Raw genomic sequence first — 72089 nt, 5'->3', positions numbered from 1 at the left:
CTGTAGAAACTCCTCTGCAGACGTGGCTAAGCTTAACGCGGGCGGGTGAAGAGGCTTACCTGCAGGGCTTACCTGATGGGGTGACAGGTTCAGGTAGTCTGCCAGCACTTGCGCCTGCTGGTCACTGACTTTCTGGGAGTGTCTGAAACACAGCCACAGCGTGTCCAGGAGAGGTTTGCAGACTCGGCCCCGCCTCGCTCTCCCAGAACGCTTTCCTCTCCGGTGCTTACTCTCTTTCTTTTTGGGGGGCATTCTCTTTTTTTTAGGCACCCAACTGGGCTTCTCAGTTTTAGGGCCAACACCTAAAAGAAAGTACGAAATAAGCCGAGGCCAAACCATTGAATTCCAGGTCCAGCTTCAGCTGGGGGCAGCCAACAGCCCCCTCTCACCTTCCCGGGAGTGCTTTGTCACCTAGTAGATTTAAACTCCCGTCACCCCACCTCTACAGAGAAGAACCAAACCCCAAACCCAACTCGCTGCGTAGAGGCAATTCGGACTCACGGCAACCCTATGGGACAGGGTGCAAGTGCCCCCTGTTTGTTTCCGGGACTGTAGAGAACCTGCCTTCCGTCCCAGCGGAGCGACGCGTAACCTCCCACCTAGCCCTCGAGGCCACCAGGCTCCTGCCGAGCAGGACAGCTGTTCCCAGAGGTTTCTGGAAGCAGATGACCAGGTCTACTTCTCCAGGTGCGTCTGGGTGGGTTCACACTAACCCTCCGTTAGACCGGGAGCCAAGCACTTGAGCATTTTCGCCATCCAGAGTCTCTTTCCCACATTAACCTTAACCGGAACTCACCGCCCCTGAGTCGATTTCCGCTGCCGGCGACCGACAGGGTAGACCCGCCCTTGCGGATTTCTGAATCTGGACCTCGTTCACAGCCCGCAGAGAGGCTGTGGGGTTCGAACTGCTGGCTTGAGTCTAGTCGCCCAGCGTTTAACCCACGACGCCACCAGGTTTCCTTCCCACCCTCCCCACCTACCAAAGTCTTACCCCTGGGTCCCTGCTGCTCCATTCTGTGCACACACTGGAGCGGAGGCTTCAGAGCGCGCGGCGGGGGGTCGGGGGGTGGTCCTTTGGACCGCGGACCACAGACTGCAGGACCGCCAGCTGCAGGCTCTGCGAGAGAAAGACGGGGCGGTCTGCTCACTGCCGTGAAGGTTCACAGTCTCCGAGGCGCACAGGGACACTCCTCTGTCTTGCAGGGTCCCTGTGAGCCAGAAAGCCACCCTGGCGGCTTAGAAGTGAAGCTCTCTGCTGCTGCGGGAGCGACTGGGGTTTTGAACTCGGCAGCTGCTCTGCTGGAGAGAGCAGTTTTACCCTGTCCTAGAGTCGATGGGAATCGTGGTGGTTCAGCTTCCCGTTGGCTGGTCTTCCTCCTCAGCTGTTCAATGAAAAAGGTATGATCCGATAAGCTAGCCGGATGAGGTGCCCTAGGGACGTTCGTACCCCAACCCAAACCAAACTCACCACCAGGAGTCCATGCCGACGCGTAGCGACCCCATGGGACTAGACACAATGTGCCCCTTTGCCTTTGAGACGTAACTGTTTACGGAGTAGAAAGACCCCTCTCCCGCGGGGCGGCTGGCGTTTTCCAACTGCTGCCACCAGGGCTCCTGCCCCAGGTGGGTCCGAGGCTTGGGGATTTAAGGAAACAACAAATAATATCAAATCATGTCTACAGTATTAGAGCTTACATTCTAAGCACTCGGCTTGTGGAAATCTCCAGTTTACGATGCAAACTTTAACTGCATTAAATTCCGCTTTCCGGAGTCAATCAGGCAGCTTTGCCCTCGGGCCTAGGGTGTTGATTACCACACCCCAGACCTGGGCCGGGCAGACTTGCCCTCGGGATTTTCCCGAAGGCCGTTAATGGAAGCTGTGATGTCACAGCCTCACAGGCTTCCTGCCTCTGTAAAGATTCACCACCTCAGAAACCTTGTAAAGGTCACCAGGACTGAGTCAGAGTTGACAAGAAAGCAGTGGGTTCAGAACCATGGTGGTGAATTCTTTGGACAGGATAACACATCTCTGGATTCTCTCTCTGCCACCAGTTTCAGATAAGTAACTTGAATCCAACCTGGGTCACCAAGTTAAAGTCCACCCATCCTACCTCTTAGGGTGAATTCTGACGCATAACAACTCCTGGGTCAGCTTTCTGATATTTTACCAGGAGCAGACAACCTCGTTTTCCTCATGGACATATTAGAAAGTTATGGAACATAGACTACTGTCAGGAAATGGAGAGAGAAGAATGAAGACATATTTGGAGTCGGAATGCTAGAGTCTGTAAACTGAAAAGTTAAGTCCTGAAGAATCAATTGACTTGCCAAGGTGAATATCATTGACTGCCTTTGCCATCAAAGTTGAGTCAGGGAGATAGGAGTTGACCTTGTAAAGTGGAGGCAAAACATTGATTTAATTAGCCTGATCCAATAAGACAAGGAAGGAGGCTTTGGGAGGAAGGGGAGGCTCTGAACAGAGCTTGTTTAAGTGTTCTCCAGGACCCAAAGCACCAGGAACCCTTAGCAGCTCAGTAGACTACTAATTGGGCCACTAACCACAAGGTCGGCTGGTCCACAGGAGAAAGCTGAGGCTTTTAATTCCCATAGAGTCTAGTAAACCCACAGGGGCAGCAAGTTCTATTCTGCCCTATAGGCTCACTAGGAGTTGGAATCAGCTCGGTGGAAGTTGGTTTTGATCTCTGGCCAGGCTGAGGAGTCTGCGGCCCAGATTGCTAGGAAGCAGGAGACACTAGAGAAGGAATGTTCCAAGTGAGCTCGAGTCTTCAGAAAGCAGCAGTAGCCCCCCTGAGGGGGGTGAGGTCAGCTAGCAGGAGAGAGGTGAAAAACACAAAAAGAAGAAAAAGTGGAGGCCCGATGGGGGTCCATAAGAAAATGAAGTGGAAGACCCACCTAGCTCTGCTCTCTCCAAACCCTAGAAAAAGTAATCTCCCAAGAAGGACTGGGACCTGGGCCCACTCATAGCTGAAAGTTAAAACCTCAGATCTCTTATGTACTTCATAAACAGTCCCATCCTAGATCGTCCCATCTCATGGCTTGCAATACCATTCACATGATGGTGGCATCTAGATTTGTCCTCCAGGTTTGTAGACCCGACTCTCAATTCTCCATTGGATGTCTAATCCGCAATGTTAATTAAACATTTCAAAACTGAGTTCATGATCTCCTCTACAGAAGCCATGCTCCATGCTGGCTTCTCTTTAGTGATTCAAACTCCATCAGCCCACTAGTTACTTGAATTAAAAACATTAGTGGTACCCTTGAAGCTTCTCCTTTTGTCATAGCATAGACTAATCTGTCATAAAAATCATTGTGCCTGTTGTTCTTTTCCACAATTCCCACCCAAATTATGATTTCATACCATCATTATCTCTTTTAGATACAGACACACCTCCCACCCTAGATTACCATTGAGTTGATTCTGCATCAGTGCTTCACTACATAGGGTTTTTGCAGCTGTTACATTTTCTGGGAGCCTCAACTTTTCCCCCAGGACTGGCTCATGGATGTGAACCACTGACCTTGAGGTTATGTTAGGCAGCTTAGCCTAGGGAATTGGGAAGTCCATTTACGCATGCCCAGGAGAGCCAGCATAGGAAAGCTGAATTTTCCCGCCGGTGGGCTTGGATGGACACCTGGAGCAGCCCGCCTGGGCCAGGTGATTGCAATTCAGCCAATGGGATCGACCTGGGGTGGTTCACCACACCTCCCCCGGGAACCCTTGAAAAGGGAGGGACCAGAAGGGAGAGGGCTGGTCTGGTCCTCTTCGAAGGAGGAGAGAGATCCTTGTGGGACCCGGAGCAGTCTCTGCTAGGCCGCATGGTCAAAGGAATCCTATGGGTGTAGCGTAAAACCTGAAGCTTCTTTTAACTCTCATTAAATTCACTTGGATCACGAGCCCGGCTTCGGCGTGAACTTTTTCTCGTGTGGAGCCAAGGTCCGAGGTTGGAATCTAGCCCGGAAAGAGAGACCTAACAGTTACTCACCATGCCATCAAAGTGACCCTCTAAGATAGACTACCTCTATGAGTTTCTGAGACTATAACTGTTTAGGGGAGTAGAAGGCCCCATTTTTCCCCCATGGAGCAGCCGGTGGTTTTAAACTCCTGATCTTGCAGTTAGCTGCCCCATGCATAATCGCTATGCCACTGGAGCTCCCTTAAACTAGCCTCCTTAAATCCCTAAGAGCTTCTGCAGTGTATTGAGTGCATCTCCTTGAAGGCAGATAGGTATTATCCCATCACAAACAGCATTGTTCTTCATGATGGATTTAGCAAGATCCAGCCCATAGTTGATTTCCATTTTAGGAGACAACGTGATTCTTTTAAACGTAAAAAAAAAAAAAAAAAGGCCTTCCCTATCACTCAGCTTAAAAACTATAAAGACCTTAAAATGACCTACACAGTCCAGTAGGATTTGCTCCCGGTGCTACTCTGTGACTTCTCCCATTACTTCTTCCCTGCATTCGCTGTGCTCCATTCTCTCTGGTTTCTTTGCTTAGCAAATAAGTCAAGTTGTCTCCAAAAGTTAGGCCTCTGCACTTGCTGTTGGCTGCAGTCTTAGGTTGGGATATCTTGAGAAGCAAAACCAGCAAAAGATATATATGTACGTTACAAGTAAATTTATATCAAGAAAATTACTCACAGTTGTGAAAGTGGGCAAATCAAATCTAGTCAAATTCCAAGTTTATGGAATAGGATGTTAGACTGGTGGCTTCTCCTGTCTCTCCTGGCAGTGTGAATTGATGAGTCCAAGAACAAGGCTGTTGACTGCTAAGGAGGATGATTCCAGGGTCGGCAGGTCAGGCAGCAGGTCCCTGAGGACTCCCAGGATCAGCAGGCAATACGGCAAGCGGTTGGCTGCACAGCAAATCATTGGAAGTTGCTGAACCAGATTGCAGGATCAAGATCCCTGAAAAAGCAAGCATGCTTTTTCCATGGTTTCCATTTGTACTGGGTGGAGGCCCATCTCAGATGACACTCCCTTTCAGTTGATTGCATCCAGGCTGTGATAAGATAAGGGTGTTCTAAGCCAAGCAAAGTCCATATATTCCAACTACTATCCCCTTCTCTTTGTTTCAAACTTCTGCATTTCAATCACCAATTATTATCAATGCATCTTGATTGCATGTTTGATCAATTTCTGTCTGAAGACCTTAGTAGAATTCTTCGATTTCATCACCATTAGCTTTTGTGGTAGACGCGCATACCTTTGAATAATAGTTGTATTGAGTGTATTTCCTTGAAGGAAGATAGGTATAATCCTATCAGATTGTATTTCATGATGGATTTAGCAAGATCTTTTCTTTTCCTTTTTATAATTCATTTTATTGGGGGCTCTTAACACTAATAACTTTCCACACATCAATTGTATTAAGCATATTTGTACTTATGTTGCCATCAACATTTCCAAAACCTTTTCTACTTGAGCCCTTGGTATAAGCTTTTTTTCCCCTCCCAGCCCCAAGACCTTTTCTGACCAGAAATGCCACCCCATTCCTCTTGTGTTATCAGCGTAGTAAATCATGTGATTTTCTGATTCAAAATGGCCAATACTAGTTCACTTCAGCTCACTAATGTCTAGGATATCAATCTTTATGAACCCCACTTCATTTTTGATGACTTCCACTTTTCCTAGATTCATACTTCCACACATTCCTCCGAGTTCTGATCATTAGCAGAGGTTTGCAGCTGCTTCCTTACCTTGAGTCCTGCCCCATCAACAAATGGAGATCCCGAAGGCTCCACTCCCGCAGGCTTTACTCCAGTCACATCACCAGAAATCACTTCCTCTTAGTCACATTTCAAATGCCCTCCATTCCAAGGGACCCTTCACCTGGCACTGTCTTTGACACCATTTTGCAGTATCTGACAATATTTCAAAGATATGTATAAGGCTTTCAGGGGCTACTTCCTCTTCGTTGGGCTGATTCCTTTTTCATTGTCTTTTCTAGTCTGGAAGCTCCACCACAGCCTGTTCACTTTGGGTGACTTGGCTGGAACTGGAAATACCAGTGACGTAGCTTCCAGCATCATAGAAACACACAAGGCAAGTAGTAACAAACTGACAGGCAAGTCGTGATAGAAACTAAGCTGGTGATCTCACAATAGAAGTTTGCCAGACCAAGGACTTGTTCATAGCAAAAAACTTTTTCCACCAACACAAAAGGCAACTATACACCTGGATTTCTCCAGATGGAATGCACTGAAATCAAATTGACTACAGCTGTGGGAAGACATGATGGAGAAGCTCAATATTAGCAGCTAAAACCAGGCCAGGGACTGACTGGAAGAGTCCATCAATATGTATTTTCAGATTAAAATTGAACAAAAAACAAGTGCACAAGACCCAAACTATCACCGTGATAGCTTTTTTGTGCCAACATGGCACCTGTAGGAAGATATGGGTAGAGTTTGGCCTGTCAATCAGGCAGCAGCTTCATGACCTGCTTTGGAGGTACAGCTGAGATAAATGGCTCTTTGGCCCCCTCCCTTTTCTCGCTCTGGTGGTCAGAACAGCAAGCTGCCTGATCTAGTGTGCTCTGCTGCCTGTGGACTGTGCCGTGCTCTGCTGCACCTGGCTGAGTGAACCGTCCTGCATTTGACCGTGTGGATCACAACCATGGATAAGAATGGTAAGTCCAGAACATGTCCTTGTGCTAATGCAGAACTTTCCATGTCCCCCCTAACTATCATGATCCGAATTCTACCTTGTAAGTCTGGATGGAGCAGAGGATGTACACTGGTGCAGATGGGGGCTGGGGGCACAGGGAATTCAGGACAAATGATACCTTCAGGACCAGGGAAGTGAGGGACGATACTGTGAGGGTAGAGGGTGAGTGGGTTGGAAAGAAGGAACCGATTACAAGGATCTATATGTGACCTCCTCCCTGGGGGACGGACAAGAGAAAAGGGGGTGAAGGGAGACGTCGGACAGGGCAAGATATGACAAAATAATAATGTATAAATTATCAAGGGCTCATGAGGGAGGGGGGAGGGGGCAGGGGGGAGCGGGGAGGGAGGGGAAAAGAAAGAGGACCTGATGCCAGGGGCTTAAGTGGAGAGCAAACGCTTTGAAAATGATGAGGTCAAAGAATGTACAGATGTCATTTACACAGTTGATGTATGTATGAATTGTGATAAGAGTTGTATGAGCCCCTAATAAAATGTTTAAAAAAAACCTTTTCCATGGATCAAGAGGCAATTGTGCAAAGAGGGGAATACGGCTTGGTTTAAAATCAGGAGAGGTGTGTGTCAGGGTTGTATCCTCTTACCATACTCATTCAATGTGTGCTGAGCACATAATCAGAGGCTCTGGCTTATATGAAGAGGATGTGGCATCAGAATTGGAGAAAGGCTTATTAACAATCTGCGATCTGCAGATGACCCAGCCTTGCTTGCTCAAAGTGAGGAGGATTTGAAGCACTTGCTGATGAAGACCAAGGATTGTAGCCTTCAGAATGGATTAAAACTGAATGTAAAGAAAAAAAAGATCCTCACAACTGAACCAGCAGGTAACACCAAAATAAACGGAGAGAAGATTGAAATTGTCAAGGATTTTGTCTTGTTCAGATCCACAATCAAGGCTCACGGAAACAGCAGTCAAGCGATCAGAAGACATGTTGCTTTGGGTAAATTTGCAGCACAAGACCTCTTTAAAGTCTTGAAAAAACAGGATGTTACTTTGAGGACTAAGGTGCGCCTGACCCAAGCCGTGTAATTTTCAGTTACCTCAGCTGCAGGTGAAAGTTGGATATTGAATAAAGAACCCAGGAAGAACCCATGCATTTGCATTGTGATGCTGGAGAAGAACATTGAAAATGACCGTGGACTGCTAAAAAGAGAAACCGATGGTCTTGAAAGAAGTATGACCAGAGTGCTCCCTGGGGCAAGGATCTCAAGCCTTTGTCTTACATGTTCGGTAAAGGGAGGGGCATTGAAACCGAGAGAAGCCCTCAGTGGGATGGGTGTCACAGCAGCTGCAACAATGGGCTCAAGCATAGATGGGAAGAATTGTGAGGAGGGTGGAGCACCGGGCAGTGTTTCATTCTGTTGTGTACAGGCTTGCTGTGGGTGGGTGCTGCCGGATGGCGCCTAACAACAGCAAACCCAACCAAACTCACTGCCCTTTGAGATGCCAACTCAAAGCAACCATATAAGACAGGGTAGATCTACTCCTTCGAGTTCCTGAGACTGTAACTCTTACGGCTGTAGACAGCTGTGTCTTTCTCACTCTGAGAGGCTGGTGACTTCCCACAGCTGACCTTGCAGTGAGCAGCCTACTGCCCAACCGATAGGTCACCAGGGAGTTCTAGCCCATTCTAATCTTGCTTTGATTGAGTAGTTGCTCAAAGCTAATCCCATTATTGAAGTGATTACATTTTATTAGGGCATATCATAGCGGATCACTAGGTTTTAACTGCCAAGCCACTGAGCATCTTGCCCAAGGCAAACTGACACAGAACCTCCATATCACACTTGACTTTTTAAAGTCAGTCATCAATTTTTAGTGTTATCGGCCCATAATCCACATATCATACAATTCAGTAGTTCAATCATATCAAGAAGAATTGTCCCATCATTACCACAATGAATAGTTGAACACTTTTTCCCCCCTCATGGTTAAATCGCTTTTAAAAACAGCTATCTATACCAAGGGCTCAATTAGAAAGACAGTGTTTTGAAAATGATGATGGCAACATATGTACAAATGTACTTGACACAATGGATGTATGTATGGATTGTGATGAGAGCTATAAGAGCCCCCAATAAAATGATTTTTTAAATGTTTTAATTAAAAAAATAAAAAGCTGTGTAATCACAATCAGTTCTAATACTCCCTGCTCCCTCCTGCATTCATTGTTTGCTCCCCAAATCCCATCAGCCTTCCTATCTCCCACACTATGCCCCCCACATCCCCTACAAACCATTGCATCAGTTATTATCTCTATGTATTCACTCCTTCTGTGCTTCACAAACTGGTAAACTGGTAAACCCCACACAGAAACAATGAGGAACATTGAGGAACAAAACGAAAATAAAGTGGCAAGGACAGAATAATAATAATATAAAGATGGAAATACAAATAATGAATAAGAAAGAAAAAAAACACCATCAGTCTTTAAAAAAGGGTGGACTTTAAAAACAATTTAAAAATCATTTTATTGGGAGCTCTTACATATGTCATAACATTCCATAGTTCAATCCCATCAAGCAGTATTGTACACTTGCTACCACAATCAGTTCCCAACATTTTCTTGGTTCTTGAACTCCTTGACATCAGCGCCCCTTCAGGGTAGAAAGTTTTGTCATGGAACAAGCAAGAAACACTTGCACCTAGAACAAAATCAGGTTGGGTCAAAAGAAGGGCAATTGACCAAATATCAAGTTTGATCAGCATAATCAAGATTACAATGATCTCTATCTGATAGTAAAGCTGTTTGACACCCTTGCCTGTGACTAGAGAGGATCTGCCAGTGGCTTAATTTGACTCGACGCTCTGCAGATGGGTTTGGGCCCCCACTGTCCTCCACAAATTGATTTTTCACAATTTAAGCTGATGCTTTCCCCTTCATCATATTTTAATTTTATTAATGTCATCTTTGGATCACACAAGCCAGTATGCCTCTTCCATATCCTCACTTAGGTGCCTGCTTGTTTGAATAAAAACATTTAAGACCCCAGACATGATTCTGATTGATAGCTGGGTACCATCTGCTTACTTCATCACACTTTGCTGTAGCAGCCTTATCTTCAGTGATCCGTTCATGAAGGTGAGTATCGAGCAGGGCCATGTTATCAGAACTAGAGTTAAGTAGGGAGCTCGAGTTAAGTAGGACCCCAGAATTCATCTGCTTGTCCATGGGATATGCACAACTCAGGTTTCCTTTGGCAATCCTATTATGATAAAATCAAAACCTCATAAGAACAACTATCCCAACAACAGCAACAAGCCAACTAGCAAACATACAAATAAAACAAAACAAAAAACAAGCTAAATTCAGGAAAACAAAAACACATAGAAAAAAATGTAAAACATACTCGATCATCCCCCTGGGGTAGAAGGCGATCGCACTGATGACATCGGTTTTCCAATGACACAGCCCTGCAGACACTGTGGGTAGGAGGAGTCTACGCGAGTGCAGGTCCACATTAAATCCACTGTTGTACAGTTGAATGGATTTTAACAAACGTTTCGTGCTCGAAGTTCATACATGACATACATGTTGTATCATACAATATGGATCCACTGCCATGAAAAATGTCCCATGCTTTACCTCTAAGGTCGCACACCGATTGAATTTGGCTGCTAATGAAAAGGCCAGTGAGTCAAATCTCCTCCACCACCCCCCCCGCCCCCACCGAGCTCTAGCAGCACTGCCAGAGAAAACGCTTGCCGATGTGCCAGGAAATCCAGTGGGAAGTTTTGCTTTGCCCTAGAACAGCAGTTCTCACCCCGTAGGTCGCGACCCCTTTGGGGGTCAACCAACCCTTTCACAGGGATTGCCTAAGACCATCCAAAAATATATTTCTGATGGTCTCAGGAACCGAAACACCACTGCTCTGTCCATCTCCAGGCGGGTCGCCCACATGCAGATAAGCTGATCTAGTGAGAAAGAAGCTATCTCAATGTTCACACTGACGTTGGCTTTTTACCCACACCGTCGCAAAATGTAGCCATGTAGTTTACTGTTGTTATGTTAAGACCTTTGCCCATGCTACACCATGCTTCAAGACAAAATTTCATCTATTTATCATTAGAAATAAATATTTCACAATCTATATAATGACATATTGTTTTTGTGATTCATCACTGTGCTTTAATTATGTTCAATTTGTAACAACGAAAATACATCCTGCCTATCAGATATTTACATGACGATTCCTAACAGTAGCAAAATTGCAGTTACGAAATAGCAATGAAAATAATTTTATGGTTGGGGGCCACCATCACATGAGGAACTGTCTGAAAGGGTCTTGAGATCCGCTGCCCTTGAAGGTTACAGTGAGTCACAATCAACCCCACAGCCCAGAACAGCAGTTCTCCTATCCATCCCTTCTTCCCAAGCAATCGTCTTTCCACTGTCCCCAGCACTTTGCACTTTCTAGAATGTCATCTAGTTGGAATTTTACACCATGTAGCTTTTTCATACTGACTTCTTAAGGTGCATACATGGGTAGTCCGCGTGTTTCCCTGGCTTGCCAGATGAATAGTATTCCATGGTGTGCATGTACTACTGTTTCTCTATTCACCTACTTGGTTGCTTCCTTTTTTTTTTTTTGCAATTGTGAAACAAGCTGCCCAAATATTTATGCGTGTAGGTTTTAGTGTAAACACATGCTTTATCTCATCTGGAAGTACCGAGGAGCACAATATTGGACCATATGGTGTTTAAGTCTATGATTAGCTTTCTAAGAAATAGACTATTTTCCAAAGCAGTTAAACCATTTTCACGAACATCGTGGGTAGAATAGTAACACACATACACACACACACACACACACACACACACAAACCAACTCACCCCTAATATGTGCTAACTTGCCTGGGCCATTGTTCTCAGTAGTTTGGCACATATATAATAGGGTAATAGTTATGTATGATCCTTCATGATGGGGTCTGATGTGTTAAACCAATGAAAGGATTAAGGGTGGGGGGTCCAACTCTCTTAATCCCATCACAGTTTGATCTGATGTAGAGAATATTTACCTGCAATACTTTTTTTAAATTTTAACAATTTATTGGGGCTGATACAATTCTTTTCACAGTTCATACATATACATACATCAATTGTATAAAGCACATCTGTACAGTCTTTGCCCTAATCATTTTTTTCTCTTTTCTTCTTTTACATTTTATTAGGGACTCCAACAACTCTTACCACAATCCATACATATACATACATCAATTGTATAAAGCACATCCATACATTCCCTGCCCCAATCATTCTCAAGGCATTTGCTCTCCACTTAAGCCCCTTGCATCAGGTCCTCTTTCCCCCTCCCCCAAATGGGCAACTTCTCCCTAAAGGTTTTCAGCCATCACTTTGGTCCCTGCAGGGTGGGTTTACACCCTACTGATAATGGTTTCTATTGTGATCCAGAGAACAGGTCAAACTGGATCAGTGAAATCCAAAATTAGGCTGCCATCCTGAATGCAATACTTTTTTTTCTCACTCTTCAATACCTTTTATCTTATGCTTTATTTCAGGTTGGCATGTATGTTTATGTTTTATGTTAGCATTGACCTCAGTTGCAACAAACGTACCACAGGAATACAAAATTCGAATGGGAAAAAATATTATGCAGTGGGGACACTTCTCCACTTTCTGCAGGATTTTTCCATAAACTTACAATGTCAATTAAACATAATAACATCTGTTTAAAGAAATCCTAAACACCCGAGAAGAATTTTCCTCAGAGGACAGCACTGAAGCTACAGCTTAGAGAGACATGTCTGATCAGACACACAGGAGCAAATGAATGAAGAGAGAAGAAGAGAGAGTGGAGCACACCCTGGCCCACCAAGCCTGAAGGACGATATCCCTGCTCAGTGTAGCCAATGCAGAGAGGACCATATGGCTGGCCCCACTATGAGACATGACGTCTCTCACTGACCCATAGCCCTATGGGGGACTACACTGGGGAATCAGTGGAGGAATTACACCTGATCTGATTCCACCACATTGAGGCAAAACACTAAGGGCGTGTAACAGAACAGCAAGGGGAGCAGAGCAAGGAAGTCCCAGGGAGTACCAAAAATAGACTTTGGGTCCAGGGTGTGGCACCCCATCAGATTTGACAGGAAAACACTCCTATAGATCAACAAACAGACTTTGAACTATTTACAGCTCTCCTTTTTGTGTGTCCTTGGTTTGTTTGGTTTTTTTGCTGTTGCTGTTTTGTTTTCTTTTGTTGTTGTTTTGTTTTCTTTTGTTGCTTTATTTTGCTTTGTTTTCTTTTTTGTGCATATTATTATCTCTTCAGGCCTATCTAGATAAGATAGGTGGGACTGATGATTCCAGTGGACATGGGAGAGCGGGAAGAGAGGGAAAGGAAGTGGGTGTGAACAAACCCAGGGACAAGGGAACAAGTGATCCAAAATTGATGACGAGGATGGTGTAAGAGGCCTGGTAGGACTTGATCAAGAGCAATGTAACTGAGAAGAATTACCAAATGAAGGCTGAGCATGATAGTGGGACAAAAGGAAAGTAAAAGGAAATAGAGGAAAGAACTAGGAGGCAAAGGGCATTTTTAGAGGTTTAAATACAGGCATGTACATATTTAAATATATATATGACAATGCAGAAATAGTCCTATGTGCATATATTTATAGGTTTAGTATTAAGGTAGCAGATGGACATTGGGCCTCTACTCAAGTACTCCCTCAATGCAAGAATACTTTGTTCTATTAAACTGCCATTCCATGATGTTTACCTTCCTGACATGATCGCTGAAGACAAAGCGGGCGCATAAGCAAATGTGATGAAGAAAGCTAATCGTGCCCGGCTATCAAAAGATATAGTATCTGGGGTCTTAAAGAACTGAAGATAAACAAGTGGGCATGTAGCTCAGAAGCAACAAAGCCGACATGGAAGAAGCACATAAGCCTGTGTGATCATGAGGTGTTGAAGATATCAGGTATCAGGCATCAAAGAACAAAAAAATCAAGTCATTGTGAATGAGGGGGAGTGCAGAGTGGGGACCTAAGACCCATCTCTAGGCAACTGGACATCCCCTTATGAGCCAATCAGGATGCAATATAGCAATGATGAAACATATAACTTTCCTCTAGTTCTTAAATGCTGCCCCCACCACACTATCATGATCCTTACAAATCTGGCTGGACCAGAGGATGTACTAGTATAAATAAGAACTGGAAATTTAAAAAAGAACTGGAAAGACAGGGAATCCAGGACTGATGAACCCCTCAAGACGAGTGGTGAAAATGGTTATACCGGGAGGGTGGAGGGAAGGTGGGTTAGAAAGGGGGAATTGATTACAAGGATCTACATATAACCCCCTCCTTGGGGGATGAACAACAGAAATGTGGGTGAGGGGAGACATCAGACAGTGTAAGATGTGGCATAATAATAATAATTTATAAATTATCAAAGGCAGGGGGGGGGAAAGAGGACCTGATGCAAGGGGCTTAAGTGGAGAGCAAATGCTTTGAGAATGATTGGGGCAGGGAATGTATGGATGTGCTTTATACAATTGATGTATGTATATGTATGGATTGTGGTAAGAGTTGTTTGAGTCCCTAATAAAATGTAAAAGAAGAAAAAAAAAAAGAAAAAAAAATTATCAAAGGTTAGTGAGGGGGATGGGTGGGGGGAAATGAGTAGCTGATACCAAGGGCTCAAGTAGGAAGAAAATATTTTGAGAATGATGATGGCAACAAAGTACAAATGTGCTTGACACAATGGATGGATGTATGGATTGTGATGAGAGTTGTATGAACCCCCAATAAAATGATTTTTAAAAAATCCTAAGCAAGCAAGCAAACAGAAAGGTAGAAGTATCTAATGGAATGTTAATAACCAACTCATGTTTGCCTGGCTAGTGCTGGTGCTACATATAGAACCACTTGTGAGTTACCATTGTCAGTCAGTCAGCTGAGGAGCCCTGGGAGGGTAAGGGTTAAGAAAGCGTTGGGCTACAATTTGCATGGTCTGCAGTTGGAAACCACCAACAGTTCCTTGGGAGAAAGGCTGAGCTTTCAACTCCTATAAACAGTTACAGATGTGAAATAATAACAATATATAATTGATCAAGGACTCACGAGGATGGGGGAGGAAGGTGGAAAAGGGGAAGCTTATACCAAGGGCTCAAGTAGAAAATGTTTTGGAAATGACGATGGCAACATATGTACAAATATGCTTGACACAATTGATATATGGAATGTTATAAGAGCTATAAGACATCCCCCCAATAGAATGACTTAAAAAACAACAACAAATAAACCCAATCACATGGGGTCTCTAGGAGTCAGCATTAACCTGATGGCAGTGAGGGGCTTGGGGGGGGGCGTAATTTTAATGTAATCAGCCACCCTGCCCAATAGCCCAAACTCAGTCTCAACACAAGACTATCTGGCTCATCCCCTTCTGATCAGCCTGCCAGGAAGTTTTTACCCTGCAGAGATCTCAGGCCATAATTAGGTACCATGGACAGCTCTCAAAACGTTCTAAGCGTGATTCTATGACTTTTTTTCACTTGGACTCTTTTTTTTTAAATTTTATTTTTTTATTTTTTTTTATTTTAAAAAAAATATGGAACGCTTCACGAATTTGCGTGTCATCCTTGCGCAGGGGCCATGCTAATCTTCTCTGTATCGTTCCAATTTTAGTATATGTGCTGCCGAAGCGAGCACTCACTTGGACTCTTATTTCCAAAATAAAAACTCTTTACCCTCAGAGTGTGAGGTTTGCCTGTGCAGGAAAACAGACCAAGACCAACTCTCTCTAAAATCTGTCTGCCTTTCTGGATCATTCTCCTTCCTTTTTCTTAGGGACGAGTCAGGTGAATGATTCGGGTTTTTATTTGGTCTGGAGGGTGAAAAAAGCAGATGAGAATTCTAGATGACAAGTCTGGTGAAAAGTGATAATACTATGATCACTCCTTTATAGATGTAGAAGCTGTGTTGGTAAGCAGAAAAACTGGATCCAGATCTGTCTGCCTCCAATGGAACTCTTATCTGGGCTGAGGAGATCTTTTAAAAAAAAATCATTTTATTGAGGGCTCATACAACTCTTATCACAATCCATACAGACATCCATTGTGTAAAACACATTTGTAGATTCATTACCCTCAACATTCTCAAAACATTTGCTCTCCACGTAAGCCCCTGGCATCAGCTCCACATTTTCCCTCTCCCTCTCCACTGCCCTCTCCATCATGAACGCTTGATAATTGATAAATTATTATTTTGTCATATCTTGCACTGTCTGACGGCTCCATTGACCCATTTTTCAATTGTCTGTCCCCCAGGAAGGAGGTTATATGTAGATCCTTGTAATAGGTTCCCCCTTTCCACCCCACCTTCCCTCCACCCTCCCAGTATCGCCACTTTCACCACTGGTCCTGAAAGGATCATACATCCGGGACTCCTTGTGTTTCCAGTTCCTATCTGTACCAGTGTATATCCTCTGGTCTACCATGATTTGTAAGGTAGAATTGGGATCATGATAGTGGGGTGGTATGGGGAGGAAGCATTTAGGAACTAGAGGAAAGTTGTATGTTTTATCGTTGCTACCCTGCACCCTGACTGACTCGTTTCCTCCTTGCGACCCTTCCATAAGGGGATGTCCACTTGACTACAGATGAGCTTTGGGTCCCCAATCTGTACTCCTCCTCATTCACAATGATATGATTTTTGTTCTTTGATACATGATACCTGATCCCTTTGACACCTTATAATCACACAGGCTGGTGTGCTTCTTCCATGTGGGCTTTGTTGCTTCTGAGCTAGATGGCCACTTGTTTACTTTCAAGCCTTTAAGACCCCAGACACTATCTCTTTTGATAGCCAGGCACCATCAGCTTTCTTCACCACATTTGCTTATATCATTTCTTTGTTCTTTGATGTCTGAAAACTGATCCTAAGGAGAACATTGATGTCAGGCTTAGATCTTTCCTAGTCAAGACGGGTGCCTGATGCTGGGTAAGATGTCAGTTTTCCAGAGAAAAGACTCAATATGTTCCTGAGAGTATCATGACTTCAATTTTCTCTCACTAGAGAGATCACACCCATAGTGTAAAAGACTATTGCATCAATAGTTAACCATGCAGGAAAGAAAAGTTTGTGTAGGCAGCTATTTTTTGGCGCTATCCAGTTGTTTCTGACTCACAGTGTTTCTATGTACCTCTGAACGCAGTGCCGTCCAGTCCTGCGCTACGTTCACAATCCATCGTTCTAGTCCAGGTGTCAGTCAATGTCATGGGGGTCTTTCTCCTCCCACACTCCCCTGCCCCCAAATCCTCCACTTTACCAAACATGATGTCTTTCTCAGGGACTGCTCTTTCTTGATAACATGTCTGCAGGATGTGAGAAGACATGCTGCCATCCTACCTTCTCAGGAACATTCTGACTACAAATTTGTTTGCCTTTGAGGCAGTCTATGTGACTTTCAATAGTTTAGTCTAGTGGTTCTCACACGTGGTGTCACTGGAGCGAGGTTTTAAAAAATATTGACCTGTGGGGCCCACCACCATAGTGTTTCATTTAATTGACCTGAGGCATCTTGGACATCAAGATGTTTCAAGTTTCTTAAGGTATTCCAATGTGAGAGCCAATGGTATAGTCTAGTGCTTTTCGCTCATTGTGGTCTTATTTGGTAGACATTACACAGGACCCAGGAAGCTGCATTTCAAACCCACCCCTGCAGCTATTACTGTTGTTAGTCCACTTTGCAGTTTAGTGCCTCTTTTGCAAGGTGGCAAATGAAATTGGAAGCTGGATATAGTATTAAAAGCCCAACTGAAACAAAGAAAAGGGGCAGAGGCACTACTGGGGAAAATAGATCATTAGAGAAGACGGCAGTGTGGAGTATCAGGACAATAATTGGAGTGCCATTAGGGTACTGAAGTACTAGGGATTTCATAAGCCAAGGAAGGGCTCCTTTTGTTTACCAAAGAAGGCATTCAGCTGGCCAATGGATATATGAATGCTCGAGATCACGAGCCATCCTAGAGATGCCAAGTCACAACAGTGTCGAGATGCCTCAGATCAGAATTGTTAGCAAAGTGCACAAAGGCAGAAAACAACAAATGCTGACAAAAGTGAGGGGAGATGGGATCCCTCATCCACTGCTGCTGTTGTAAAATAAAATCACACAACCATTGTGGAAAACAGTAAGGCACGTCCAACAACTGGGACTAGAAACACCATGTGACCCAGCAGTAGCGCTCCTTGGAACATACTGTACAGCAATAAAGAACATAGCACAAATCTGTCCAAGCGCTTTCAGGTTCATCACTGCACTGTTCCCAGTATCAGAAGCTGCCGTCAAGGTAATACAGAAATCATTAGGATAAGGCACTGGTGAGATTGGAAATGTCTATTACTGTATTCAGTCACTGATGACTATAACCATTACAAAAGAAAGAAAGATTGAGAGAAAGAAAGAAAGGAAGGAAACGTGATTCCTGATTGATGGATGACGTTAGAAAGTAATTAAACGACCGAGTGAACAATGAGGTTGTCATTTCTGAAGCACATTTTTTCATTTAAAATATTAATCACATTCTTGACAATGGATTAGTAGATATGACACCAGAAGCATAAACAGCAATAGGAAAAACATCTTAATTGGACTTAATCAAAATTCAAAACGATTGTCTATCAAAGGACTTTATCCAGGATGTCCAGAGACAACTTACAAACCAGGAGAAAATATTGGCAGCCACACAAAAGGACTTCCGTAGTTGGTGGAACAATGGAATTAAAAGGTAATGCTGCATGAATATTTTGAATCCCTTGTATATCTCTTAGGAGTTGAATAGCAGAACACTCGTGTAGAAAGAACTTCAGTAACTCAATTATACGAAGTCAAACAAGCTGATTTAAAAATAGGCAAAAGATGAACAGATTTTCCAACCAGGAACCAATAAAAGGGTTTCAGTGTCTGCAGCCATTGCTGTGGTGCGCTGCCCAGTGCATTCTGCAGGGGTTCCCTGATATAATCTCTATGAACTTACTGATAAACATCAAAGACCAGCCTTCAATAGGAAACATATTTGGGCCTGTTTCTGGAGGTTCTATCTCATTTATAAAATAAAACAAGGATTATTAGGTTACAGCTATTAAAGGCTTCATTCTGCCAAATTTTAGACTTTGATGACTTATCAATAACAAAGGAGAAGTACAAAGTCAATTTTTTTTAGTCACCTGGTAGATAGAGTTTCATAAGATGCTCTGAGGCCAGAGTGGTGATACCAGGAGAGTGGAGGGAGTATGAGATAGAAAGGGGGAACCGATTACAGGAAACTCCATGTGGTCTCCTCCTGGGGGATGGACAACAGAAAAGTGGGTGAAGGGAGCCATTGGACAGTGTAAGATATGACAAAATAATAATTTATAAATTATCAAGGGCTCATGAGGGAGGGGGGAGCGGGGAGGGAGGGGAAAATGAGGAGCTGATGTCAGGGGCTTAAGTGGAGAGCAAATGTTTTGAGAATGATGAGGATAACGAATGTACAAATGTGCTTTATACAACGGATGTATGTATGAATTGTGATAAAAGTTGTATGAGCCCCAATAAAATGATTTTAAAAAAAAGATGCTCTGAGGTGTAGGATATGCTGCAAACCTCTAGTGTTCTGTGTGGACCCGATTAGGGTCAGTCATTATGTTTTCACTGTCTGCAGGGTGTCAGTGTGGAGCCAATTCCCCAGAACGAAATTGTTTCATATGAATTTATTCTGTGTGGTCAGTACAAGACGTTCCCATTTTGCATGTCCAAATAGCATTTGTTTTCAAGAGAAAATACTACTCCCTGGGAATGTTGTATGGTCACACACACACACACACACACACACACACACACACACACACACACACTCCCACTACCACACACTCGATTCCACACACACTCATTGCAACTCTACACAGCAGAGTAGAATGGATTCTGGGTTTCCAAGGCTCTAAATCTTTTAAGAGGCTCTTCTTTCTCCTTGGGGAGCAGCTGTGGGGTCCCAGTGGCTGATCTCGTGGTTAGTGGTACAATAGGTAACCTATGAGGCCGCAGAGGGGCCCCTGTGTGTGCATGAGCATGTGCGTTTATGTGTAAAGTGGTGAAAAGGCAAAGCATCATATACCAATTCAACAATTTCTCCAGATATAATTCAGTGACAGTGATACATTTTTCCAGTTGTACAGCTATTTTTGGCATCCTTTTCCGAATTGTCCAACCCTCATTAACCTAAACTCCCTGCCCTCAAGCAAAAAACTTCCCACTTCCCTTGCTACATTTTACTAATTTCATAAGTGAGACCATACCGTATCTGTCCTTTTGCAACTGATTTATTTCCCATTCCGTTTTCCAGGTTCCTTCCTATTTTGGCGCACATCAGAACTACTATTCCATTGTACGCACACCCCACATTTTGTTGATCCATTCATCCATTGGTTTGTAGGCATTTCGATCGCGTTATCTTTTGCTTCCTGTGAGCCCTCCGATCTTTTTTACTGTCCGCTTTGCCAAAGGCTGCTACTGTCCCAAGGTCAGCAGAGCGGGACATGTTGGCCTTGCCACTAATTGTTCTGTCTCGGCACAGTGTCTATGAGGCCTGGCTCGTCTGAGCCAGCTTATACTCTCTCCCACGCTAGAGGTCAGCTTGTTTCACAGACAACCTTAATTTCCTCTCCATTTCTCTCATGTCCTTTAGGCGTGGCTGATTCTGAGCTGTGCTGACAAAGACAGGACACTGGCTGGCTGGGCTCAAGCCAGGGCTGCTCCTATTATGGACTCCTCTCCTGCTTCCCAGTGACCAAGCTCCTGACACCTGGTTGCTTTCCTCTTCTGACTTAAATTGAGTAGCTATATATGTAGTAAGGTATTTGCCATCTCAACATCCGGGCCTGTGCAATAAAGTGACATTAGCCATCATTGTTATCCATTTCAGTTTCACCTTGTAGTTTGATAACCACATTTTCCCTTTGTAGTTCCTTACAGATGGGCAAATGGACAGTAACAGCCCAGCCCACCTTTTTCTTCCAGCTTTGAAGTCAGGAAGCCCAGATCCAAACAGACTTTCCACATCCCATCTTCCAGAATTTTCTTTCTCTCCATGATGTGACATTTTAGTAAATCCTTTCTTTTCTTTTTTTTAATGGGAAAATTCCATTATCTTTTCCTTTTTAAAAACAGTTTTATTGGCATATAATTCACATAAATCCAATAGTTTAATTGCATCAAGAACATTATACAATCATCACCACAATCAATTTTAGAACATCGTTTTCATTTTTGATAGCTTCTCATTTCCTCCCAACTTCCTCTTGTCATTCCCCTAAGGAACCATTAATCCACTTACTGTCTTTATAGATTAGCCTATCCTGAATTTCATATACAGAAAAACATTAAAAACAAAGCCAACAACAATAACAAAGTAAGATAGATAATAACCTCAATAGAAAAGAAAGCGGAAAATATTTTTAAAAGAACAAATTTAAAATAGATCACAAGGAAAATCAAATGATAAACTATTGAATTTTAACCTGACTGCATCTGCTAGAATTCAATTTCCAAAGCATTCTGCGTGTTAGCAAAGATATTCACAGCCCTGGTTGATGGTCAGGGGGTTCACCAGAAACTAAATTCACATGTACTTCTCTCTTAAGTTTTTTTTTTCTAATGGAAATAACTTTAAAATGGGTCTAAGGGGAGATAAATCGATAAGAGATTGCATTTTAACCTAACCGCGTCTGCCATATCGACTTTACATGGCTCTTTCTCTGATATTCACATCCCTCCACCATGATCAGAGGGACTTCACCGGCGGGTTAATGTTCACGCGGACCCTGAAAATGGAGTCTGGCTTTCCACTGCCATCCATTGCCTTCTGCACACCTGGTGTTCAAATTGAAGCTCTGATACCAGTTCCTCCTCCAGAATTGGAGTGTATTATTTACAATCTTCGGATGACACTGGCTGGTGTGACAGTGGCTGCTTCTTCCGTGTGAACTTAGTTGACACCTCACTTAATGCATTAAGGCCTGTTTTCTCTCACAATTTATGAAGGTCAAGTGTACGCAAACATTATTTCACTAGTGGTGTTATTTCAATATCACTTTTACTTATCATCTTAGACATAGTATATTGAGCACTTGTAACACTTATTTCTATTTCGTATAAGCCATTGCTGTCAAGTGGATTTATAAGGACCCTATCGGACAGAATCGAACTTCCCCACAGACTTTCCAAGTGTGTGATATTTATGGAAGCAGATTACCACATATTTCTCCCATGAAATGTTGCTGGTCCATGTTATAGGTCACAGGCATAATTTTTCATATATTCTTGTACAAACTTGATAAGATTGTGCATGTTTTCCCTTTGCACAGGATCTGTGTTTCTTTCTTCTGTCTGGCCGGGTTAGATATGCAGAAGGAGTCATTCCATGCAGCTTCTCAGGCATACTGCTTTTGTGCACACGTCAAAGTTACTCCGACACAAGGGACCTAGCAAGGGACCTAACATGCTGTTAACGCAGAATGCTAGCAAGCAGGTGACAGAGTGCACCCATTTGCAGTGATTTGGCAAAAGATGTGTATGCATTTCAAATGAAGAGTAATTACATATGCTTCTTTACTAAGTGCATATTAGTATTGATGGTTAGCTTTTCTTTTTTATGGTCATAAAATGTCACCTTCTTATTAGTCAACATGAATTACATTTAATATACGATGATGTATTTGAGGAGCAAACTGGAAGCAAATTGATCTGCGGCTGTTTGATAACCTAAGTGCCTTAGACTTTCATTAGCAGAGGCTGTGTCCCTTCCTTCACTTCAAGCAACTCTCTGTATAGTTTTCCGGCATTCAGTGCAAGCCTCTGAGAGAGCCTTTGTTCATTTCTGAGCTAGCAGACGCAACTTTTCACTCTCAAGTCCAGTGGATGAAAACTAAACTTGATTTAATCCCCCCACCCTAGTGTTCGTCTTGAGTGCTCACACCTGCTGCTAGTTTAACCTTGAGCATACAGGCCCTTCTAACAACAACAACAACAAGAAGAAAACGGTTAGTGGAAAACAGTCTTGGAATAGAAGATATTTTCCCTCTCCTTAAGCAACAAAGAAGCAGCTATTATTCTGCATCATGAAAATATCCTTAGACGATCTGGCCGCCCTCCTTAAGGTCACAACTGTTGTTTTGTACTTGATGTCACACTTTCTGCCGGCTCACGGACAAAGCTCCAGTAATTGTCACCTCTGGCTGCTGCATCCTCAATCTTTGCTTTGCACCCGATCTTGGCCGTCAGCGCACTAACTGCTGTTAATGCCGAATGCTGGAGCCATCTGCGCATGCCCGATGTAAGCCATCAGCCCTCCTTAGGATTTTTATGTTATAGTGAAATACAGATTTACAATGAAAAAGTTGGCGAGTTTAACAGTTTTCTGCATGTTTCAGTGACAGTACATTCATCACATCGTGTTAGCCATCAGCAATATTTTTTAGCAGTTTTTAATAACTCTGGTCCAAAACTAAGTACCTCATCCTCCACTCCCTAGGCCCTGGCAAGCATTGTTTTTGTCTCTGCCTTAGCCTATTATAGATATTTTTTATAAGGGAACTCCTGTAAAATTTGGCCCTTGATGTCTGACTTATTGTACTTGGCATAAGGTTTTAATGTTCATCTATATTGTAGCATGCCCTAGCTGCTTGTTTCTCTTTATGGCTGAATAATCCTCCATTGTGGGTATACTGTGGTCCAGTGGTTACGCACCAGGTTGCTAACCCAAAGGTCAGTGGTTTGAACTCACCAGTCACTCTGCCGCATGAAGATGAAGCAGTATGTTTTAGAAAAGTCTTCCAGCCCCGAAAACCTATGGCACAGTTCTACTCTATTCCATAGGGGTGATATGAGGGGGAGTTGACTTGACGGCAGTGAGTTTGGTTTTGGGGGTTTGGTATGGACATATCATACTTTGTCTATCCATTCATCTGCTGCTCATGGGTACTTGGGTTGCTTTCATCATTTTTCTGTTGTGAATGACACTACTGTACTAGTGGCTATGTGCTCCTGTTTTCAAGTGTCAAGGGTAGAGTTCAGGCAATTGTAAAATCCTGGGTGATATGATTCCTAAGTCTATTTTTTGGAAAAGATTTGAGATAGTTTATTGTGCCAACCTGGCCAATAAACACATGTGAGATAAATGGCTCAGTGAGGCTCGCCTTTCTATTCTTGGGTCTCTTGCTTTCTGATGGTCAGACCAGGGTGCAGCTGCCTTAGCCAGTTTCCTGCTTTAGCTGGCAAGGCTCACTTCCTGAAAGACAACTCCAAGGAGAAGCCACATGGACTTACCCCGATGCAGCCCTGGGTGCAACCTTGTGGAGACTCCTGTCAGCGCTGAGATGCTTATACATTCACTGTCTCAGCTTTTCTTCTGCAGTCGGCATCATTGTGTGTGTTTCGTGAGACGGAGGAGGACTTTGTGGATTGGTGTTGGACATACGGATTAATGTTAGACTTGTGGGCTTGGGCAGCACTGGGTTGGGATGTTTTCTTGATGTGCACTTAACCTTTATGTAAAACTCCCTCTTACACATGAGTTTCTGTGGATTTGTTTCTCTAAAGCACCCAGACTAACACAGAGTTCTTCAACCAGCTGTAGAAAACAAAAGAAATTAGAACTGTGGATGTAATTAGTTTCATAACAGATTCAGTCTCAAGACTATCCAAACTCTGCTTCAGTCATTGGTGAGAAAAGGCTTCATGAGTTGATGGGTTACCAATAGAAATCTTTCAACAAGCTGATAAAGTACTGGAAACACTCACTCTTCTTCTTTTTTTGGGGGGGGAGGGGCCGGAGGGATGTTTCTAAGGCTTTCATCTTTTTTTTTGAAAGTCATTTTATTGGGGGGTTCATACAACTCTTATCACAATACATCCACCCATCCATGTGTCAAGCATATTTGTACATTTGTTGCCATCATCATTCTCAAAATTTTGCTTTCTACTTGAGCCCTTGGTATCAGCTCATTTTTTCCCTTCCCCCTCCCTCACGAACCCTTGATGATTTATCAATTATTATTATTTTGTCATATCTTACACTGTCCACCGTCTCCTTTCACCCACTTTTCTGTTGTCCATCCCCCCGAGAGAAAGTTATATGTAGGTCCTTGTAATCATTCCCCCTTTGCATGCCACCCTCTCTCCACCTTCCCGGTATAGCCATTCACACCACTGTCCCTGAGGGGTTCATCTGTCCTGGATTCTCTGTGTTTCCATTTCCTATCTGTACCAGTGTAGATCCCCTGGTCTAGCCAGATTAGTAAGGTAGAATTGGCATCATGATAGGTGGGGTGGGGAGGAAGCATTTAGGAACTAGAGGAAAGTTATATGTTTCATCATTGCTACACTGCACCCTAACTGACTCCAATCTTTCCCGCGACTCTTCTGTAAGGGGATGTCCAGTTGCCTACAGATGGGATTTGGGTTCCAACTCCGCACTACCCCTCATTCACAATGTTAAAATTTTTTTGTTCTGATGATTCCTGATACCTGATCCCTTCAATACCTTGTGATCACACAGGCTGGTGTGCTTCTCCATGTGGGCTTTGTTGCTTCTGAGCTAGAGGGCCCCTTGTTTACCTTCAAGCCTTTAACACCCCAGATGCTATATCTTTTGATAGCCAGGCACCATCACCTCTCTTCACTTATGTACCTACTTTTTCTTCAGTGATCATATCAGGGAGGTGAGCACACAATGATATGATTTTTTGTTCTTTGATGCCTGATAACTGATCCCCTTGACACCTCGTGATCACATAGGCTGGTATGCTTCTTCCATGTGGGCTTTGTTCCTTCTTAGCTAGATGGCTGCTTGTTTACCTTCAAGCCTTTACACCCCAAATGCTAAATACTCACTCTTCTATGCCAAGAAATTTAGAAGACAGCTACCAGGCCAACGGACTGGAAGAGAACCATTTTTATGCACATTCCAAACATAGGTGACCCAACAAAATGTGGAAATTATCAAATAATATAATTAATATCACATGGAAGTAAAATTTTGCTGAAGAGAATTCACAAATCATATGCAACAGTGTACTGACAGGAAGCTGCCAGAACTTCAAGCCAGATTCAGACGAGGGCATGGAATGAACGTTATTATTGCTGATGTCAGATGGATCTTGGCTGAAAGCAGAGGAGACCAGAAAGATTTTTATTTGTGTTTTTTGACTATCCATCCATTTGACTGTGTGAATCACAACCTACTATGGATAGCTCTGAGAAGAATGGGAATTCCAGAACACTTAACTGTGTTCATGTATAACCTGTACATAGAGAAAGATGCCTCATCGTTTGAACAAAACAAGGGTCGGTGCTATGTGTTTCCAAAATCAAGAAACACGTGCATCAGAGTTGAATCCTTTCACCATGTTTATTCAATCTGTATGCTGAAAAAACTCTGAAAACTTGGACTATATGAAAAAGAACTCAGCATCAAGATTGAAGGAAGACTAGTTAATAACCTTAGTTATTAATAGTAATATACAGAATTATAGCATATTAATAGTAATGTGCAGAGGACACAACTTTGCTGAAAGGAAGGACATGAAGCACTTGTTGATGAAAATCAAAGACAGCAACCTTCAGTAAATTGCCTCAATGGTGTGGGGGAAAAATCCTCACAACAGAACCAATAGATCACATCATGATAAATGAAGAAAAGATTGAAATTGTTAAGGATTTCATTTTGCTTAGATACACAATGCTCATGGAAGCAGCAGTTATGAAATCAAGTGACATCAGGCAATTTTGCTTACGTGACCTCTTTAAAGTGTTGAAGAGCAAGGACATCTCTTTGAGCATGTAGGTGTGGTTGCCCCAGGCTATTCATGAAAGTCATCAGTCATTCATCCCTTGGCCTCCTGTTCCCAGCTCTTCTGTTGCTGGAGGTGCAGAGACAGCAGTTGTACCTTAAAGGGCTGCTTGCAAGATTTTAAAACCTCAGGCATTACCCAACAAATTAGAAGGTAAAATAGAAGTACAAACATATTCTTAGGTCAACAAACTGGGATGTTCCCTGAAGCTATGGCCCCAAACCTCCAAACCAGGAAACCACATCCCATGAGGTATTTGTACATCAGCAATTTCGGCAAGTCCACTGTTTTTTCCTCCTGTCATTGCTGTAAATCTATCTACCATACAACATTTACTACGTTTACTAATTTAACTCTTTACAGGTGTACCGTTTATTGACAGCAATCACAATGATTAGCTTTGTAGCACTAACCTTAAATGATAACATTTTTCCATCATTATTAATTTACCTCTCCCCTCCCTCTTTCCCTTCCTCCTGCTCTGGTAACTACTAATAAACCCTGTTCTCTAAGATTTTCCTCTTCTTCTCTATTTTATAAACATAGTCATAGAATATTTGTCCTTTTGTGATCGATGTATCTCACTCAATATAAGGTTTTCCAGCCCTATCTGTTGATAGCATGTATAAAGATTTCATTTTTCTTACCACATTTACTCATTCATCTGTTGATGGGCATTTAGGTTGTTTTTACCTACTGGCTATTGTGAATAATAGCACAATGAACATTTGTGTAAAAGTGTTTCTGTGAGTCCCTGCTTCCAGGTCTTTGGGTCATATACCAAGGAGTGAAGTTGCTGGGTCACATGATAATTCTCCTTTTAGTTTTTTTGTTTGTTCAAAAGTTTTATTGGCATGTAATTTGCATATCATACAATTCAATAATTCAATCACATCAAGAAGAGTTGTACAATTCTCATTTACAATCAGTTTTAGAACCTTTTCTTCATTTTTTGGGGAAATCATTTATTTGGGGGCTCATACATCTCTTATCACCATCCATCCATCCATCCATTGTGACCAGCATCTATCTATCTATCTATCTATCTATCTATCTATCTATCTATCTATCTATCTATCTATCTATCTAATATAATGATTCTATTGGGGGCTTGTATAATTTTTATCACAATCCATACATACATCCATTGTGTCAAGCACATTTGTACATTTGCTGCCATCATCATTTTCAAAATATTTTCTTTCTACTTGAGACTTTGGTATTAGGTCCTAATTTTCCCCCTTCCTCCACCTTCCCACCTTCATGAACCCTTGATAATTTATAAATTATTTTTTTTCATGTCTTATACTGACTGATGACTCCCTTTACCTACTTACCTGCTGCCCAACCCCCTGAGAAGGGGCTATAGTTAGATCATTGTGATTGGTTGCCCCTTACTTTCCATATTGGTCCTGAGGGGTTTACCTGTCCTCGGTTCCCTGTGTTTCCAGCTCTTATCTGTACCCGTGTATATGCTCTGGTCTAGTCAGATTTGTAAGGTAGAATTGGGGTCATGATGTGGTGGGGGGGAGGCATTAAAGAACTAGAGGATAGTTGTATGTTTCATCAGTGCTATACTACACCCTGACTGACTCATCTCTTCCTTGTGACCATTCTGTAAGGGGATGTCCATTTGCCTATAGATGGGCTTTGGGTCTCTACTCCACACTTGCCCTCATTCAAAGTGATATGCTTTTTTGTTCTGGGTCTTTGATGCCTGATACCTGACCTTATTGACACCTCTTCATCACACAGGCTGGTGTACTTCTTCCATGTGGGCCTTGTTGATTCTCAGCTAGATGGCCCATTGTTTATCTTCAAGCCTTTAAGACCTCAGATGCTATATTTTTTGATTACCAGGCACCATCAGCTTTTGTCACCATATTTGCTTATGCACCCATTTTGTCTTCAGTGAGCATGTCAGGAAGGTGAGAATCACAGAATGCTGGATCATTATAACAAAGTGTTCTTGCGTTGAGGGAGTACTTGAGTAGAAGTCCAATGTCTATCTGCTACCTTAATACTAAACCTAAAAATATATGTACATGGTTCTATTTCCCCATAATCATATATAAATATATTTACATATATACATGCCTATACTTAGACCTCTTTAAATTGTGCTTTTAAAAAATACATATTATAAAAAAAATACATATTATGTCAGACAATTCATTATTAAAAGCTAAGCAAAATAAAAAATTAAAAAGCTAAATAAAAGTTAACCTTGATAAGAGCTCCTTAGGGGCTCATATAACTCTTATCACAGTCCACACATATATCAATTGTGTAAAGCTCATTTGTACATTTATTGCCCTCATCATTCTTAAAACATCTGCTCTCCACTTAAGCCCCTGGCATCAGGCCCTCACTTTTCCCCTTCCCTTCCCCCTCCCCCTCACTCATGAACCCTTGATAATTTATAAATTATTACTTTGTCATATCTGCCTTGTTTGACCTCTCCCTTCACCCACTTTTCTGTTGTCCGTCCCCCAGGGAGGAGGTCACATGTAGATCTTTCTAATCGGTTCCCCTTTCCAACTCACCCTCTCTCTACCCTCCTAGTATTGCCACTCACACCACTGGTCCTGAAGAGATCATCTGCCCTGGATTCCCTGTGTTTCCAGTTCCTATCTGTACCAGTGTACATCCTCAGGTCCAGCCAGACTTGCAAGGTAGAATTGGGATCATGATAGTGGGGGAGCGGGGGGGCGGGGCATTTAGGAACTAGAGCTCATCTCTCCTCCATGAGACCCTTCTATAAGGGGGTATCCAGTGGCCTGCAAATGGGCTTTGGGTCTCCACTCTGCACTTCCCCCCCCATCACTATGGTAAGATTTTTTGTTCTGATGATGCCTGATACCTGATCCCTTAACACCTCATGGTCAGACAGGTTGGTGTCCTTCCATGTGGGCTTTGTTGCTTCTGAGCTAGATGGCTGCTTGTTTACCTTCAAGTCTTTAAGACCCCAGATGTGATATCTTCTGATAGCCAGGCACCATCAGCATTCTTCACCACATTTGCCTATGCACCCATTTGTCTTCAGCGATCATATTAGGGAGGTGAGCACACAATGATATGATTTTTTTGTTCATTGATGCCTGATAACGGATCCCTTCACCACCTCATGATCACACAGGCTGGTGTGCTTCTTCCATGTGGGCTTTGTGGCTTCTGAGCTAGATGGCCGCTTGTTTACCTTCAAGCCTTTAAGACCCCAGATGCTATCTCCTTTGATAGCTGGCACCATCAGCTTTCTTCACATTTGCTTATTCACCCGCTTTGTCTTCAGTGGTTGTGTCAGGAAGGTGAGCATCATAGAATGTCAATTGAATAGAAGAAAGTATTCTTGCATTGAGGGAGTACTTGAGTGGAGGCCCATTGTCCTTCTGCTACCTTAATACTAAACCTATAAATATATGCACAAAAATCTATTTCTCCATCCAATATATAAATATATTTATATATGTACATGTCTTTATCTAGACCTCTATAAATGCCCTTTGCCTCCCAGCTCTTTCTTCTATTTCCTTTGACTTTCCTCCTGTCCCACTTTCATGCTCAGTCCCCACCAGGGTTTCAGCAGTTCCTCTTCGTTACATGACCCTTGATCATGCCCTACCAGGCCTCCCACACCCTCCTCACTACCGATTTGGATCGCTTGTTCCCTTGTCCCTGGGTTTGTTAACACCACTTCCTTTGCCCCCATTTCCCCCTCTCCCATGTCCCCCTGGAACTGTCGGTTCCATTGTTTTCTCCTCCAGATTGTTCATCCAGCCTATCTTATTTAGACAGACCTGCGGAGATAATACCATGCACAAAAACAAGACATAAAAACAAGACCTGCAGAGATAATACCATGCACAAAGCCAAACAACATTATACAGCAAAACAACAACAACAACAACAACAAACCAATGACAAAAAAATCATAACACAAGAAAGAAAAGCTTGTAGTCAGTTCAAGGATCATTTGTTGGCCTTAGGAGTGTTTTCCAGTCCAGTCTGTTGGGGTACCACACCCTGACCCCAAAGTACACTTTCAGCATTCACTGGGGACCTTGTCACTCCATTCCTTTGCTGTTCTGTGGCACCCCCCTTAGTGTTTTGCCTCAGTGTGGTGGGATCAGATAGGGTGCAATTCCCACACTGTGTGTCTCCGGTGTTGTCCCCATAGGGTATGGGTGAGTGAGGGGTGTCATGTCTCATAGTGGGGCCGGCCATGTGGTCCTCTGTAGATTGGCTTCTCTAATTGGGAACATCGTCCTCATGGCCTGGTGGGCCACGGTGTGCTCCAGTCTCTCCTCCTTCCCCTTCATCTGCTTCCGTGTGCATGTGCTCCGATCAGATATGTCCCTGTCCTGCAGCTGCAGATTCAATGCCATCCTTTGAAATAAATTCTTCTGGGGGAGGGGCAGATGTCCACTTAGTAGTTGGGATTGGGGCTGGCCCCCCAGACCTCTCCACTGGTTCCCGTTTTAAGATTTTTATGGTTGAGTTTGCACAATTAGATTCTTAATTTTAAATTTGTTTTGTTTATGGAATGACATATGAATGCTTCATTTTTTGTTTTTCTATGTGGAAATTCAATTTACCCAGCATCCTTAACTGAAGAGACTCTCTTTTTCCATTGAATGCACATAACATCCTTGTCAAAATAACCAGTTGGCCTGAGATATTTGGATTTATTTATGAACTGTCAACTCTATTCTATTAGGCTATATGTGTAGTATTATACCAGTGCTAGACTCTTTTGATTACTGTAGTTGTAGGGCATTATTTTTTTTAAATCAGGAAATAGGAGTCCTACTACTTTGTACTTCTCTTTCTGCGTTATTTAGCTACTTCAGGACTTTGGCATTCCACATAAAGTTGAGAAATGTTTTTTCTATTTCTGAAAAGAAGGCTATTGGAATTTTTATTGGGATTATGTTGTATCTGTAAATCTCTTTCCATAATATTGAAAGTTTAACAATATTAAGTCTCCCATTTAAGGAACATTGAACTATTTTCCATTTAGTTAAGACTTCTTTAGTCTCCTTCATCAGCATTTTTATAGTTTTCATTATATAAGCCCTTCGTGTCTCTGGTTAGATTTATTCCTTGGTATATTTCTTGTAGATGTTGTTCCAATGGAAATGTTTCTCTAATTTCCTTTTCAGATTTCTCTTTTGATTGCTGCCCTTTTACCCTTCAACTTTGCTAAATTCCTCTATTTACCCTGGACATTTCCTTATGGACTCTTTGGGACTTTTTTGTGTGGAATTTTCTATGTACATATCATCTGAATATAGAGACAATTTTACATTTTTTTTTTAATTTAGAAACTTTTGTTTCTTTTTCTTGTCTTTTTGTTTTGGCTAGGTCTTTTAATAAAATTTAAATAGAAGTGGTCAGATGGGCACCCTTTTCTTATTCCTGATTTCAAAAGGAAAAGTTCCAGCCTTTCTCCATTAAGTGTAATGTTGACAGTTGGCTTTTTACACATGCCCTGAATCATGTTGACCAATTTCCCTTCAATTCCAATCTTCTTTAGCATTTTCATCAAGAAAGGGTATTGGATTTTATCAGATATTTTTTTGTCTGCATCCATTGAGATGATCATGTTTCTTCCTCACTCTCCCTTTGTTCTATTGATTGAATTTCTATTATTAAATCATTTCTACATTCCTGGAATGAGCCTCATTTGGTTATGATATATGCCTCTTTTAACATGTCATTGAATTGTGTTCCATGGTGGGATTTTGTTGTTGTTGTTGTTGAGGATTTTTTGTACATATTCATGAGATATAGTAATCTATAGTTTTGTTTCTGTCTTTATTTTTTATGTAATCTTTTTTTTGGTGGGGGGTTGGGATAGGCTTATGTTTGCTTCACAGTATGAACTGGAGGGTAGTGCTTCCTTCTCTATCTTAGGGGAAAATTTAAATAATATTGATATCAATTCTCTAATAGCTTGAGATGATTCCACAGTGAAACCACTTGCTCAAGGGCTTTTTGCTGTTGTTAGGAAGGTTGTGAGCATTGATTTGATCTCTTCACTTGGTGTTTGTGTTAGTCTGGGTAGACTACAGAAACAAATTCATAGACACTCACATATGTATAAGAAAGAGCTTTATCCACAAGAGCAATTGAATTTTGAGAAAACATCCCAGCCCAGTCCAGATCAAGGCCACAAGTCTGATATCAGCCCATAGGTCCAATACCAATCTATAAAGTCCTCTTTGAACTCATACAAAACATTCAATGACACCAAATTCAGGAAGATCACAGGCCAGTGGGTGGAAAGACTTGTGGATTCAATGGCAATGGAAGCCTTTCAGCACTGGCAGGGGTCTCCATGTGGCTCCTCCAATTCAGGGGTCTAGCGTAGCTCCACGTGTCTTCTCAGCTGCAGTGTCTCCCAGGGAGTGAGCCTGTGTCCTGCCTCCAGTGAGCTATTTATCGATTTAGTGCCTCCAAATGAGGTCATCAAGCTACAACTTGATTGACAGGCTAGACTCTACCCTTTAACTCATACGTCTCAAATAGACAACAGATTCTGTAACTACCACAGTGTGGGTCTGTTGAGATTTCTATTTCCTTTTGAGTAGCTTGCATAATTTTTGTGTGTCTATGATTTCATACATTTCAACTAGGTTATCCAGTCTGTTGCCATACAATTGTTCATAATATTCCATCACAACTCTATATTTCTATTGGGGTCAGTTTTAGTGTTTTCTGTTTCATTTTTTATTTGGGTTATTCATGAAGAGAGACATTATATGGAAATTAATGGGTGAATTAATCAAAAAAGATTTAATAGTAGTAGATATACACGCACCCAACCACAGGGTACCTGAATATATAAAGCAAGCACTGATAGAATTGATGAAAAAATAATAATAAAGATAATGACCCAACATGTTGGAACACTGAGCTCATATATAGTCTATAATGCTCTTTCACCTCAGATAACCTGGGTTTGTTGTTTGGTTGTTTTGTAACCCCTTCCTCCAGCAAGCAAGTATGGCTTATAACCAGATGCCCAACAAACATGTGCAGAAAGAGCAATTTCAGTTGACCCTGGAACAAAAGAACTTTGGCCAAAGAACAAAATGTTGCCAGCAAGATGTCACTTGACCCATTAGGACAGCATTGAGAATTGATGGGTCCAACAAGCCAAAAACCTGGCCAGGAATCATCATCCTGCCCCAATACATATTCATAACTATTCATTCATCAGGGATCTCTTGTATATTCATAAGCTCACTGTACTTCCTGGTGTATAAATCTACAACTACAAATACTCTGGGGCTTGAACAATACAAATCTAAAACTACAAATACCCTGGGTCCTTTCAATACAGGAGAGAATGTTAAGAAAGAAAATTAACAAGTAAAAAGAGAAGAAAAAATAACAAACAAACAAACAAAAAAAACGACCAAGGAAACAGAAGACCTGAATAAATGAACGAGGTTTAACAATATATTGGCATATAGGGACACTCTACCCCCAAGCAGTACAATATAGCTTCTATTCAAATGCATATATGTCTTTCTCCAGGATAGATCAAGTTTTAGTTTACAAAACAAGAGTGAGTGCATTTTAAAAGACTGAAAGCATACAAATAATTTTCTAAAGATTAATAAAATTGACAAAATTTTAGCTCGGCTGACAAAGAAGGAAAGAAAACATGGTGAAGAAGTACACGATTCAAATACAGCTTGTTGTTTTCATTCCCGTTTGCTGTTTTTCAGAATTATTCATTCCACATTCATTTGATAATAGTAGCAACATGTGCATTTACACATCAGTCCTTTCTTTATCGATCCATTCTGAAAACAAAAGAGAAGTCGGTTAACTTATTGATTCACTTTCAAATTTAAATGTGGCAACTGTGGGCTCAATTTGTAAGTCATACTTTCAAAAGTAAGAGGAAAGATTTTCTGTTGCTGTTGTTGAAAATGTGGGTACTATTTTCAGTTTTATTCTAAAAATGCACACATCACACCCACACATTCAAGGCCTTTAGAAATATGACACCAAATCATAAAGGACATAAGGTATCATAAAGGACAATATCCAGTAGATTGGACTCTCCCAGGGGTCAGGGATCATTTAGCCTTCTTTTAATCTGCCTCATCACTCAAGAGTTTTTGTTTAGATGTCTTTGTGTTATCACATGCTTTAACTACAATTTAGAACTTCAGAGGTTCTATTTAACCAGGCTATAATAAAGATTCTGGAAAATATTTTGAACCTCTTTTGGAAGGCTGGACCTCATTGTCAAGTCCATGGGCCAAATCAGAGTTACTTTCTGTTACTAAGAATCTGGTGTCATTTTTCAATTCAAATAGAAGTGTTACTGTTCATTTTAAGAAGTAAAACAAAATCTAGAGCAACATTTTACAATATGTGGTAGTTACATACTTTGTTGTCAATTTGAGACTTACCAGTGAAGGGGTGGAATCTGGTCTGTCACTCTGGTTGCAGCTTGATGACCTCATTTGGAGACCCTAAGGAGATAAATAACTCACTGGAGGCGGGACACATGTTCACTCCCTGCAAGACATTTTAGCTGATAAGGCACTTGGAGTTACCCTAGTACCCTCAGCCCGAGGAGCCATGTGGAGACACCTGCCAAGGCTGAAATGCTTATATCGCCACTGGATCCACAACACCTCCCATCCACGGGCTGTGATTGTCCTGCATTTGACAACATTGTTTGTGTATTGTGAGTCTGAAGAGGAATGTATAGATTGGTATCAGACATATGGACTAATATCAGACTAATGGACTTGATCTGGACTGGGCTGGGATGTTTTCTCAATGTTCAATTGCTCTTTTATATAAAAATCTCTTTTATTAAAAAAAACAACATGCACACACAACCAAGATTATCTCGGAATCATTTCTTGGCTCCACTTGCATTCAGCACTTGCTCTTGAGTAGCCAGTCTTCTTGGCTTTACCATCCTTTTTTCATTTCACTTCAGGCAGTCTGCCTTTGTCCTGCCAGGCACGGCTTCTCCCATCTCTCCTGTGTGTTCCCTGGATAGATTCTCAGAGCATGCTCCAAAACGTCTGCTCTTCGTTGTCCCTGGGGTGAATCTGTGCAGGAACCTTCGAACCGTTCTGAAAGTGTTGTGTCATCGACTTGAGTTACCACTACGTGTTCTTTTTAAAATTTATCAAAAGCCTTTTTGTTTATGTCAGCTTTGTGATGAAGATAGAGTTTTTGGAGACTGCTTTGCCAATAACATCCTTGGCAGTTCTCTTGACACTAGATGATGAATGTATGTTTGCGTGATTGGCAATAACTTAGCAGGAAGTGTTTAATTTAGTTGATCAAACAAAGATCATGCTGGATGGCTTCATTACACAAGCTGTGGAAATTATAGGGTTACACAGGGCTAAAAGGGTTAGGGATGTCTCATACAAAATAGTAATCATTCAAAATAGTAATACCGTAAGGGTTCCTGGGGGTACAGTGGGGGAGGGGGTCAAGGGGAGCTGATCTCAAGGCGCTCAAGCAGGAAGAGAATGTTTTGTAACTGGTGGTGGCGGCAGCAATTGTTCGATACTGCATTGTATGGTTGTACTGTGAAATGATATGCTATCTGTATCAGCTTCCAATAAAATAAGTTTGAAAATTAATTTTAAATTAAAATAATAATGGAATATTGCATTAATTCTAAGGTACAGATCTCTTCCCTCATTTTAGTAACCCATTTTTAGTAATAGAACTTGGGATATGTTTTGCACTTGGTGTTCTAGATTACCTCTCTCTATATATCTATAGATAGATATAGATATAATCTTTTTATTGGGATAATATTTTTAGTTGCTTCAACCCCTTTGTCCGCAGGTCAGTCCTGCCTCATTGGCACTACAGGACAGAAAGGCGTTCTACTCCATCTCGTGAGGGCTTTCAAAGGGATCATCTTCATAGAAGAGAATGAACGTGGGTTTGAACTACCAGCCTTTGGGTAAGTAGTCAAGTGTTTAACCACTGCTCCACCACACCACGCTTCCTTTTGACCTTGTTCGTGGTTGTCTTAGTTATCTAGTGCTGTCATAACAGGCATCCTACAAGTGGGTGGCTTTAACAAACAGAAATTAATTTTTTTCACAGTTTAGGGAGCTACAGGTTTGAATTGAGGGTGCTGGCTGGAGAGGAAGGCCCTTTTTGACCTTCTCTGAGGAAGGTCCTTGTCTTTTTGAGCTTTTGTTCTTGGTAATAGTCACAAGGTTTGGGATTGTTCTTCCTCCATCTCTGCTCCGCCAGCTTGTTCATGTTTTACATTGGAAAAAGATCAACTCCAGATGTTCCCTACCCTGATCCTGCCACTTTAACACAAAGAGAACCCTTTCCTAAATGGGAATATAACCACGGGCGTAGGCATAGAGGGTAAGGACGTGTAGTAGATATTTTAAGGAGACATAATTCTATCTATAGCAATGGTCCAGAAACCGATAAAATGTATAGACCTATTTAGACAAACTTAGAGACTCTAATACCTGGCTTAAATACAATAGCCAAACAAACACACAAAACACCTGGCTGCCATCGAGTCCACGCTGGCTCACAGCGCCCCCGTGTGGATTTCCAAGACCATAACAGGAGTAGAAAGCCCAGTTATCTCCGCGGAGCTGCTGGTGGTTTCCAACTGCTGACCGTGCGGATTGCGCAGCCCGAGGTGTATTCACTGCCCCACCAGAGATCCTAATTACACTATCAAGCATAGTTGAAAAAATATAAACACAATTCAATAGCATATTAGAGTTTGTGAAATCCTGCATTAGCAGCATGTATTGTTTATTGTGTGACTGACTATTCTGTAAGCCCTTTTTAAAAATTTTTATTTATTCATTTTATTTGGGGCTGTATAACTCTTATCACAATCCATACATATATCCATTGTGTCAAGCACATTTTTACATTTGTTGCCATCATCATTCTCAAAACATTGGCTTTCTACTTGAGCCCTTGGTATCAGCTCCTCATTTTCCTCCCTCCCTAAGTCCTTTTTTTGTGTAGCCTTCTTTAAACTTCACACTAAACTGATGGGAAAAAAGCAAATTATTGTTTCATAATAAGAATAGCGGTGAAATAGATATAGGAGGACAAAGAGTCTGCATTTACTGTACTTACTACTCTGTAGTATGAAATTTACCAAATATGTGATCAAGATGCATTGATAATAGCCCAAGAAACAAAATGTTTTTAATTTTCTCTGTCTTGGTTTCTTGGTCTGCTCATGTGATCATTTGGGGTGCTGCTTCAGAAAATTCCACTGGACAAACTACAGCAGCTCGAGTTTGTTAGTTCTGGCAGTCTTCCCCTATACTTTCAATTATATACGCAAAACGGATTTATTCATTTATCATTCTATTTTAGATTTGAGAAGTACTCAGAACCACAAATCACAGGCACTTGAAAAGGACGTGGGTTTGAAGAGACTTCCAGGGTCTAAATAGGAGCCCCGCGGAGGTAGTGGTTAAGCTTTGGGCTGCTAACTGTGAGGTCAGCTATTAGAAACCACCAGTCATTCTGGGGGAGAAAGGCTTTCTGCCCTACGAGGTGCAGTCTCATTAAGCCACACAGACAGTTTTACCCTGTTCTGTAGGGTTGCCCTGAGTCAGGGTTGACTTTAGGGCAGGGAGTTTGAGGTTTTGGGTGTGTTTTGGGTGAGAGGGTACCTGTAGTCAGATCACATTCAGTTCATAAAGGAGTGAATGGTAGTTATTTATTTAAAAGAAAACAACAAAATTCTGTCCATTAAATTGTACGGTCTAATTCTTACCCAACTCAAACACAGCATTTTGACCAGTAGATGCTTCTTCTCCTCTTACAGTAGCTATTTAATTCTATTCTGCACGTTTTAGCTTTGTCACAAGCATGGTTTGCAGTGGTGTTGGTAGCTGTGGTTGGAATTTAACTCAGACTTTTGAGTCCCTCTGTCGATGCCATTCTTGTCTCAATGGCTCCATCTGCTGCCTGCAAGGGGCAAGAGCACGCGACCCGCACACTGAAGCAGGTAGGACGGAGGTAGTAAGGTAGCGCCTCCTGCTGCGGTGACCTAAGGCGCGGTTGTAAAGCTGTGAGATCTCCACTGCTAATTGCAAAGGGGGAGCGCGATTTCCAGCCTCTGAAACCCTATGTAGGGTCAGTCTAAATCCACTCGTGGCAGTGTGTTTGGGTGTCTGCTGCGGTTTAATCCGGATTGGTTAAGTAGCCCTTGTGGCTTCGTGTTTGTGTGTATTTTAAGTTTATTTGTCCTATTGCATCAGCGGTTCTCAACCTTCCTAATGCCGCGACCCTTTCATCCAGTTCCTCATGTTGTGATGACCCCCAACCATTAAATTATTTTCGTTGATACTTCGACACTGTCATTTTGCTACTGTTATGAATCTTCATGTAAATATCTGATAGGTGGGATATATTTTTATTGTTACAAATTGAGCATAATTAAAGCATAGTGGTTCATCGCAAAACAGTCTATAATTATATATTGTGAAATATTTATTTCTAATGACAAATCAATGAAATTTTGTTTTGAAGCATGGTGTAGCGTGGGTGACAGTCTTCACGCCGGGTACTTGTAGGTGGGTGTATCTGCATGTGGGCAGACCCTCCTGGAGATGGATAGAGGAGTGGTGTCTCAGTTCCTAAAACCATCGGACATAGGTGTTTTCCGATGGTCTTTGGCGACCCCTGTGAAAGGAGTCCCCTTTCAACCCCCAAAGGGGGCATGACCCACAGGTTGAGAACTGCTGTATTACATTATGAATACTCCGATCCATTTTTAACTTCAATATGAAAGTTATTAACTAGGCTCTATTTGGTTTTGTGCAGCGCCATCTTTGCAACGATCCTCATTGTGTGAATAGTTATAAATTTTCTTTTATCCACTGGATGATTGTATACTCATTTTCAGCGAGGTGAGTCGGTGAGTCCAAGAAATCTGAGTTTTGAGAGTCCTTTCTTGTTCTGCCTGTCCCATTCCCATGGAGAGCACTGGGATTATTTCTGTTTGAGGTTTCAATTGGTAATGGAATAATTTTTATGTCAAGGTAGAATTCACCGACCAAACAATCCACACCTTTAAAGCTTACAGTTCAGTGGTTTCTGGTATATTCACAGAACTGTAACCCTATCACTGTTCAAAAGCAAACACTGCTATCAAGGAAATTCTGACAGATATTGAATGTACAGGACAGGCAAGAACTACCTTTGTGGATTTCTGAGACTCTAACTCTTTTTAAGAGTAGAATGCCTCATCTCTCTTCCACAGAGAAGCTGGTGCCTTTGAACTGCTGACTTTGTGATCAGTAGCCCAAAGCACAACCCACTACACCACCAGGGCTCCTGTACTATCACCATAATTGATGGTAAACATTTTCATCAACACACACACACACACACACACTATTCCCATTAGCAGCCAGTCTCCATTCTTCCGCAACCATCCCATCCTAGGCGACCACTCCTCTTTGTCATGTCTTTTCAGAGTTGCTCATTCTAGACATTTCACGGAAGTGAAATCCTATGATATGTGGTCTTTTGTGACTGGCTTCTTTTGCCTAACCTAATGGTAGAAGGGTTATCCATGTTGTAGTATGCATCATATTTATTTTTTCGTCAGTCATATTCCATTGTCCAGTTATGCTATATTTTGTTTATTCACTTATCAGTTGGTGGTCATTTGACTGCTTTATACTTTGAGGGTGTTATAGATATGCTGTTACAAACATTTGAGTCTCCTTATTCTCACAGGATATCTGTACAGGCACAAATCTTGTGTCAAACAGACACAGCTCTTGGAACGACAGGGACAACCTGGAAAGCAGTTTTGTTTGGACAAGATTGTATATTACAGAGCTTCCATTACTGGGGACTGTAAATCCTGAGGAGACAGGCTGGGTATGCAGGCTCTGGCTCTTAATGAGTTGGGGGAAGAAAATCTGGGGAAGATTTAGGTAATAATTTAGTCTTTGACTTTAGCTAGTATTCTTGAGAATTTGTGCCTGGACCCAACCACAGGATACTCTGTGAGATAAGTGAGAGGGGTTCAGCTTACGGGCACAGCTATGGAAGAGTTTTAGTTATGTCCCAACAAATTATATCCTTCTCTTAACTATGCTTCTTCTGAATAGGTCCCATCATAGAATCATAGGGGTTAACTCTTCAAGTCCCCATCAGTATGCCTTCAATATTCTTGGGTTATAAGACTATACGTAGGAGCAGAACTGCTGATACACATCGTGTTTCATCTTTTGAGACACTGACAGATACTTTCCAAATAACAGTGTAATTTTACATTCTGGCCAGCTGTATATGAGCATTCCAATTTGTCTGCCTCCTGGCCCATATTGAGTCTTCCCTCAGGCAAGGAAGGCAGAGTCTGCCCACAGGCAGCAGACAGCAGCGTGGGTCAGCAACAGCCAGTAGCTTGAGAGCTTAGCGAGTTAGGCCCTGATGGGACCTGGAACTCAAGTACAGCAGCAGGAGTCACCAGCTGCAAGCTCAAGCAATGTACACACCAGCAGAGTGGTGAAGCAGGTCTTGAAGGGCTTCAAGCTCTAACGACATGCTTCATGGGTTGGTTTGTCCCACAGGTAGTGCAGCACGCAGGTTGAGGAAGAGAACTAGCTAAAGCAGCAGCATGCTGGTCTGATCACCAGGGAGCAAGAGGAAGATGGGATGGCAGCAGTCTTATTTATTTAGGTCATCCTGTAATCAAGCTGCGACTGGCCCACTATCTTAGCTATAATTTAAGGAGAACATTTATTAAATCTTTTCTTTTTTTTTTTACTTTCTATTTTGTAAGAAATCTTATTTAATGTTAATACATTTTATTTAAGGAATTTTACATGTCTTTCATTCACTGTCCATCAAAGTTACTTTAGTTTCTCTAAATCTTGTAAAAGTTCATCTTTAACCTAGCTCTTTTTAAAGGACCTCATGCTACTCCTCCATTTTTGTCCATGTGAAGTACTGTCCAGAGGGCAGCCATTAATCTCAGATCTCTCATACTTCTTTTAGTTATGCTGTTTTAACCCCCAACTAACTTTGGACAAATGTCAGCCATTTCTTGGCTAAGTGCTCCTCGAATTAGTCATTTCAGGACCATCACAGACTTTGTGTAAAAAAAAAAAAAAGAATCTATGTAGATTCTGCCTCCCTTCTTTTTTTTACATTGTAAAAGTTATTATTTTATAAATTTTATTTAATGTTAATAAATTTTATTTAAGGAACTTTACATGTTTTTCATTTGTCATCCATCACTTAGTATTTAATGCCTCTTAATCTTATAAAAGTTCATCTTCAAGATAGCCCTTTTTAAGAAGCCCATGCTAAAATCCACTATTGTCCAGATACTGTCTAGTAGGCAATCTCAGATCTGTCATAATTCTTCTGGTTGCATCACATTAACCTCCATTATGGACAAATAGTAAACATTTCGTGTCTGAAAATTCTGTTATTCCCTTTAGGGCCATCTTTGGATCTGATTCATTCTGCTTTCCTCTTAATTTCAGATTTTCTCAACAATGAGTTGAACTCCCTTGCAGTCCCTAAGAAACGTCCAGCTCTGTAGACTATGTTAATACCCAAGGGTCAAACCATGTACCTATTAGATCTTCCATCCTATCTGCGCATTTCTGTCTTGTAATTCTTTCTCACGGATCCGAAAAATAGTTCTGTGAGTCAAGCAAACCCCATAGTTACTCTATGAAGTGTTTCCAACAATGTGGGTCTACAGGAAAAGCCCCATCAGCATAGACCTCCACCATTTGCTAAGTCTTATGCTGGAAAAAGACAAGACAAGGACATGTCATCTGGCTTAAGAAGGCCACCAGCACAAGGTCATAATGGTGCCCAAGTATTCAGTCAGCAACTAATAAGGAATGGGACACAAAGGAAACTATTACAAATCAATGATTGGCAACAGATTAATACATCACAGTTACAGCTAGGATTGCAGGATCGGGAAGGCGACCAAGAAGAGTTTTCAAGATTGGTCCAGGGTCTTCCAATCAGGACACGACTGATGGGGCAAGACATAAGACTATGCAACCCCTTTCCCCTCGGGTGATCCCCAACAAGGACACACCCAGGCAAGCCCCCCAAGGAGACAGGGCAAAGGTTATTCCCCTCCTGGTCAAATGGAATTCAGTAGAGGTGGGGCCTCTGTAAAGCTATTCTGGGTTTTCACTGTCTCCATAGTATTCTGCAGATGGAATGCTCAGGCCAAAGCTCTCATGTCTAAGTTTTCATAACTTGTCCCCTGGGTGCTCTACTGCATTCATGCATATATTTGCAGCAAAAGTAAATACACATATGCAAGTAGTCTTTATTAAACCTATATCTTTATGTGTGGGTATACTCCCTTTATCCTTCTCTGACCTATTACATCCCTGTCTGTCCAAGCATCAACTTGTAGATCCCCACCTTTACAACCAGAATTCCTTTTCATGAGATTGAGGAAGTTCCCTTGTGTTCCTGTTTGTTCAGTTGCCATCTAGTCTGCTTCTTTTTGGGTCAGGTACTGGTGGGGGGACATTAGGAAGAGCCTGTGTGCCCTTTTCAGACCAAGAAGGTTAGCTTCAAAGGGCTGCAGAACAATGAGCTATCTCCTTGGTATCAGGCAGAACAATCAAGACACCACCCTAACTTGGAATTTTATGGATGGAGACAGCTTATAGCCCCAACAGCTGTAACTCCTACCCCCTCCCTCCTTGTTTACCCACCTGCAGCTTCTAGCCCTTCCTTCTTTTTTACCCTCCTGACCAGCTTAAAAACTTGCTCTCCAGCACAAATAGGATCCACTTCTAGGGTCCTCTGCTGGGGGCCCGTGGCACTCGCCAAAGAATTCAGGGTTCCCATCTTTGTCCCTCTCTGCTCCCCGCTCCCTCCCAGGATGCACAACTTCACTGACTTCTTGCTGGAGCCCCTGAATCTTGCCCGGAAGCACAGAATAAGTTTCTCCTTTTCCTTCTCTCTGGCGGCCTCAGTTTATCCTTGCAGTGAACCTAATATTTGTTGCTGGAAACCTGAGAGGAGTGAGCCACCTCTTAACTGCCCAGCGCAGTTTCAGTAGCCCTCCTCTCCCGCTTGCCCCAGGGATCCTCAGCTGAGCTCCGGTCTGGCAGCACAGACAGTAAGTCCCAACCTGTGACTATTTCTGGTGACTCCTGCTGGCCTCTCTGTCCGTAAAAGCGTGGCCATGTCAGAGATCACCCTCCGTTTTCCCGTGTGACCCAGGGTGGCAGTGAAGATGTCTCTGTCAACCCTCCGGTTCTCCTTATTCCATCTGGAGCCAAGGGTAAACGATTGGGACGCTGGTCCTTTCACCTTGACTATTGGTCTCTGGAGATTAGCCATGGGTAATCAAAATTCTAAAATTGACCACCGGACACTGCTAGGGTGCCTCCTAGCCAATCTCACTAAACTGGGGCTGGCATTGGACATTTGTCCAAAATGCCTCATCTTTTTTTTCCGGGTCGAGTGGCCCCCAGTACAATTTGGATTATGGGTCTAAGTGGCCCAAACAACGAACTTTTGAATTCAATATTTTAATTGATCTAAGTAACTTCTGCCAAAGGACTGAAAAGTGACCCGAGGTTCCTTCCCTATGTCAAGGCCTTCTGTTCTCTGCACTCCCATCCCTCTCTTTCTACTTCCTGTTCCCCTTCCCAAGTCCTCTTGGCTAGAGAAAATTCCTCCTCTCCTCCTGCTTCTGCCCACCTCTCCTGTGTCTACCTTTTCAGACCAACTGAGCACATCTCCTCCCCTTCCTCTCTATTCTGGCTACCTAGAGTCCCCTGTGACCTCGTCTCCTGACCCACCCGCCTCAGCAGAGGACCGAGTGTTCATTGAGTTCCTGGGTTAGCAAGCCCATGTGGTCACAAAGCCCTCCTCTCCTTTGTCCTCTCAGGAAGTGGCCGGGCTGAGGGGGCTTGGTCCGGTTCATGCCTCCTTCTCTCACTGACTTATCTCAGGTTGGAAAGTGCTTAGGCTCCCTTCTAAGGACCCCACCACCTGTTTTAAGGAGTTTCAATACTTAACTCAAGCTTCTGCTTTGTCCTGGCGTGATCTTTTTGTCATCTTTCCTTTATCTTAACAGCAGATGAAAGGGAATGTGTTTTTCTTGCTGCTCAGCAGCATGCTGACCAGGTTCACTTGACCAACCTCAACATGCCTGTTGGCACCGAGACCATTCCCAGATGAGAACTTGGGTGGGGTTATCAAGTTGACAATCAAGCAGGCAGGGTCGGACCTTCCTGCCACAATAAAATGCTTCTGTGTGTCCTGGCTGGGCTCCAGGCCATTTCCCAGAAGGCCATTAATTTTAATAAACTTAGGGAGATCACCCAGAAACCTGACGAGAATCCAGCCACCTTTTAAAGCCATTGAACTGATGCTCTAACCCAATACACCCACTTGGACCCAGCTTCTCCGGCTGGACCTATGGTCCTTGCTACCCATTTTTTTACCTAGTCAGCCCCAGGCTTTAGAAAAAAGCTTTATAAGGCTGAAGATGGCTCTCAAACCCCAGTCTGAGATTTAGGGAATCTGGCATTCAAGGTTTTTAGCAGCCATGAGGAGCAGGCAGAGTCAGCCCGTGATGCGCAGTTCATGCAGAAGGTAAATTTTCAAACCCAAGTCACTTCTGTGACCAGTGCCCTTCAGCTGCATACTTGTAGCAGGTGCCAGGTGGTGGTCATTCTCATGCATCCCCGCCCCACGCTGCCCCTTTGTGGCCATGAGGGGCTGCTGGCCGCAGGGCTGCTACTAAGGCTTGGGTTTGAAAATTAAAAGATTTACAAAGGTGGCAGTTATATGTTTCTTGCTATTAATAGCCCCCTATCTTTTCAAAAAATTTCAGAAGAGGCTAAGGGACATGATCATCTTAACTGTCAACCAGCTTCTTTTCCACCCTTACAGCCTTCTGCCTACCCAACCTGAACCCACGCACTCTGGCTTTGAGTCCTTCACTGCCCACATAGAGCAGGATGTAGCTAGACAGACTAATGTCATCAAAAAGGCTAGAATGTTGGGTCAGGTACCAGTCTGGGGACATTAGAAAAAGCCTGGCTGCCCTTAGAGGACCAAAGAAGGCTAGCTTCAAAGGGCCCCAGGTCAATAAGCCATCTTCTTGGTATCAGGCAGAAAGATCAAGGAACCACCCTACCTTGGAATTTTATGGATGGAGAAAAGCCCTTGCAGTTGCAACTCCTACCCCTCCCTCCTTGTTTGACTCTCCACTACTGATAAGCAAAACTTCTTGGTCCCCTGCTGGGGGCCCTGGAGCTCTCCAGGGAGTTCAGGGCTCCCTTCTCTCTCTCTCTCTCTCTGCTCCCCCTCCATCCCAGGCAGCATGGCTTCACTGACTCCTTGCTGGAGCCTGTGACTCTTGTCCAGAATTGCGGAATAAACGTCTCCTTTTCCTTCTCTCTGGCCTGGCCTCAGTTTATCTTTGCAGGGAACCTAATCCTCCTGACTCCCAGAGACGTGTGTATTTCAGGGTAGAAAGGGACGACAAGGTTCACAGTTGTGACCTTTCAGAAGGAGGTGGCCAGCCCTTTCTTCCTTTTTCTATTGTGCTTAAATATAATCAGGAGCAAGTAGCCTAGTCCTTTTTGGAAGGTACCCCAGGAGCTGCAGCAGGTAAGTCTATTCATATATAAGCAAAAGCTTTTGGCATAAAGTCTGCATTTCTCTTTCTATAAATATATTCTACAAATTTTGAAAAATACCAAAAGAAGAAAGAATAAAAATACAGTTAGTTGACAGTTTCCTTTTCTTCCAGCCTTTAAAAATCTTATAATATCTGCAAATGATGCTTGCATAGACAAATACACTTCAGAGGCATCCTGGGAACCATAGAGGTATGTCTTCAGGCCTTGGCAAACCCTGGGAGGCCAAATCTTCTTAACCTTAACCCTTCTTGGAGTATTACTTGTGTTTTGTTTTTTTTTTGTGTGTGTATCTATATCTATTTCTATATCTATCTATATCATCTCTATATCTATCTATATATAAAATATTTATTTTACCTAAGTGAGCTTAGTATATAGTGCTCTCAATATCTGCTCACTCTACCTTCCCAGTTTTAAAAGTATTTTGAGTAAAAGGAGATTAAAGACAATAGGAAGATGGTTTAACAATCAATATACATGAACAACGTTTAAGATTCCCCCTAGGTCTTAAAGGCTTGCAGTTAAACAAGCAGCTATCTATACTCAGAAGCATCAAAGCCCACATGGAAGAAGCACAGCAGCCTGTGTGACCACGAGGTGTAGAAGGGACCAGGTATCAGACATCGAAGAACAAAAAAATCATATCAGTGGGTGCCCACCTTCCTGCTATGATCACTGAAGACAAATGAATGCATAAGTAAATGTAGTGAAGAAAGCTGATGGTGCCCAGGTATCAAAAGATACCATCTCGTTCAGAAGCAACAAAGTCCATGTGGAAGAAGCACACCAGCCTGTGTGACCACGAGGTGTCAAAGGGATCAGGTATCAGGCATCAAAGAATAAAAAATCATAACATTGTAAAGGAGGGTGAGTGCAGAGTGGAGATCCAAAGTTCATCTGTAGGCAACTGGACATCCCCTTACTGAAGGGTTGCGGGGAGGAGACAAGCCAGTCGGGGTACAGGGTTGCAATGATGAAACATACAACTCTCAGCTAGTTCTTAAATGTTTCCTCCCCCCACTATCATGATCCCAATTCTACCTTACAAATCTGGATAGACCAGAGGATGTACATAGGTACAGATAGGAACTGGAAACACAGGGAATCCAGGACAGATGACTCCTACAGGACCAGTGGTGAGAGTGGCGATACTTGGAGGGTGGAGGGAAGGTGGGGTAGAAAGGGGGAACTGATTACAAGAATTTACATATAACCTTCTCCCTAGGAGAAGGACAACAGAAAGTGGGTGAAGGGAGACGTTGGACAGTGTAAGATATACAAAATAATAAACATTTATGAATTATGAAGGGTTCATGAGGGAGGGGGAAAATGAGGCACTGATACCAAGGGTTCAAGTAGAAAGCAACTGCTTTGAGAATGATGATGGCAACAAATGTATAAATGTGCTTGACACAATGGATGGATGGATGGAATGTGATAAGAATTATACACGTCCCCAATAAAATGATTTTTAAAAATTCCCCCTAGGAATCAGATGCTACTCTAAGGAAGGTGTGTTAGTCCAGGTAGACTAGAGAAAAAAATTCAGGGAGACTCATATGTGTATAAGAAAGATTTGTCCAGATCAAGTCCATAAATCCGACATTACCCCACATGTCAAAACTAATCCATAAATTCCTCTTTAGACTTACACAGCCATGCAATTACACTGAATGCAGGAAGATCACAGGCCAGTGGCTGGAAACTCTTGGGGATCCAGTGGTGATGGAAGCATCTCAATGTTGGCATGGGTCTCTGCATCACTGTAGCTCCATGTGGCTTGTCAGCAGAAAGAGGAAGCAGAGAGTGTGTGTCTGCCCTCCAGAGAGCCATTTATCTCCTTTGAGCCTCCAAATGAGGTCATCAAGCTGTAAACTGATGAACAGGCTAGACTCCACCCCTTTGCAAGCTGACATATTTTGTAACCACCCCAAAAGGAAATGCAGGTATGAAATTCCAGGTGGAATATGTGTGCTGTATATATATTTTTAAAACATTTTATTAGGGGCTCATACAATGCTTTTCACAATCCATGCAGATACATACATCAATTGTATAAAACATATGTGTGCTGTATTAGAGTTTAAGTTCTAAGCACTTGTTTTTGGAAGGCTACAGTTTCCAGAGGGAGCCTCAAATACATTTCGAGTACATAAATCAAACCTCCATTGAGTATCTATCTGTTCCCTGACAATTTAAAAGGCTTGAGTGCCTTTGAAAGCAATTTGCTGCTACTCCCCTGGCCTGCCCAGGGAGTGTTAACCTTGCCCTCAGGAGCTTGCCGGGGTGTGTTCTTAGTGGTAATCTGGGGGGTATGGTCAAATGGTTTGAATCATACCTTGACCAAGGAGTTGTAGACCCAGGCACCAACCAATTCTGCCCTGTCAACTTTTCTCATCGATAACAATGTACATATCCCACGCATGGCTCCTTTCCTGCTTCTGTAATCCTGCCTGTGACTGTGATGGATTGATCTGTGGCCACTCGTGATTTAGGGTTGATTCTCAACCCTCAACCCCCTCCCACCTCCACCCCAGACTTTATCATTTAGATACCATTATAGTCTTGGGTTATTATCATCCTCATCTGGATGATTTGTCTTCTTTTGGTCTTTTTAAGACTTAGTAAATGGCTCTCTATACATTTTATTTGAACTTGAGATCTCATTTGTCCCCTAAAACAGTACATATATAATTTATAATATATATATATTCTTGATATTTATAATAAACACTTGTTTATGTATGTACTGTACTATACTATTACTCTTTTAATGTGACCTTCTTACAAATAAAAAGCTACGGTAGGACAGCTTATGCTTTGATTCACAGGCAGCAGATGAGGGAAATCACCAACTCATGGCTATAATGGCATCTAAAGGACTCCCAGCCCTTTGGGAGTCCTTAAGTTATAAAGTCTGGGATGGGGGTGGGTCGGGGAGAATCATACCCAAACCATGATTGGATAATCTCATGCATCCCACTATCTTGCATTACTACTCTGTTGAATTTTCTTTAGAAAGCATTTCTGGGAAGTACATCACATTCTCAAAGACAACACCATCTCTGCTGGTAAGAGCAGCAGCAAGAGGCAAAGAAGTATCAAATAGGACGTGAAACAGAAGGCTATTTAAACAATATAAAAATAGATATAGACATCTGTTTCCTAAGTACAGATAGTCCTCGGGTTACACAAAAGATCTGCTCCTCGGTGTGTTTTTAGCCTTACTAAATAATCCTCCAGGTAGTGTAGTGGGTTACATATGTGTTGGGTTGCTAAACACAAGGCTCAAACTCAACAGCAACTTTGCCGGGAAAAGATATGCCTGTCCGCGTATGTTAAGATTTATAGTCTCTGCAACCCTAGAGAGAAGTACTACTCTGCCCTGTGAGGTGGCGTGGGACTCCATGGCAGGCCCTTGTCTCACTTTAGTGTAAGGGAAGGTTTGAAGCCTCTTTAGTCCTTTAAGAAGTGCATGTGTCGCAAGTGAAGATGATTGTGATGAAGAATTCCTTTGAAATTGTAAGGCGTGATCGAATCTGCTAAGAACCAGAGCTCCTCCATGTTTGCCTCCCGAGCCAACCCTGTAAAGTTCTTCCCCAAGGCCAGTAAAAAGTTCTGCACAAAAGGGGAAGAAGGCACCTTTATCAGAAACCAGGGATGCAAGGGCAGTGACTGCCTCAAAGGAATCAGGGAACCACAGACGATGACTTCTGAAAATGACTACCTGGAGCTTTTATGATGCCTATCAATCAAGAAACCTAAGCCTGGATTTTCCACCCCAGAGGAGCCAAACCCATTCCTCATTTCTGTACAGTATATATGGCCACTGTCTCAGCCTACAGGGCCCCAGGCGCTAAATAAATCTGTCTCTTTGCTAAGGATTGGCCTGTATCTGAGTCAAGTCACCTTGCAGGACCTCGCACATACAGGATGGGAATCCCTCGTTCAAAGTGAGGGCACATTTCTTTAACACTAAAGGGCAAGTAGGAGAGCCTTGATCAGATAAAGCTTTGATGGCATGTCAGCCCTTGCCCAACTTTGTACCTAATATGCCTAATAAAATTTTGTCTTTCCTTAAATAAATAAAAGGCAAGTAGGAGGTGTACATAAGTCAGATGTTCCTAACTGAGGGACTCCCTGTATATAAGATTGCATTGGTTTGAACCACAAATCTTGTGGTTAGCAGCCCAATGCTCAATCCACTATATACCAGGGTTCTTATGAGAGTTCACTATGACTCAGTCCATCAAAATGGCATGATAAAAACAACAATAACAACAACAACCAAAAAAACCCACAAAGTGCTTTTTCGATTTGGGTGGCTGTTTGACCCTGGAATCCGTGGAGAAATAAAGGCTTGGTTTTTCAGCCGCCTGGATGCCAGAACAGAAGCAGCAGATGAAAACCTGCATAACATCTACTGTAGGTTCCTACCCGCCTTCCTCCAACCAAATCAGGTGGACTTGGATTTGGACATTCTCAGAATAAATGACTATGGGTAAGTTGGTGATAGATTGTGTAGTTCAATAAGATGCCTACATAGATGCCGCCTTTATGTGAGGACGGAGAAATGAAATTTCAAGAGATTGAAAATAGATCAGAATCTCTCCTTTCTTGCGAAAAATACTAGATCTAAAGATGACTTACTTTCCCTGTTTCCTTTAACGTATGAAGGTAGATGACTCTTCCTATTAACGATGGAAGCCGACTTCTCACCAGAAACAGACCTAGAGATTCAATCACCTTGCAAATGGGTAAGAAGCAGCAAAGGAAAACAAAATATTTTTTTCTTTTGTCATTCTTGAGATTGCTGGATTGTAAGTTCCATGAAAGCAGGATTTTTTATCCCCTAATGCCTCACCAGACTAGAAAGGAAAATAATGTTTGAAGTGAAAACAAACAAACAAAAAAGGCAGAAAGTAACTGATGTAGTTAGTTTATTGTGCCAACCTGGCCGATAAACTCATGTGGGGTTAATTGAAAAGCAGAGAGATTAATGGCTCAGTGAGCCTTGCCTTTCTAGTTCTCGGGTCTCTTGCTCTGTGATGGTTGGACCACGGTGCAGCTGCCTTAGCCAGTTCCCTGCTTCATCCAGCAAGGCTCACTTCCTGCAAGACATCCCTGAGGAGAAGCCGCATGGACCTACCCCAATGCAGCCCTGGGTGCTGGAGCAGCTGTGTGGAGACCCCTGCCAGTTATGAGATGCTTACACACTCACTGATTTGGCTTTCCTCCTGCAGTCGGCATCATTGCATCTGTTTTGTGAGATGGAGGAGGACTTTGTGAATTGGTGTCAGACATATGGGCTAATGTTGGATTTGGGCAGCATTGGGTTGGGATGTTTTTCTTGATGCGCACTTAACCTTTATATAAAACTCTCTATTACACAAATGAGTTTCCATGGATTTGTTTCTCTAATGTACCTAGACTAACACAATAACCAACATTGGAGGAGGTTGTGGCGACTGTGTAAAACAGTTTAGTCGTTCTTCAAGATATCAAACATAGAGGGACCAAAAGGCCCAGCAATCCTACAGGCAGAAGGGAAGGCAGAAACATAAAAGGAAATGTGTACCTGGATGCTCCTGCAGCACTTTTCACAATAGCCACATCATTGGAAAGCTGAAGTGTTTCCACAGACGAATGGATAAATAAAAGGTGGCATTTACATGCAAGGGAATATTACTTAGTCACAAAGAAATGAAATCCTGATGCATATTGCAACAAGGATGAGCCTTTTTTTAATTTTAATTTTTTTGTTTTATTTATTTTATTTTTTTAAGGATGAGCCTTTAAAACATGCACAGTGAAGTGAATCAACTATCAAAGGACAAATACTGCATGATCTCACTTATACAACAAAGCAAAGGTATAGAAGCCAAAGATTATTAATGATTACCACAGATGCGAGGTAGGGTAGCATATTGTATTTATGATCATGGAGATGAATTATTCTGGAAAATAATAGTCATAATACTACTACAACCTGAACAATGTGATTAGTAACTTTGCTTTGAAAATGTGGAAGTTGGGTTGGGAGGTGTTTCAGTGTGTATATTTTCACCACAATAAAAGAGAGGGAAAAGAAACTAAGTAAATCAGAACTGCTCCCACCGAGTTTCAGTTTACTTTTCATATTCCTTTTTTTCTGAAGATAATAAGTATTTCATACCATAAGCATGAGCCCACAGCAGTTTTCGGGGACCCGCCCCTTAGCTTTGTCAGAGCCAGTTCAAGAGACTCAATCAACCTGGTCTCTTCGGATGAAGCCAGCCTCCCAAACTCACATCTTCAGAGAGAGTGACACAGCAGTGCTGGGACCTCTTGGTCACAGGAAGCCAACAGGGTGTGTGCAAACACAATGATGCGAGGACAACCCCAAGGTCGAGGTGAGCCCTGTTCATCTTCTTGGTTGTAGAGAAGGTGGTGGGAGTGCCATGAGAGGAGGAAACAGACACCGAGGCGACTGAATGGCTTTGGGAGGAGCGGGCAGCCTTAGCGTGAGAATAGAGAGATCATAACAATCTCAGCCCTGAAATCAGTGTGGGATCAAGGATCAGGGAACGATGAAGAAAGGAAAAACTAAATAATTCATCCTTGACGTCATTGAAATAATAACCACTGACCATCTAGAAAAGTGAGAAATTAAAGCAAAAACGATATTAGAGAAAGAGCGAATCACTGGGAAGGGATGAGATTGAAGGAGAAAAAGGAGGCAAATGGAAAGTACAGTTTACTCTGGATGAGTTTTGTCTAAATTTGTCATGGGCTGCAGGTTATTAGCTGGTCATCTGTTCAGAGGGAATTTCTGTGGCCTCTTCTTGCCACAGAATTTTTCTTTTCTTTTTTTTGCAGTTTGCTCACAGCTTAACCTGCACACAGTCCTCAACTCCTTGTTGTTAGGTGCCGTCAAAATGGTCCCGACTCATCAGAGCCTGTGCTCAACAGAACGAAACACTGCTCTGTTCTGCGCCATCCTCACAATTGTCCCCATGCCTGAGCCCATACTGTAGGCTCGGTGTCAGTCCAGCTCATGGCAGGTCTTTGTCTTTTTCGCTGCCCCTCAACTTGACCAAGCATGATGTCCTTCCTCAGGGACTGTCTCTTGACAACATGTCTAAAATACGTGAGAGGAATCCTTGCCATACTTGCTTTCAAGGAGCATTCTGGCTGTACTTCTTCCATGACGTAAGGGTTTGTTTATTCTTCTGGCAGGCCATCGTACTTTTAATATTATTCACCAACAATATAATTCAAATGTATGGATTTTCTTAAATCTTCCTTATTCAAGTCCTAATGTTCGCATGGCCATGGAGGCCACTGAAACACCGTGACTTGGATCAGGAGCACCCTGAATGACATCCTTGCCTCTCAACCCTCCAAAGTGACATTCTTGCTCCTCAACACTCCAAAGTGACATCCTTGCCTCTCAACACTCCACAGAGGACTTGTATAAGCATTTTCTATGGGTCCCATCTGTAGGGGTGGCAACTGTATGCATTTGTCTTACAGATCTGATAGAGGAAGCAGTCTGGTGGTACGAACTGAAGGTCTGGTGTACTGCTGCGGTTTGCCTCTCAGTCCTTAGTGCCTGTTTCTTTATGAGCTGTTGGGGTAAGTTTTTGGTTGAAATGCCATGGTGTCTTTCTTCCTTTTCTTGGACACATTTAAAAAAGATTTTTTGAAAAGGTATTTTCTTCATTGGGAATATACACAGTTTTGTCTCATAGCCTCTATCTCAGCCTCTGGTCTCAGAGAGCCTCCTTTGCTCTGTCCCATAGTCCTTGTGCCATCGTCTCATGACTTTTCTACCGTGATAGCTTTGGGATTTCACTGTCCTGCTTCTGAGATGGTTCATTGTTATAGTCTGTGGAATGGGAAATAAAACTGACCGATTCCTTCTGTTAGTATTACATAAACCATTTCAATAGTTCCACCCCATCATTTGGTGGGATTTACCGAGCTGTGGATAGAAGAACCATAGTAAGTAATTTTGCTTCACTACAGTCCAGAGAACGCTAATACCCTGTGTATTTAGTCGCAGTTACCAGGAGTCAGAGAATTTCAGAAATATCAAAAGATCCGTGATCTTTTAGGATTAGTCGAGTTAAGAAGAAGCTATTAGGAACTGAGTTACAAAACACTTATTGGATACGCACCATGCGCTTTGCTTTCTTCTTTAGAAATGGGTTTAAATTTCCAATCATCATGTGCTTTTCTAGGTGCTGAGCACAGTGTGAATATGAGCTCCTTCTCTGGAATATACTCTACCTTCTGGTATGAGTAGTGAAAGATACATATCTGAATTTATAAAAAAATAAGATAAAATGAAAGCAAGAAGGCAGGATGAACCACATATATGTGGCTATATCTATATTTAATTTTTACAAAGCTTTCCCTGTCCTATAGAGTTACTTTGAGTCCGAAATGACTCGATGGCAGTGAGGTTGGTTTTGCTTTTCCACATGTAAAAGCATGACATGGATTGGGTTAAAGTGGGGTGGGAGAGAAAGACAGCTGGACTAGAGCTTCTTAGAAAAGAATGCTCTGTCACCCAGGATAGATCACTAAGAATAATGAAAATGAATCCGTCTTCCTCTTTTCTAGTGGTTCATAATAATTACAAAATGATCCAGAGGCTGTCTGAACGACAAGAGCGCCAGAACCATAGTTCCTGTGCACATTGCGTCCACAAAAGGAAGCAGCTGCAAGGTACACAGTGAGTAATGTGACTCCCTGTCCTAGTTACCAGACTGCTAGTCTGCTATTGTGTATTTTCGGCACTGAAACTTTGGGACTCCAGGCTGTTTGAACCGATAGCTTTTGTAAACTATTTACATGGTTGCTTTAAATAAACAACTCAATTAACGTCACAAACCAGCCATTTGGCTTTACCCTCAGAACTGTCCCTTGTCCAGGCTTTTCTAGCCTAGGCGCCTTTCCTCAACTGCTCAAGCTGAAATTCCGAGATCATCCTGAACAGTTCTTCTTTACTTCCATCCTCTCCCCTCATCCAGTCCATCACTATGCTTTACAGAAAATAGTAATGCTCTTCTCATATGGTCCTGGGTTAATTGAAAGATAAACACATACAAGATTCAGATCTGAATAAAATGATCAGCTGTACTTAAGGTAAATGGGATTGTGAAACAAGGGAGGACAGCACGATGCTCCAAATATAGCCTGGCCGTCTCATACGGGAGAGTTCACTCAGCCATGTCCAGGAATAAGAGCAGCTCACACACTTTTATAGAAGACCAAAGAAGAAAAGCTGTACCCTATTCCTCGTTAGGAATATAGACGCACCGGATGTCAGACTTTTGCTTTATTAGGAATGAAAAAATTCACTCTACTCTTACTGGAATTAGCCAAACTGCAAGGTTTAGAGAGAACTATCACATTTAGAGAGCACATGAGCATATAGCAAGAATATGGAATTAATTTATGCAGCAACAGAGATCATCATGATGAAAGTAATAGTTTATAATTAATAACTCTTTAAACGATGGCAAGTCATTCTTGATAGAAATATTACATAAATATTCTTAAAAAACACATTCTTCCTACTGTATTTTTTAAAAGTAGTGTTTTAAAGTTTGTTTTTTTTTAAGCCAGTCAAATTCAGCAGTGGAGGGGTTTGTATACCAACTTTAGTGACACTAACGTCAATAAGTTCTGAGAACCCACTACCATTGGACCAATCTTTTTTTTAAAGTAGTATCTCTTCAGATAGTTTGATCAAATGTCACCAAACTAGTTTGGGAGTATTAAGAAAGCTAATTTCCTTTTCTTTTTCTTTTTCATGGTAGCATGCTCACCTCAGCCCCTCCAGATGCTCCACGTGGAGGGAGAGAGAGAGAGATTTAATACTAGACCAGGCTTTGCATCTCTTTTTTCTTTTTAAAATCATTTTATTGGGGGCTCGTACAATTCTTATCACAATCCATACATACATCCATTGTTTCAAGAACATATGTACATTTGTTGCCATCATCATTCTCAAAGCATTTGCCTTCTACTTGAGCCCTCTTTCTTTTTAAAAAATTAGTTAGGATTAAATACATACATCATATCAGTCCATATTTTAATCATGTCACCTAGAATCATGCAATTGTTACCGCAATCTGTTTCCAAACATTCAGAAAGTAAGTTGTAAAATCCTAAATCAGATGTGTCAATCATTAATTGTAGTGCAGCTCCAAAGACAAAAACAAACAAAAATTTAGTGAAATATTTCATTAAAAGAACTCTAAAGGACACATTTGTTGGGTATAAAATGCTTCTGCCTAATACTCTGTCTTCCAATAAGGACTATGAATCATGAGCATTCCAGATCGAGTCACTGAACCATATCAGAATGATCAACCCATGTCTGCGTCCTGACATCCTTTAAGCTTTTGCTTATTTCTCTTGCAGTGTTCAAATTCTGGGGCAGAATTAAGTATCTACCAAAAGATTTCCTCTATAACTGTCAAGCCCCTAGATAGGCATAACAAAGAAAACATTTCTTTGCTGTCCTTAAATGAAAACTCTGAAATAATGTTCCTAAGGGAAGGTTTTAATAGAACACTTTTATCAGAAATTCTCCCAGCAGTCCTCAAGAAATGTTTTAAGATAATTATCTTGTGAGCACTCTGTGTCTCTTAGTCCTGTCTTTAACTAACTAATCCAAGTAGTTCACAATTGTGTTTCCAACCAATCACTTGCTTTGAGTTGTCCTGTCTTCTGATTCTTTGATCTTGCAATTTCCAATCAGAATGTTGAACTTTTATGCCTGGCATAAATATGCCTGTCACTCCACTATGTTGGAACAATAGATTTCACTGTGTAAGATCAGTTGTATCCCTAATTTGGATTGTTTGTGAACTCTCAATACACTTTTGATGGAATCAACATAACACATGCCAAGTCATTCCAAAATCTGTGTTGCTTATAATTTTACATGGTCTACATATTCATTAATTTGTTAGAAAGAATGTATGTAACCTATGCAAAAACAGTGACAATATGGAACAATATGATATCTGTATTATTTCTAATACAGTGGCTTTGGAGAAACAAACAAAAGCCAATGACAAAATTGGCATTTTAAAGGAGAAAACTAATATTTTTCAGCACCTACTTTGCAAAACTTTTGTCATCTCAACATCTCAAAATTCTAGAAGAAAAACATATCTATGTATATGTCTATAAAAATAAAATAACCCTCAGAGCTCTAGAACTCTCCCAAAAAGGTTTTCAGTCATGTCTGTTATCTTCTAAAGCTATTCTTGTGATGCGGTGCTAAACTCTAAAGAATATGGATATATGGAATTAATAAGAGACTATAACTAATAAATAGAAAATCATCAAGATTATTTTCATTAGGAGATATGTGTTCCCAATGAATCACAACAATGCAAAGTTAAAAGTATTGACGTGAAAAATAATTTCTGTGGCTTTAAAGTAGGAGTTGCAAAACTGACACTTGTGGGCCGTATCCAGTCTGGTGCCTGTTTTGTAAATAAAGTTTTATTGGAACACAGCCATGTTCATTCATTTATGTGTTTGTATGCTACAATAGCAGAGTTGACTGGGCTTGTCTGGCCCACAAATTCTAAAATGTTTCTTTTCTGACCCTTTACAAGAAATGTTTGTTAACTAATTTAGATGGAAATGACCTAAGGGTTATTGAATGCACCAGGAAATGAACTCAGCTTTGAAACATCATTGATGATCATTAATGGAACCTCATCACAGCTTAGTGAGACTAATAGCTTTATACGCGGGGCATTTACCCTTACTTCTCTTTGTCATTGTTGCTGCACACCCCTGGAAGACTGGTACTGCTGTCCAAACTTCTGGAGTCTGTTTCAGTCCAGCTGCTACTTTGTTTCTACTGAGTTGAAAACTTGGACTGCTAGTGGGAAGCACTGCTCTGCGCTGGGGGCTCATCTTATGGTGATCAACACTGAAAATGAGCAGGTACTTTCCTTTTTAATCATTTTATTAGGGGCTCATACAACTCTTATCACAATCCATAATACATCAATTATGTAAAGCACATTTGTACATTCATTGCCTTCATCATTCTCAAAAACTTCTCTCTCCACTTAAGCCCCTGGCATCAGCTCCTCATTTTCCCCCTCCCTCCCTGCTCCCCCTCCCTCATGAACCCTTGATAATTTAGAAATTATTATTTTGTCATATCTTGCACTGACCAATGTCTCCCTTCACCCACTTTTCTGTTGTCTGTCCCCCAGGGAGAAGGTTATATGCAGATCCTTGTAATCGCTTCCCCCTTTTCACCCCACCCTCCCTTCACCCTCCTGGTGGTACTTTCCTACAGGCAAGTTACTCATGAGTCTTGCTTCTCTTCTCAGGACAAGGATTTTTGTTTTGTTTGGATATTGTCCTGAAATTTGGCACACCCAAAAGCTATTTGATAAAAAATACATTTTAGAGCAAATCCGGGCAAAGAAAATCAGGAGGAAAATGGTAATATATTTTTCATCCAAGAAATATCATGACAATGAAAGCGCTTAGTCCTTCACATGGTATTTTCTACCTCTATTAGTTTCTCTTGGATATTTTCCATTTTTTATTTCTCCAGTTCACACATCTTATCTTCTGAATTGATAACTATTCTGCTATCGACTCATTCAGTTCTAATGTTAGTTATTGTATCTCCCAATTCTAAAATATCCTCTGATTTCTATTTTACTTCAAATAACAGAAATTAATTTCTATTCAGGAGAAATTCTAACACTTCAGGAGGCTTGAAGTCAGAATTCAGGGCATTGACTGGAGGTGTGCTATCTGTCAACTCTGGGGGAACATCTTGGTCTCTCAGCTTCTGTCACCCTGATGTTGCTTTGTACCTTGGCAATCTCCATGTGGCGTTTCCCTCTCCGCCAAGGAACTCCCATGGCCTAGTGTGTTAAGCACTGGGTTGCTAACCAAAGTCAGGGGTTCAAACCCACAGACCAGTTTGCGGAGGAAAGACGAAGTCTGTCCCTGTAAAGATTTTTGATGAATGCAGTTTCACAGATGTATAAAATTGTCAGAGATCATTGAACTGTATGTTTTAAATATTGCCTAGTGTACATACATTTATACACAGTTTTGATAAGAAAAAGATGTACAGTCTTCTGTAACCTTGAGCAGAGTTCTACTCTGTCCTATAGGGGCACCCAACACAGCTGTGGTTGGTTTCTCTCAGTGCCTAATCTGCTCTCACTCTCTCACTTTTAACTTTTGTTGTAATTTATGTGAAGGTTTATAGAACAGATCATCAATTGTACATTGAACCATTGCTAAACATTTTCCCTCAACTCATCCATTGTACCCTCACCGATCCCACTTCCTCCTTGTACTTCCTGCTTTTATTCCTCCTTCTTTTCCAACCCTCTGAACTTTTGCCTTTGAACAAATGCTACTTTTTAAATTTTAAACATCGATCATTCTAGCTCTTGATTTCTTCTTCAAATATACTGTGTCATATTTTATAATGTCTAATTTCTGCTGGTTTGTCTTTTATTTCCTTGAACAGAATCAGCATAATTGTTTCAATCTGTCCTAGATAATGAAAGATCTGGAATCCCTGTGTGCATCTCTCTACTGGTTCCCTAGGCTTTAAGTGCACAATTGTTTTTACCTCCGTGCTGATTTTTTAATTGAATAATTTATAGAAATAATTAGGGGCTTAGAAGAAATCGTACATTACAATGAAGAAATTTTAGACTTGAAATTTCTTTTTTGTTGTTGAAATTTCTATATTGTTCAGATGATTTCAAGATAGACCCCAATCTATATGATGTCTGCTTTACTTCCTAGGCATATTTACCATTTTCTGAGTGCTAGATTAGAACTTTTATCTCCTACCCTTACAAAGTTGGTGAAAGTGATGTTCCATCGATCAAGTTCCTTTTCTTGACTAGCAAAAACTTCCTGAACAAAAATGCTGAAGCGTTCCAGTCTTCTCACCATGAATTTCTGGGTTCTTCTGCATCTTGACCTGATAGCATCATTATTTTTTGAGCCCTTTAAGACAGGAAGATCCTTCTTAGTACACCCAGCTTATTTAGTCCACTTTGATAACAGGACGTTTGATACAAATGACTTAGTCTGCCAGTGTCACAAGTAGAAGTCCTATTATAGTCAACACATAACATTGATAACAGCTATTTATAGAATATGGAGCCCTGATGGTGTAGGGGTACATGTAGGGCTGCGATCCACAGGGTCAGGAGTTCAAAACCACAAGCAGTTCCTCAGAAGGAAGAATAAATTTCTACTCCCATGAACAGTTACAGTTTCAGAAACCCACAGGGGGTCGTTATGCATTAGCATTGATTCAATGACAGTCAGTGAGATGTATATGAAAATGTTTAGAAATAATATCTTTTCATATAAAAACCTACTTCACAAAGAAGAAACCTGTGAGGAATAGCAAAGAAAATAAATAAACAAATTGCAAGGACCCATAATCAAGAAAATAAGGATATGAAGATAAATTATCCTAGATATTTTTCAAATGAAAACTGAGTCTGCAAAAATTAACTATATATGATGGGGTACCTAAAACCCACCCGGTATTGTGCTGGGCAGAGCAGCGATTTAGAAATATGCATTTTTTTTGTGTGTGTGTTATTATTTGAAGTGAACTTGTTTGTCCCAAGACTCCAAGTCCACTTCAGTGTCACTTTCCTCCTTTTTTTCTTTAAGCCACTCAGACCTCTGTTTAGGTTTGAGGGTGAAGGAATCTGGAGGGAGAAGTATGCATTTTTTCCCCTGCTTGGCAAACATCAAGCAACTTGCTCTGAATTAGTGTACCCGGTGGCATTGCCTAGAAAGGTTCTCTAGGGTCACAGTGAATTTTTTAGTAAATGCAGATTTGCTCGAACCTCGTTTTTTTGTGATGCCTGATTTAAGAGGATAACATGCAGCTGTGAAATTTCGTTTCCTCCTTGGGAAAAATGCCACAGAAACTGTTGTGATGTTGAACACAGCTTCCAAGGACAGTGCTATAGGAAAACTCTAGTACATGAGTGGTCTTCTTTCAAAAAAGGTGAAATGTAGATTGATGATAAACCTTGTTGTAGCTGTCTGTCAATTTCCAGAATGGATGAAAATGTTGATTCATAGTACATTTGGAGTTTCTTCCACTAGGTCAGACTGTAAATCGAGCTTTCTATTTAGAGGCCTGAAAAGATTGTGTAAGAGTGTGCAACAAAAAAGGCCTGATTTGTGGCAGGCAGGGGACTGGTTTTGCCACCATGACAATGCACCAGCTCATGCAGCCATCTCACTGGGCCGGTTTTTGGCAAAGAGCAGCATGCCTCTCTTGCTCCATGCACCTTACTCACTTGACCTTGCTCTGTGCAACTTCTTTTTGTTTCCACAAATGAGGAGGGATATGAAAGGTCAGCATTTTGATGAGATAGAAGAGGTGAAGCAAAAAAAATGAGGGAGGTGCTATCACCCATTCAAACAGATGAATTTTAAAATGTTTTCAAGAATGGAATTGCAGATTTGACAAGTGTATTAAGTGTAATAGAGAGTACTTTGAAAGTTATAAGGTTATTTTGTAAAAAATTTTAAATACAAAGCTAGTGGGGAGGGAATTTGGGCTTTTTGGGGGTACCCCCTCTTATGTTGGGACATGTATAGGACAGCACCTCTTATAATCATCTTTCTTCACAGGACTTTTAGTGGAAAATGAAAAAGCATAAAATAGGGAAGATAGAAATGTGATAATAGAATCACCATGTGTTTTCCACCCACTAGGTTATGAATGGCTTCCACTGAAGACAGGGAATGGTGATTGAAAAGCAAATCATGGATCTTGTTCTTGCTAAGCAAGCTTCCTCACAAGTTATAACTCTCAAATGTATAAAGCATGACCAGCAATTTTAACCAGTTTTTCCATATGAGAATTTTTTTCCTCCCTTGGGCATGAATAAAGGTAGAGAATAAATTTTTATAGATGAAACATTGCTTTTTTGACCCATTTTTATATATTAAGTAATAAAAGAATCACACAAGAATTCTTAGCATGATACGGGAAAGAAAATGTATCGGCTAACATGTGTCTGCCTACTAACTAAAATAAAAAGCACCAGGACATTTTTATGCAGTTTAAAAAAAAAAGATACACTAATTGAACTCTCGTCTAAACTCTATTGGCATCAAGTTGATTCTGACTCATAGTGACCCCATGGGACAGAGTAGAACTGCTTCATAGGGTTTCAATATTGTGATCTGTACAGAGGTTTACTGCCATGTCTTTCTCCCAAGAACAACTAGTGGTTCCAAATGACTGACCTTTCAGTTAATAGGCAAGTGCTTTAACCACGGCACCACCAGGGTTCCTTGAACTTCCTACACAAGGAGAAAGTCTTAGGAGAGGTAGAACTCCCACTGACATGCACAACCTTGAAGAACCCTCTTGTCTGGCAGAGGCATAGGGAATAAGAGTTCATTACGGTCACAGATAGAACTTGCTTCTTTTGTACTGCACACCCTGTCCACAAGTGCTCTTTTTGATGCCGACCTGTCAAGGAAGGACCTACGTTCCTGGGCAAGGGCTCCGTGTTCCTCGTGGCTCCTATCATTTTCTTCTTTTTTATGGTCACACACGATTCAGTAAAACCTAAGTAACTGTAAATGATGTAGCTCCTTGCTTTAATTCCTTCAGCAATTCATCATCCAGAAGCTGGATAAAGCATCTGCTTACTATGTGGGGCTGTCAGACCCAGAGAAGAATCACCAGTGGCAATGGGTTGATCAGTCGCCATACAACAAAAGTGCCACGTGAGTACAGAATTAGACCAAGGAATCCTGAAGATTGAACCGTATTACTAAGTTTTTTTTCTTTTCATTTTTCTGTACTGAACTTGAGGGTGTCCCGGATACCAGCTATTTAATCAAGAAAGAAGCAAACAAAAAGCCGATAACACATTTTTAAAAATTCCATTTGGTACCAAAGATTTTAGACATATTTACACCTCTAGTAAATACGTTAATTACCTTAATTAAGATTATAATACATTGATAAGATCCAATCGCTTTCATAAGTCAGGAATGCTAGATTCTGACACTTATAATAACCCATGTTTATGCAGGTTGTTATAAATGTCTAAGTACTTTAGTGTACATTACGAACTTTGATCTTCATGTCAACTGTGCAAAATATATTGATGTTATTCTAGTCTCTATTTTTAGGTGGGAAAACTGAGCATCGGGAACAATGCATTACTTACCCCTGATGACTGTGGGTAACTATCAGACCCAGAGATGTTAACTAGTTCTTCAGAATTCAACTACAAGAAACAAACATGAGAAAAAGATGAACAAGTAGATGGAACCTTTGAGGTAGCTTGTGGGAGGATGTTTAATGGGTCCTGAGTTGGTTACGGTGGCAGAATCCCAGGCATAGATTGTAAGGGAGAAGTCAGAGATCGGATGGAGAAGTAGCTGCTTAACCCTGAGGGCTTTTACAAAAGGAAACAGCATGAGAACTGGATTCCATAGTGTGCAAACAATTCTAGCCCTTTAAAAGTGCTGTTTAAAAAATCCCCTCATCCTTTTTATCCCTTTCAGATTCTGGCATCCTGGTGAACCCAACAATCATAAAGAGCACTGTGTCACGCTGAATTCTCGCCATGGAAACTGGGGCTGGAATGACGTCTACTGTGATGTGCTTCAAATGTCAATTTGTGAGAAACCGAGGATGAACTTATGAGTGGAACATCGCCCTTGGCCACGTGGTGGAATTGTCTTCATCTGCTGTGAAAGAAACAGCTCATTTTCTCTGTTGGTTTTCGCATACATTTTGTGCAAGGGATGCTCATAGAATTTGTCAGTGGACCGTTACCTATGGCACTTATGATAGAATCGGTTAATAACACGCATTCATTTTGTCCCTCAAGATTGTAGGGCTCTTTTTCAGACTCATGGAGGCAGTGTGAGACTCCTCTCCTCATCTCTCTTTGACGAGTCACGGGTTAGTTACTGATATTGCTACTCAAAATATTGGGGGGGTTTGTGCCTTGGAGCAATTGAGCCTAAATAAAAACCACTCCAAGAGCAAGAGAAAAAACTTTATTATTTTAGGGAGCTGGCCAGCTCTTTAGTGGGTTCTTACATTATCCCAGTTTCCACGTGATAATTATATGAACTTCCTCTAGCAATAATAATCATGTATTACATGCAAGTGGGCTATAATTCTTAAGATACATGACAAACCACAAAAAGCCATAACATACGAGTACATAAAACACAGTGAATTCATGAAAAAACACAAACAAGCTATAACTTACTATCTTGATATCCTCATTCCAACTGACTGTACCTTATCAACCTTAAAAAATGATCCAGAAAGCTGGAGGGATCAATTAGACTCCAAGTAGAACTCAAATTGTACTTAATATTCCAAATTCTTATTTGAACCCTGGAAATAGGTCAAAAGGTCAACACATACCGTGATAAATGTATACCAAAATCAATTCTACAGAAACATGGCTGATACCGATCAAAAAGGCTGCAGTCTCCGTAGCTGTCTTAGTTGCCTGTTGCCATAGTAACAAAATACCACAAACAAGAAACTTTTACAAAATGGCTTAAAACAGCACAAATCGATTCTTTTACAGTTAGGACAACCGTGTGTGCTGAGTGTGTGCGATGGCTTCAACAGCAGCCATTCTCCAGGCTCTTCCTTCTCCTCGGTAGTTAAGAAGTTTTGTTCACTTCATTCCCTGTAAGTGCCACCACATTCATGGATAGATATGCAGCAAAGGTAAATATCTAGGTAAAGATAGCCTCTGAAGAACCTATTATCATGAAGAACATATTTTCACTCTCCCTCCCACACCTGTCCAGTCTGGGAGTCTACCCAAGCATCTACTTATAGTTACCCACGGTTGCAGGATTATGTGTATAACAGTATTTACTGCACAGCTCTCTTTAACTCTTGTAAACTCTCCAGTATTTCCTGGCTGCCATAATTCTCCCTAACCTTTCTCTTATTGTATGCCGACTTCCTCTTTACCCAAGCCATCTCCTGTTTACCCTCTAAACCAGAGGTGGGGAAAGATTGGCCAAAAATGATCAAATGATCGAAATGATCAATCCCAGCTAATATCACAAGCCTCACGAAAGGGAAGCCAGTCCAGTCATCACATTGGGTGAGTTCATTAAATGTTTGACCAAATATAGCAGACTAATATTGAAGGTGATAATTGGCATGACCCTCGAATGATTTTATAAATATCCAAATGGCCTATTGCAGAGAAAAGGTTTGCCATCCCTGCTTGAAATCATGACTTCCCCTTCTACCCTAAGTCACCATCAAATGTTTCTTTTACAGTGAAAACCTATGCTTGATATTTTATAACAGTGGTGTCATATGATATTTGACTAACTTCACTTGTATAGTGTCCTCTGGGTTTGTTCATGTCCTGAAGTATTCCTCAGATTCATTATTATTTCTTAACATTGTGTAATATTCCATTGTGTGTAGGCACTGAAGTTTATCCATTCTTCCACTGCTGGGCATTTAGGCATTTCCATCTTTTTGCTCTTGCAATTAGTTTTAAGATGAACATGGGTATGAATATTTGTACTATGGCTCTTATTTTCTGGGATCTATACCAAGTATAGGGATTACTGGGTCACATGTTTGTTTTATTCCCAACTTTTTTACGGAAGTGTCATACCACTTTCCACAGTGGTGCATGGTTTCACAGTTCCACCAGCAGGGTATGAGGTTGAAAAGTTACTGTTAATTAGGATAAATCAGAAACAACTCAATGGCAAGAGCAATATGCAAAATGACTAAAAGCCTTCATGGTGATTTAAAGTCCTGGAAAACAAATCATAAATGTAATTATTAGGTCTCAGAAAGAATTATTTGGCTTTCCATTATTTCATATGGGGATATTATGATCAGTTCTTGAACTTTTTGGTGTTCACGCACAAATTTAGAATTCAATGAGTTTAACAACGAAGTATCACTGCATTTGAAATAGGTGATTTCTTATCTCTGAATGCTTTATGTTCATCTTTGAAAAACCCCTTTCCACTTCTGCTGAAATTACAGCCATTGTCTGACAACATTTTTTAGCTGTTTGAACACTTTCAAGGCTTCTATAATTCACTCAAAATATCTTGTGTGGATTTGGGGCATAACATAAAACCGAACCCCTAACATCATGTCACTTAACAAGTTTGGTGGCTTGTTGAATTGGCAGCAAGTTTGGTGGCTTGTTGAATGGGCAATAAATTTAGTGGCTTGTTAAGTCATTGGCTTGTCTTTTTATTTAAATCATTTTATTAGGGGCTCATACAACTCGTATCACAATCCATACATACATCAATTGTGTAAAGCACATTTGTATATTCATTGTCCTCATCATTCTCAAAACATTTGCTCTCTACTTAAGCCCCTTGCATCAGCTCCTCATTTTTCCCTTCCCTCTTCACTCCCCCTCCCTCATGAGCCCTTAATAATTTATAAATTATTATTTTGTCATATCTTGCACTGTCTGACATCTCCCTTCCCCCACTCTTCTGTTGTCCATCCCCCAGAGAGGAGATTATATGTAGATCCTTGTGATTGGTTCCCCCTTTTCCACCCTCCCCTCCCTCCACACTCCCAGAATTTCTATTCTCACTACTGGTTCTGAAGGGATCAGCCGCCCTGGATCCCGTTTCCAGTTCCTATCTGTACCAGTGTACATCCACTGGTCTCGCCAGATTTTTAAGGTAGAATTGGGATCATGATAATGTGGGGGTGGGGTGGGGGGAAGGAAGCCTTTAGGAACTAGAAGAAAGTTGTATGTTTCATCATTGCTGCCTGCACCCTAGTCTCCTCCCCATGACCCTTCTGTAAGAGGATGTTCAGTTGCCTACAGATGGGCTTTGGGTCTCCACTCTGCACTCTCCCTCATTCACAATGATATTATTTTTTGTTCTGATTATGTCTGATACCTGATCCCTTCAACACCTCGTGGTCACACAGGCTGGTGTACTTCTTCCATGTGGGCTTTGTTGCTTCTGAGCTAGAGGGCCACTTGTTTACCTTGAAGTTTTTAAGACCCCAGACGCTATATCTTTTGATAGCTGGGCACCATCAGCTTTCTTCACCACATTTGCTTATGCACCCATTTGTCTTCAGCGATCTTATCAGAGAGGTGAGCACATAATGATGTAATGCTCTTTGATGCCTGATAACTGATCCTTTTGGCACCTTGTGATCATGCATGCTGGTGTGCTTCTTCCATTTGGGCTTAGTTGTTTCTGAGCTAGATAGCTGCTTGTTTACCTTCAAGCCTTTAAGACCCCAGATGCTTGGTATTTTGATAGCCGGGCACCATCAGCTTTCTTCACCCCATTTGCTTATGCACCCACTTTGTCTTCAGCTATCATGTTGACAAGGTGAGCATCATGGAATGCCAGTTTAATAGAACAAAGTATTCTTTCATTGAGGGAGTACTTGAGTGGAGGCCCATTGTCCTTCTGTTACCTTAATACTAAACCTATAAATATATGCACATAGATCTATTTCCCCATCCTAATATATAAATATATTTGCATATGTACATGTCTTTATCTAGACCTCTATAAATGCCCTTTGCCTCCCAGCTCTTTCCTCTATTTCTCTTGACTTTCCTCCTGTCCCACTATCATGCTCAGTCCCCACCAGGGTTTCAGCAATTCCTCTTGGTTACATGACCCTTGATCATGCCCTACCAGGCCTCCCACACACTCCTCACCACTGATTTGGATCACTTGTTGTTCTCTTGTCCCTGGGTTTGTTAACAACACTGCCTTTCTCCCCACCTCCCCCTCTCCCATGTCCTCCCGGAATTGTCGGTCCTGTTGTTTTCTCCTCCAGATAGTTCATCCAGCCTGTCTTATTTAAACAGACCTGTGGAGATAATAACATGCACAAAAACAAGACAGAGCAAAACCAAGCAACAATATAAACAAAACAACAAAAACTACAAACTAATGACAAAAAAAAAAAAACCCAACAAAACACAACAAGAAAGAAAAGCTTGTAGTTAGTTTAAGGATCATTTGTTGGCCTTTAGGAGTGTTTTCCAGTCCAGTCTGTTGGGGCATTACACCTTGGCCCCAAAGTCCACCTTCAGCATTCCCTGGGGAACCTCACTGCTCCATTCCCTTGCTGTTCTGTTGTACTCCCTTAGCGTTTTGCCTTGGTGTGGCAGGATTAGATTGGGTGCAATTCCCACACTGTGTCTCCGGTGAGGTCCCCTGTAGAGCTGTGGGTCACTGAGGGGCATAATGTCTCAGAGTGGGGCTGGCCATATAGTCCTCTCTGTGGACTGGCTGCTCTAATTAGGATCATCGTCCTCATGGCCTGGTGAGCCAGGCTGTGCTCCGCTCTCTCCTCCTCCCCCTTCATCTGCTCCCATGTGCTCTGATCAGATATGTCCCTCTCCCGGAGCAGCAGTTTCCATGCCGTCTTTTGAAATAAATTCTTCGGTGGGTGCGGGGAGGGAGGGGGGCCACAGCTTTTTAATCCACTCATTAGTTGATGGAAATTTGGGTTGTTTCCAACTCCTTGCAATTGTGAACTGTGCTGTGATAAACACTGGCGCACAGAGGGTTTGTTTCTGGATTGGTTTGTCTTTTCAGACCGCCACTTATCAAGTTTGGTAACCTGGTTTGGTCAGCCATGGCTGGGTAACTTGGCCAGTCTGATTATTTGTGTGTGTGTGTGTGTGTGTGTGTGTGTGTGTGTGTGTTCCTATGACTTCCCCCAACTCTTCTGTCGTTTTATTTTTCTTCCTCTCCGTCTTTGTGACTGGGTTGCTGGCTACTCGCCTTGCAGCCACAGACTTGACTGACAGGACATCTGGACACACTTCCCACCCTCGCCCCCACCCCCCTCCCCACCCCAGTCCCACAAACCTCTTTTGGTTCTTATTTTTGTGCTTTCTACTGGCAGGTTTACATTGTTGGCTAAAAGCAAATGAACTTCAATCAGTACAAAACATTTTTGTTTTCTAAATTCAAAACCTCTGTGTGGTATTTTTTTTTTAATCCACAAACCTTGGATTTGGACTGGCTGAGTGAATAGATTATTAATAATAGATTATTAATCTAGCCTGCCAGGGCACTTGGCAGTAGTTTAAGCCTTGGGAAGTGGATTTCTTTGTGTTTTTCTTTTTATTGCAAAAATGAATAACAAGAGGACCTGATGCAAGGGGCTTAAGTGGAGAGCAAATGCCTTGAGAATGATTGGGGCAAGGAATGTATGGCTGTGCTTTATACAATTGATGTATGTATATGTATGGATTGTGGTAAGAGTTGTATGAGTCCCTAATAAAATGTAAAAGAAGAAAAGAGAAAAAAATGATTAGGGCAAAGACTGTACAGATGTGCTTTATACAATTGATGTATGTATATATATGAACTGTGAAAAGAATTGTATGAGCCCCAATAAATTGTTAAAATTAAAAAAAAAAAAAAGAAAAAAAATGAATAACAATTTTAAACAGCTGAGACACAAAAAGCCTGGTTTGGTTTTCAATTTTCCTGGTTTAGTTTTTTTGACTGTCCTTTTCATGTTGCCCCCAAAGATCTCTTGCCTTCTAAATTTTTGTTTGATCTGCTTTTCAGCCTTGCTTAAGATCGATAACCCGTCGAGCTCTGTGTCTTGGTTGGAGGTCTTTGAGTAGTTTCACCCAGAGGTTTGGGAACCGGAATGTGTTTTGAATGGGTAATTCATCTTTCCTTCCAAAACACCTTTGTAAGTTCAGCCCATAAAAGGAGTTTTTCTTTATTTGTTTCCCTGGTAAATGTCTGTTTTTATTTCTCTTCTTTCGAAGGGAATTCATGGTTTTTAATTCAGAAAAAATCTGTAGGTGTGTGTTGGTTTCACATTAAGTTGAACTCCCTCGAATTTGTTTGCATCAGACTGAGAGGGTTAAAAATCAGCTGAAATACCGAACCTGTCAAGTATTTTTCTCCCCCTTCCCTGTGAAATGCGGTCTCATTCATCTTTGGTTAATTCCCCGGTATCTTTTGGGTCACCCTCTTGGCTGCTCAGTGTCGCTGATTTCTATACAGCGCTTTCTGCTGTGGCACAGTGCTCTCGTGCTTGGAGCTCAGGGTGTGACACCCCTGGTTCCACCTGTACTCCAGAATCTCTTTGTAAAACGTCTGCGCTGGCGCCCAGCCCTGCCCGTCTACTTGGGTTCCCCTCCACGACCCCCCCCCCCCCCCAATCTGTGGAGAGCTGAGAGCGGTCACAGATGCTGACTGCATGCATGCCTGTAAAGAGCAGAAAGCATCAGCAGACACTGGCTCCCGGCTCTGCAGAACTCAACTCTGGTTCCACCGTCCTTGCTCTTTTCCCCCTCTAAGCTCATCGCCCCATTTGGGATGATTGCCAAGTGATTCCCATCAAAAGGTCACAGCCATAGAGAAGAGAACATGAGAGGAAATTAAAAAAAAATAGGGACCCAAACACTTCAAGATGGCTCCATGCCTTCAATAGTATTTACTAACAGGGACTGGGGTGCTGCCCATGGACCACAACACGAGCTCCCTGCTGCCTTTTTAGAGTCAAACTGCTAAATGCCCACAGCAAGACCTATCCTCCAGGTCCCTGTGAACTTCAAAGCAGTCAACTTGGCTTTTGTAACTCAGTTTGCCCCAGTCATAAAAATGAAAATACAAAAGTTAGGGTTAAAAAAAACAATTAAAAAATCAGAATGAATAGAAATTGCTCAAAAGGTTTCTAATAATAAAATATTGCCTGGGGGAAACAAGCTAAAAGGGCTTTAGTCCACACTTTAGTAGTTGGCCTGAAAAGAAGCCTGCAAAACCCAAAACAGGCTCCTATCCAGAACACTCAATCCTTAGGAAGGAACCAATGCACAGATTATAAAGAAGAAGAGCGCTGAAAAAATAATAACATATTAAAACTTTTGCTAAATCAAGTTGTGAATATATTTCAAAAGATACTTTTTCTTTTGAGTATAAATTTCTCTTTGATGGGACTACCTTAAGCAGCTTGTTTCCAGATATTCCTACAAGGACAGTCCCAGTCAGAGATAATAATTTCTTGGTTTCTGGCCAAGCTGGTAGCGCTTGTTATTTCATCTAAATTAAGTGCAGATCCCTCTTATTGGGCTTACATTTATCATACACATTGTTACATAGCACTTTTCAGGACCAGTGGTCTTTACCAATGACACTCAGTGGACTTCAGGAACATAGGGCGACGGAAAAGTCACTTTCTCAACAAGAAGGCACATGCCTGGAACTTTACTTGTGTTTGAACTCTTTTGGGGGCTATGTGTGATACCTCTTATCCATCCGTGTGTGAAATCTGCAAAAGGTTGTCTTAAAGATAAAATGCAAATGTAAATGTCTTGGTTATCTTTGAATAAAACTAATTATAGATTTTTTTCCTCCTTAGCAGGAGTAACTTTTGCTAAATATAAAAATAATACTGCACAGCTTGGCAAAGAAATAATAAATTTTGTAAAGTTTTCGCTTATAAAATTGTACATTGGACAGGGCAAGATATGACAAAATAATAATTTATAAATTATCAAGGGCTCATGAGGGAGGGGGGAGTGAGGAGGGAGGGGAAAAAATTAAGACCTGATGCCAAGGGCTTAAGTGGAGAGCAAATGTTTTGAGAATGATGAGGGCAATGAATGTACAGATGTGCTTTACACAATTGATGTATGTATGGATTGTGATAAGAGTTGTATGAGCCCCTAATAAAAAAATGTACAAAAGAGTAGCATTAATTACTCTGTCAAAAGTCACATTTAAAATATTGTTATTAATTCTGTCA

The 72089-nt window shown here is 41.7% G+C and overlaps 1 protein-coding gene and 2 non-coding genes across 3 annotated transcripts; 1 reads left to right on the top strand and 2 right to left on the bottom strand.

The window, feature by feature from the left end:
* Positions 1–15288: 15288 nt before the first annotated feature.
* Positions 15289–15395, bottom strand: LOC142452020 (U6 spliceosomal RNA). Its single transcript, XR_012785086.1, has one exon. It is a non-coding gene; the product is annotated as a U6 spliceosomal RNA (small nuclear RNA).
* Positions 15396–42218: 26823 nt separating this feature from the next.
* On the bottom strand, positions 42219–42349 carry LOC142452234 (small nucleolar RNA SNORA18). The gene has a single exon (XR_012785258.1). It is a non-coding gene; the product is annotated as a small nucleolar RNA SNORA18 (small nucleolar RNA).
* A 10276-nt stretch (positions 42350–52625) lies between these two features.
* Positions 52626–63989, top strand: LOC142451204 (C-type lectin domain family 4 member C-like). The gene is made up of 6 exons (XM_075553115.1): positions 52626–52653; positions 53786–53878; positions 54872–54976; positions 58083–58228; positions 62943–63058; positions 63848–63989. Exons 1-6 carry the CDS (start codon positions 52626–52628, stop codon positions 63987–63989), a joined length of 630 nt encoding a protein of 209 aa, XP_075409230.1.
* The last annotated feature ends 8100 nt before the right edge of the window (positions 63990–72089 follow it).

This window comes from Tenrec ecaudatus, chromosome 6, assembly GCF_050624435.1.
Source record: "Tenrec ecaudatus isolate mTenEca1 chromosome 6, mTenEca1.hap1, whole genome shotgun sequence".
Classification (NCBI taxonomy): Eukaryota; Metazoa; Chordata; class Mammalia; order Afrosoricida; family Tenrecidae; genus Tenrec; species Tenrec ecaudatus.
The sequence above is the reverse complement of the archived record's forward strand: the minus strand, read 5'-3'. Positions and strand labels throughout refer to the sequence as shown.

What these genes read in the sequence shown, in the direction of transcription:
- LOC142451204 (XM_075553115.1), top strand. Translation starts at nt 52,626, where the DNA reads ATGATGCGAGGACAACCCCAAGGTCGAG. An exon ending in TTTCTTTATGAGCTGTTGGG is followed by an intron (nt 53,879 to 54,871) that starts GTAAGTTTTTGG and finishes CCTCTTTTCTAG; the next exon opens with TGGTTCATAATAATTACAAA. An exon ending in TCAACACTGAAAATGAGCAG is followed by an intron (nt 58,229 to 62,942) that starts GTACTTTCCTTT and finishes TAATTCCTTCAG; the next exon opens with CAATTCATCATCCAGAAGCT.